The following is a 67,749-nucleotide window of genomic DNA, read 5'->3' on the forward strand; positions in this document are numbered from 1 at the left end:
TCCCTCCCTGACTTAGAATCACAGCACTTTGGAGCTGAGAGGCCCCTTAGAATAGGGGGTTTTGAAGCAGGGGTGGAGTTTAGAACATGGTATGTTGGAGCTGGAAGTGTTCATAGGACATAGGATGTTGGAGCTATGAGGGGGATCTTAGAACATGGGATGTTGGAGCGGTAGGAAGGCTTAGAACATGGGATGTTGGAGCTGTGGAAAGGCTTAGAACATGGGATGTTGGAGCTGTGGAAAGGCTTAGAACATGGGATGTTGGAGCAGGGAGTGCTCTTAGAACATGGGATGTTGGAGCTGGGAATGCTCTTAGAACATGGGATGTTGGAGCTGGGAGTGCTCTTAGAACATGGGATATTGGAGCTGGGAGTGCTCTTAGAATATGGGATGTTGGAGCTGGGAGTGCTCTTAGAACATGGGATGTTGGAGCTGGGAGTGCTCTTAGAACATGGGATGTTGGAGCTGGGAGTGTTCTTAGGACATGGGATGTTGGAGCTAGGAGTGCTCTTAGGACATGGGATGTTGGAGCTATGCAGGGGGTGAGGGTGGGCTTAGAACATGGAATGGCCCTTAGAACAAAGGGAAAAAGCATGAGCTGAGCTGCTACCGCTCCTTCAGCACTCCAAGTGTGTTCGGCTCCCCACTTCCTCCCCCAGAAGCCACATGTCGAGCAGTAGCTTGTTAACTCCTCTGGCATGATTTTGAGAGTCCTTTCACACCTCCAAACCTCAGTTTCCTCATCTAGAAAGTAAATTTGTTTTAGGATTATAGACTTCTAGAAAAGCCCTCTTGTCCAAATGTTTCATTTCACAGATAAGAAGCCTGATGCCCACAGGTGGGCAGGAGTAAAAGAGTGAAAGAGACAGGATCTGAACCCAAGGCCTTTGGCCTGAAGTGTTCTATCTTCTTACTTGTGTTACCTCTCTGCTCCCTTGGACTCCCCTCGCTCAGTCCCACGGGCCGCTGGCCCTGGCTGGGCTTCAGCTGTTGACTGTTTCTGAGTTAAAGGCCAGGCGAGTAGAAATAGAAACTCAACGGTGTCCCCGGGAGCTCTCGGAGGGGGCAAAGGATCATGAAATGTCTCCTGAGACCACCTGTGAGCTGGGGCTGTTCACTGAGGCTGGGGCTCTCTGACCCATCCCGGCCTGAGCTGCTGTCTGCCCAGTTGTCACTGTTCACAATCAGAGGTGAAGGCCGGGACCCCCTGAGGAGGGCTAGCACTGGCAACTTAGGGCCCAGGGGACCCTATGCCATTATCAACCACACATTTTTGGGGGGCCCACTGAGGCACTGGACATGATGGCAGCTCTGCTTTTAAATCTTGGCTCTGCTGTTGCCTAGGCAGGGGGTCTTGGACAAAGCCTTTCCTTTCCTTCAGTTTTAGAAGCCTGGGGCTGGTGACCAGTCGCCATGGATATCGCAGTAGAGATTCTTAGATGGGGTCAGACGGGGCCCTGGTACCTGCTGAAACCGTCCGCTTAGGCTGTCATGTGGCGCCCTTCCCTCCCCCTTTCTCTGTTCCTCCTGACTCACTCCCCGGCTCCCGTCCTGCTCTTCTTCGTGTGCGGGTACCAGAACTGGGAGACGTTCCATCCTCATTCCAGCTGCTGAGATCCTTCACAGCCCTGCCCTCTCTGGGAAGCCCTTCCTGCTCTGCCCAAGTCCTCCAGCTGAACTCACCTCCCATTCTCACCTCATTTCACCTCATGTCTTTCGATCTGTAAACACCATCTATGTCCAAATTGTCAGCACCTCAAAGGCAGTGTCCTGTCTTTGTACGGTGCCCAGCACAAAGCCAAGGTTTTGTTAAAAGGGTGTATTGTGGGGCAGCTAGGTGGCACAGTGGTTAGAGCATTATCCCTGAAGTCAGGAGGAGCTGAGTTCAAATCTGGTCTCAGACACTTTACCCTTCCTTGCTGTGTGACTCTGGGCAAGTCACTTAATTCCAATTGCCTCAGCAAAAAAAGGAAAAAAAGGTGTATTGGATGGGCTTAAAGGCCTTGCTTTCAGCTGGTGGAATGTTAGGAAAGAGCTGGGTGGAGAACACGTAGAGCAGTTGTGGGGGAGAGAGGGTTGACTAAAAGAGGGTGAGGGCTAATCCTCCCTCTGACTTACTGGCTCCATGACCACATGCTTCCTACCCCAGCTGACTCTCCAAGATTATAAACTGTGCAGTCATTGCCGTAGAGTCGGTCTCGGGAGAATTCCCTGAGCCTAAATGAAATCCCAACTGAAAGGATCTCATAGACCATGCAGTACAGGGAATCTAGAACTAGCGTCCCCTACGGGGTCAATGGGAAGCTTTCAAAGGGGTCTGTGAGACGGGGGAGAAAGGGGAAATGCCACTGTGTCCACTGGCCTTGAACTTGAACTTTAGCATTTCTAAAATGCACTTCTGAAAAGGAATCCCTACCTGATCAAGAAACCCAGGCCACACAGAAAAGCAAGCCTTCCCATTTTACAGATGAGAAAATAAGGCCTTGCCCAGGGTCATAAAGATGGATCCCTGACCTGCAGCTGAAAGGGATTTAAAAACCTTCTAGCCCAATCTCCTTATTTTAAAAAGTTATTTATTTTAATAGTATTTTATTTTTCTAATTACGTGTAAAGGTATGCTGAAAACTACCTTTACACGTAATTAGAAAAATAAAATACTATTCGGTAGGATTTTTGAGTTCCAATTTTTTTTTTCCTCCCTCCCTCCTCCCCAAGACAGCAAGGAGTCTGCCACAGGTTATACATGTACAATCATTTTAAATATATTTTCATATTAATCATGTTGGGAAAGTAAAATTAGAACAAAAGGGAAAACCATGAGAAGAAAAAAAAAAAAGCAAAACAAAAGGTGAATATAGTCTCCATAATCCTTTCTCTGCAATCCCCTCACTTTTTTTTTTTTGCTTTTTTAAATTTTTATTAATTTTATAATTATAACATTTTTGACAGTCCCTATGCATGGGTAATTTTTTTTTACAACATTTGCAATCCCCTCACTTTAACCTGTGGATACTGCTGACTGGTCCAAGGTCACCGGGAATATCAGAGGCAGCATTTGAACCCAGATCCTCTCATCCCAAAGCCTGTCTTCTTTCTGTCTCTCTCGGGGTAGATGGGAAGAGGAAGAGAAATGGAGATCTGGGTCAAACAAGCCTATAAACAAATAAATAAAGGTGGGGCAGGACAGAGACTGGCTTCCAAGCCAGGCTGGCACAGATCCAGAAGAGACAGATGAGGTGAGTGGGGCTTTGGCTGCTCTGCTGTCCAAGGTGCTGAGGAAGAAGGCAAACAAAACACATGCTTAAAGAAGAGAGGGAGCTGTCTGGGGGAGGGGGGTTGGGTGACCTGTTTCTCCTGGCCTTTTGGGAGTAAACAGAGGGAAGTGAAACAGCTGGAACAACGGCCAGGGTGGAACAGAGAGGAAAAAGACAGGAAAAGGTCCCTTCTGCTGACCTAGTAGTAGTTACCCTGCGTCACCCCCTGCTAGCAAAATTCCTGTGGTTTCCAATTCCCTGAAGGATCAAAAATAATCCTGATCTGTGACTTTAGTAATCTAGTGTTTGATAAACAAGAACTCCAGCTTCTGGGCTGAATCACCTTGCTGTTGAAAAGAGCCAAGTCCATCAGAACCGATCATCATATAATCTTATCGTTACTGTGTACAATGTTCTCTTGGTTCTATTCCCTTCACTCAGCACCAGTTCATGTAAGCCCCTCCAGGCCTCTCTGAAACCATCCTGCTGATCATTTCTTATAAAACTATAGTATTCCATAACATTCATATACCATAATTTATTCAGCCGTTGTTCAGTTGATGGGCAGCCAAAATTGCTGGGAAAATTGGAAAATTGGAAACTAGAATGGCAGAAACAGCATTGGCCCACACCTAACACCGTATACCAAGATAAGGTCGAAATGGGTTCATGATTTAGACCTAAAGAGTGATATTATAAGCAAATCAGAAGAACAAAGGAGGATCTGCCTCTCAGATCTGTGGAGAAGGAAGGAATTTGTGGCCAAATTACAAAATGCAAAATGGATCATTTTAATTTTATTAAGTTAAAAGGTTTTGTACAAACAAAACTAAAGCAGACAAGATCAGAACTGGGGGAAGGGTTAATTTTACATCCAAGGGTTCTAATAAAGGCCTCATTTCTAAAATGTATAGAAAATTGACTCAAATTTATAAGAATACAAGCCATTCTCCAATTGATAAATGAACAAAGGATATGAACGATTTTCAGATGCAGAAATCAAAACCCTTTCTACTCATATGAAAAGTGCTCTACATTGTTTTTGTTTGTTTGTTTTGTTTTGTTTTGTTTCTCTTCCCAGATTATTTTTACCTTGCAAATACAATCCTTCCTTTGCAACAACAACAAAAAAATTTGGTTCTGCACATATATATCGTACCTAGGATATACTATAAGATATTTAATATGTATGGGAATGCCTGCCATCTAGGGGAGGGGGTGGAGGGAAGGAGAGGAAAAACTCAGAACAGAAGGGAGTACAAGGGATAATGTTGTAAAAAAATTTACCTATGCATATGTACTGTCAAAGAAAATGTTATAATTATAAAAATTAATAAAAAACAAAATTTAAAAAAAAAGAAAAAGAAAAGTGCTCTAAATCATTTTTGATCAGAGAAATGCAAATTAAGATAACTCTGAGGTAGCATTATATGCCTCCCAGATTGGATAAGATGGTGGGAAAAGATAATGATGAATATTGGAGGCAATGTGGGGAAAGGAATACATTGTTGGTAGAGTTGTGAACTGATCCAACCATCCTGGAGAGCAATTTGGAACTATGCCCAAAGGACTATCAAACTGTGCACACTCTTTGATCCAGCAGTGTCTCTACTGAGCCTGTATCCCAAAGAGATCATAAAAAATGGAAAAAGACACATATGTACAAACTTTTTTTTTTGGAATAGCAACTAGAAACTGAGTGGCTGCCCATCAACTGAACAATGGCTGAATAAATTATGGTATATGAATGTTATGGAATATTATAGTTTTATAAGAAATGATCAGCAGGATGGTTTCAGAGAGGCCTGGAGGGGCTTACATGAACTGATGCTGAGTGAAGGGAATAGAACCAAGAGAACATTGTACACAGTAACGATAAGATTATATGATGATCGGTTCTGATGGACTTGGCTCTTTTCAACAGCAAGGTGATTCAGGCCAATTCCAATAGACTTGTGCTGGAGAGAGCCATCACAGCCAGAGAGAGGATTGGGTTTTTTGTTACTTTTTTGTTATTGTTTGCTTGGGTTTTTTCTTTCTCATTTTTTTTCCTTTTGGATCTGATTTTTTCCTATGCAGCATGATCACTGTGGAAATATGTTTAGAAGAACTGCATATGAGTAACATATGTTGAATTACTTGCCATCTAGGGGAAGGAAGGGAAAAAAAATCTGGAACACTACGTTTTGCAAGAGTGAATGTTGAAAACTACCTATGCATGTGATTTGAAAATAAAAAAAGCTTCAATAAAAAAAAAAAATAATCCTGATCCTTAACACCTTTTACCTCACTGGCCTTACTCTGCTTAACAAACTCTATAATCCAGACAGACTTACTGCCCCTGCTACCAGATGCTTGATTTCCTCCATCTTTGTACGGGTCATTTCTCCTTTTTAATTTTGGAAAGTACCCCTCTCTTAGCTCTAGATTTGAAATTCCTGGTTCTCTTCAAAGTTCATCTCAATTTCCCCGTTAAATCTTACATGTCCTCCCCACCCAGCTGCTGGGTCTCCTCCTCCAAATTAGTTTGTATCCATATTGTTCTTTTTCGAAGAGGGCCGGTGACATCACAGGGTGACATCTCGACTTGCGTGTGAATTCAATTGAAGGAGGCAGTTGTACAAAGTCATCACCTTCACTCTCTGTTCCACAGTCATCAAAGTCCAGGGACCCCGAACTAGAGGCCTGGGGATGGTAAGTCTTTGATGGCTGACCAAGCTCTAAGCCCTCCACAGCGCCTTCTTCAGTCACCTTCTGGGCCATCTGCCCATTCCTTGAGGGTGGACACCCCCCTACCTCAAGAAGGGCTTTGTCAGTACCCCCTACCATGGGTTTAGCCCATAGCTATAGCTACAGTTAGATATGAACCTGTTTTCTCAGAAAGACTGTAAGCCCCTTGAGAGCAAGCACTAGTACTGACTGGATCTATATTCTCTATGCCTGGCACATAGTAGGTGCTTAATAAATGCTTATTGGTTAATTAACTGTAGAGAAAGGAGGAAGGAGGATTTAATGGAGGTAAGATATCAAAAGTGTCAGAATCCTCCTTGTTTTTCCTGCTGTGATTCAGAGGAAAAAATAATAGCTTTAGAGTCAAAAGTCCTCTGCCAATCTGCAGCCTGTGTGACCTTGGTCCTACTGAGCCTCAGTTTCCCTACCGGCATATGGAACCAGTAGTTCCAAGGGCTGCTTTGGAAGGTCTTCCCACAAGAGCTGGATGACCACTTGCCAGACAGGTGGGACTAAAGGCCTCCTCTTCCCAATAGTCTGTGGGTTAGGGGTGTCCCCAAGACCACTTGGGTTTGGATGCTGTCTTTGGACTCAAATCCTGACTGTGCTCTTCCCCGCACCCCTCTGGGCCTCCTTTTGGGCTTGTGTAACATGGGCGATGTCCAAGGCCAGAGCTGCTCTCAAGCTGTCCTATCCGACCCTCCCTGCTGAGGGATTAAGCTTAAGCTCTGGATTTAACTGACAAAGCAGCGGCAGGTATATTTCTGGCAAATGCCCAGCTTAAGAGCTGCCCCGTGACTTGGAAGTCACCTGGCTGGGTGAGGCAGGCCACTGGATGAAACTGGAGACCTCGGAGGGGGAGTGGGATGGCACCAAATGGAAAGAAGCGGAGCCAACTTTCCAAAGACACAAGTGGAGAACAGGCAGGATGTCTCACCTTTCCCAGGAACCAAAGGTCTGGCAAAGGGCTTGGGAGGACCAAGAAAATCCCTAACCTGGCCCTAGCCATGGGAGACCCCAACCAGCACCTGGGAAGGGCCACCATTGGGGATAATAGGCCTTAACTGGAACCCGGGACAAGGACATTCAGTCCCCATAGGGCAAGTGTCCCCTTGGATACCGGGCTTTGCCAGCCAGTAAAAATGGAGACTGTAGGATAGGTCTATCCGTCTCTGCTGCTCATTGTCTTTGGGGCCTTGGGACAGGGCCTTTCTTGCTCTGGGCCTGTTTCTTCACCTGGCTAGATCACAGCAGCATGGCTTTACTGAGAGCAGGGGATATTTGGGGGAGACCAACCCCCAAATAAGAGGAGGAAATCTGGGGTCCCTTCCAGCTTTCCACCCAGAATCAGGATCTGAGTTCACAATCCAGTGCTGCAACTTTTTCAGCCATGTGGCCATTGGGCAAAGTTCCCCTGCCCCTTTTGGGGTCTTCCCAGGAAGAGATCCTGATTTCCCAGATCCCTTTGCACAATTCTGATGGAGCCCCGTTCCTTCCCCTCCCCAGCCCTGCTACTCCCCTCTGTCCTCCCATCATCCTCAGTAAAATCCAGGAAATAATTAAGGAAAAAAAAAAAGACAAGGAGAAAACTATTAGATATCATGCTTTTAATACAAACTTAAAAAAATCTGAACCAATAGAAACTGTACAGATTTGATCAACCGTGTGTTTTGTTTTCAAACTAAATCTCGAAACACTCCAATGTCCCGTTCCAAAATATTGCACGACGGTCTGAATACAAAACTCTTGATTGTATTCCTCCTTCACTAAAGAAAAAAATAAACTATTCTGCTCCCCAGCCCCCAACCCCTTTTCTGAATCCCCTGTGCTCCGTCCTGCACCGGAGGCAAGACGGTTGAATCTAAATCCTGCTGCACTGAGAAGAAAATCCCTCATGCTGGCCTAAGTTTGCAAGTCGACCCCATTTTGGATTCCTTCCTGGGGAGGTGGGATGGTGAGGGATGGGGACCCCAGGGAGAAAAGGGTTCAAGTCTCTCTTTTTTTTTTTCCCAAAGTTTGTTTTCCTGAAAAAATATTATTTTTGTTTCTCTCCTCTTTTTAAGAAAAAATCTCCAAAAGAAAAAATTACAATTTTTTACGTTAGAAATATACATATATTATATATACCTCTTACATTTTACAAATGTAGCAAATTATTCATTACAAACGGACACCAAAAAAAAAAATGTAAAAAATAAAAAAAAGCTTTCCTACGAAATCAGGTAAATTAGTGCATGTTTGTTTTTTCTTTTTGTTTTTAAATAAAAAATAAAAATAAAATTGAAGATGAATGCCTATATCTGAGATGGGACAGAGCAAGGGCAGGGGCTCGGTCCTTCCTTCCCAGGCCTGGCCCTGGGGACTCGGTGGGCGGGTTTGACACAGCCAGGGCTGGATGCTGAAGTGGAGGAACTAAGGCAGCATCTTGTCTCTCACAAGCAGCATGGAGAGCCAGCGCCTTTCTGCCTGGGCCCCTGGTGCCCGCCGGGAGAGGCAAATTTGTCATTTTTTTTGTTTTGCTTTTTAGGGGGTGGGTGGGAAGAGAAGGGCTGCCCAGCCAGGGCTCAAGCCTGAGTACGGTGTGGAGAGCAGGGGCGGGCGGTGCTGGGTTACAAAGCCAGGAGGTCGCCTGGCCGGGGAGGTAGAGCTGAACTGCCCGACAAGCGGGGCAGGAAAGGAGGGCGGCTACGCTGGCAGTGGGGACCTGGGCTAAGATGCCACTGGGACCACAGCTTCCCGCCCGCCTCGGCACCTGGGCCGGGGGGCTTTGGTACAACCTGGTGCTGGAGGCGGGGGTGGGGGGAGAGGCTCTAGTGGGAGCAGGGAGGCTGGCCTGGATGCCCTGTTCCTGCCAGGCCAAGCCAGTCAAAAGTCACATGCCCGCTTCTACTCTCTTGCTCTTAGGAGGGCAGAGCCAGCCCTCTGGGAGCTGATCTGGACCCTGGAAAGGGCAAACCAGCCCTCCAGGGGCTGACCCTGGAGAGGGCAGAGCCAGTGCTCCAGGGATTGATCCAGAACCTGGAGAGGGTGGGAGGGGGCTGAGGACTCCTGCCCAACCCATCATCTCCCCCCAAAAAGGCAGCAATGAAAAAGGGCTATGAGGGAAGGGTGTAGCCAGGCCCACTGCAGCTTAAGGCCGAGGAAGGGCAGAAAGAAAGGGGAAAGAAGGGGGAAGGAAAATGAACTCTGAATTCAAGTCTTAGAACACTCATTTGTCCAAGCCCCCTCCTCCAGGCACTGCTTTGGAACCCTTAAATGCTCCTGAGGGTCAGTCAGGGCCAGCAGTCCGATCCTTGGGTTAGGGCTGGACTCCCGTGGGGCGGGGAGGAAGGCCCGAGCAAGCCCGGCTCTGCTGTGCAGCCTTGACTCACTCCTCAGGAGCAGAAAACCTTGTTTTTTTGTATTTTTGGTCAGAGTCTGAAATAAAAGTGCAGGTAGTCTGGAAACCAGGCGGCTGGGAGCCCTCGTTCTGCCCAGTGTTTCACAGCCCAATTGATCTGGAGTGTTCTGCGGCCATCACCCACCCCACTCACGGCCACCCCCACCCCAGAATATGGCTTGGTAGCCCGTCAGGTCCTCTAGACGGGACGCCCCTCAGCCCAAGAACTGAGGCAGGGGGAGATGCCCGAGCTGTGGAAGGTGGAGGGGGGCACGACTCCCCCAGGGCCCCTGAGATCAAAGGTTTGGGCAAGCTGGGAAGGGCTAAGGCGAGGGAGGCCACAGAACAGAGGTGAAGGCCCCGTGGTCTGAGCCCCCCGAGGCAGGGGAGGGGTGGGAGCCGTCGTTGCCCAGCGCTCCTCGCCAGCCAGGTCAGGGCAAATCTCTCGGGGGTCTGGCTTCGGAGGGGGACCGGGGAGAGGCTGCCATCTTGCATGCAGGGGCTCTCCTCTCCCACAGGGCTTTCTTCTGGATAGCAAGAGGCACCCCCCTCTCCCCAGCCCGACCAGAGGGGTACAAGAGGAAGGGCAAACTCCCGTCTGGACCACTTTCAGCTCAACGAGAAGCCACTAACGATGTCAGGGGGAAACAAACGAACAAAGAAAAACCCTAAATGTAAAAAACAGAGAGAAAAAGAAATTCCAAACCCCAAACCAACCAACCAAATAAATTCAGAGACAGGCAGGAAAAGAGCAGGGGATCAAGTTAAAACATCTGAGGGAGTTTGGGGAGCTCCCGGCCCCAGGCCTGGCCCGTGCATCTTTTTCCCAAGAAGCCAGAAGGAAGAAGAAGATCGGAAATCTTTTTGTATATTTCTATTTTTCCTTTTTTTTTTCCTTTCCTTTCCTTTCCTTTCCTTTCTCTTTTCGGTGGCCCCCTGCGGGTGGTCAGTTGGCCAGGACCACGGGCTGGAAGGACTGGCTGGGGTACTGCATGGTGTTCAGGTTGTAGCTGAGCCCCTCCACAAAGGGGGACTTCTCCAGGAAGAGGCCGTTGGCACCGCCTCCAAACACCTGGGCCACGTCGAAGCCGCCGCCGCCGCCACCGCCGCCCACCGCCGGAGCCGCTGCCGCTGGGGCCGCCGAAGGGGGGCGGAGGTCAGGCCGCCGCCGGGCGGCCGTCGGCCCCCTCAAAGAAGAGGCTGGGGGAGCCACCGTTGTACACAAATTCCTTGGCATTGGGGGAGAGCTGGGACTGGGGGGCTGGCCCCGCCCCGATGAAGTTCAGAGAATGCATAGAGAGGGAGAGGCCCTTCTGCCGCAGCAGGGTGTTGGGGGGAGACCTGGCCAGGCGGGGCTGCTGGGGGGGGGGCTGCTGGCCGCCTCCCCCGCCCCCGGCCCCGCCGGCGCCGCCGCCCCCTTTCTTCATCTTGGTGGAGCCAAACTTGGTGGCCGCGAAGGTGGCAGTGGTGAAGGTGATGGGCTGGGCGGAGCGGGGGATGAAGGTGGGGCTGGGGGACTGGCCCAGCGACGGCGAGGGCGAGTTGGACAGGGAGTTGTCCTGGCTGCCGATGGGGACGAAGACCTGGGCCTCCGGGTTGAAGCTGCTCTTGATCTCCTTGTCCAGCTCGGCGGCGGCGCCGCAGCCCTCGCTGTCGTCCAGGTACAGGACCTTGACGGTGCCCTTCTCCCCGATCTGGTAGGAGACCTCGAAGGGGTCGATCCAGACGCTCAGCTCCTCGGGCACGTTGGCGCGCACGTCCTCCACGGCCAGGCCGCTGCGCTTGGCCGCCAGCTCCACCACGGGGTCCACCATCTCCCCGATGTGCACGCAGCGGAAGCCCGAGCCCTTGAGGGGCTTGTCCGGGTACCAGTGGCCTTCGTACCTCTTCTTCAGCAGGCGCTCCAGCTCTTCCCCGAAGAGGTCCGCGCGGCGCCGGGGCAGCTTGTTGTACAGGTAGGAGATGATGAAGTTGAGGGCGACCTTGATCTCCAGATGCATATTCCTCCTGTCCCGGGTAGCAGCTGGGAGCAGGGTGTGTTAGAGCGCAGGGCAGTGAGGATGGAAGACACACACGTGGGCAGGTTCCAGTTCCTGATGGCTCTGGGGAAACGAGAGAGAGGAAGCCCCCGTGAGTCCCAGGGAAACCGAGGGAGCGCACGGGGACGGTAATGCGGTCTGAGGGGCACGGAGGGACACTGAGGGACTGCTGCTCCACTGCACAGGAGGCAGCGGGGGCTTGCCCGGGAACCTCTCCCTAAAGGGATGGGGGCTGGAGCACAGAATGGCCCACGGACCTGGGATTCATAGCCAGAGAGACGGGCTCAACACACACAGGCAGAGGCGTACTTTGAATAAATGCCTGAACTGCCCACGGCACTGCCAGAGCTGGAACGGAGCTCTCTGTGTGAGTGGCTAACATGTTCCCTCAACCCAGAAACTGGTCGGACCCTGCTCCGGGCCCTCCCCAAAATCCTCAGAGGCTCCCAATCCGCCCTAGCCCTTCGGCTCTGGTCTGACCGTGACAATGACCACAGGACGTCCCCCCGGCTCTCTGGCGGCCACCTTGGCCTGGTGATTGCCAGGGAAAAGGCCAGTTATTTGAGAGTGAACCGCCCTGAGGTTAAAGGGAAAAAGCTTCCCTCAGCTCACTTTTCAAGTCTTCTGGGGGTAGCTTTCGCTTTCATTCGTGCAACTAACTCCCTTCAAGGATCAAAATCTAACCCAAATTTCTGGATGACTGGGCGTAGCCCGGGACGTTAAATGAGCTGCTCAGTTCCACAGCCACGAACCCAGCCCCGGTTCTAAGGCTGGCCCTCTGCCAACAGGCGTCTCCAAGCAAAATGAGCTCGCACTGGGAAGGGGACCAAAGGGCAGGAGGATAACGGGATAAGGAGCACCCAGGAACAAAGGGGTTTCTCCCGACTCTAAGCCTGGGAGAGTCATTGCCACACGCACCAGCCACAATTGACCTGTAGCAGGGCCAGCCACGACTCAGTCGTCCCGAGGGCCCGGCTGCCCAAGCCCAATTCTTGGGAAAATGACCTGGGATGGCTCCAGGACCCGGCAGGACACCAGGAGGGGAGACTGAGTCGGGAAGTGTTTCTCAGCAACTCCTGGGCCCCACGTGCACTGCTCAGCACAGACGGCCACCATGACTCGGGGGCACCTCCCATCGGGGTGAATGGAGACGGTCTAGGCCAAGTGCGTCGGGGGTGGCAGCCCCATGACCTTGGACTTCACACTCCCCACTAATAGCCATGGCTTAGGAATGCCGCTTCAGAGTCATGGGGTGCTCAGGCTGGGAAGGGACCGAGTTTAACTCCATCAATTCACAGATGGGGAAACCGGGGCCTACTCCATCTTCTTGCCCCTGCTCTTGCTCTTCCTGCAAAGGGACTGTCACAATGAGGAAACTCAGGGCCCGGAAACCACCCCGACGGAAGTGAGGATGCTTGCTCTGGAGAAGACAGGGGTGAGGGCACGGCCGTGCACACGATTGAAAGATGATCCCAAAGACAGGGAGTCCATTCATTCAATTCCTCGGCACGTATGGCCCCAAAGCTCCTAGGAGAGCGGTGAGCAGCGGCTGGGCATAAAGGCCCTGCCCTGGCGGCGGGTGCAGGGGACCCCCCCACAGAGTGTGAAAGTGGAAAAGGCGGCCCGGAAAAGGGAAACGGCCTGTCCGTCTGATTCCAGAAGAAAAGTAGGAGAAATTGAAACAGAAGGGTTATTTTTGACTCAACTCAAAACCAAACTTGGCAATAACGAGACACATTGACAGGCCGGACCGGCCCGGTACTGAGAGGAAGAGAGAACCGCTAAGGCCCACGTCTGGGCGAATCGGACACACGAGGACGAGGTTCAGAAAACGGCTTGGGGTCGGGATAAGGGGGCACACCCAGGGACACAAGTAGAGTCATTTACCAGCAGCGTAACCTCAAGTTAGTTTCCTTTTCCTCCATTTTATTTCTCCAAAATGAAGGGAAAGGCCTTTGGGGTCTCTTTCAGCCCTGGCTTTCTATGATCTTAAAGCCGCATTACTGGTAAAGCTTCCAAGACATGGAAGATAAAGGCCCTGCTCAGATCTCCTCCAGATCCCTGCGTCCCACGGGTGAAAGAGACGACGGCAGCAGAGACGGGGCGGCAGGGCCAAGAGTTTTCGGGCTAAAGAAGGTGCAGAAAGGAGGGGCCCGCCGCCTTGGAGGATCTCAGGGATCCTGCTGGCTCTGGCCGGGCCTGCTCGGGCCCCAGGGCAGAGTCCGGCTGGGGGCGGGGGAGCGGCAGAGGCTCTGATTTAGACTCTGATGTCAGCCAGGCTGGCTAGTAACCGGAGTCGTGCTGCCCAGATGAGGGGCCTTAGGAGGCAGCCTGGGACACCGCAGACAGAAGCTGAACTGGGAGGTCCCCCTCACCCCAAGGCTCTAGGACTCTTGTGCCAAAGAGAGGCAGAGCCAGCTTTTCCATGGGCAGACACCAGACTGGATCAGAAAGCCTGATTCCCTGGGCCTGATGCCTTACTGGTCCTTGTCTGATCTCTAAGGACCCGGGCTGACCCCTGGACAGGGCAAGCCCATTCCTGCAGTGCAATGTCGGTCGGAGGGCTCCCAGGTGGCTCCCATCCGCAGCTGCAAATCTGTGGCTAAGTCCAAAGCTCTTAGGATCCTGGGTGGACAAAGGCTCATGGAGACTCGGCTGCCCGAGCCCCTACCCAGCCGCTGTCTGCGGCTCCCAGGCTCATCAGACGGCCTAACCGGCCTTCAACTGAAGCCAACTGGTCTCTCCTGCTTGTTCTCGGTGCACAGAGCTCCGCCTCCACATCTACACCAGAACGGCATCCTTCTAGAAGCCCCACTGCCTTCCTTCCAGACCCCTCAGCCAGTTGCTGCCACTTTCCCTACACTCAATGCCCGGATTCACTTGCGTTCCTGCCGGGACCTGCTTCTTCCCAGGTGGAGAATTTGGTTTCATTTGGGGCTGTTCCCCGGGCCCAGGGCCTGCTTGGAGGCCAGAGGCAGGGCCAGAAGGAACCTCGAGAGAGCTCCTGCAGTCCCAGCCCATCTGTTCTAATGGAGCCTGGAGCCCAGCCGCAGGACCCCCCTGACCTGTGACAGCCGGGTCAGCCGTGCCCACATTCCAGCTGGGCCCAGCTCCTACCCGAGAGAGGAGGCCCGCTTAAGGAAGCTGACCCGGACACCTCGCCTCCCTAATTGGAGAACAGGCCAGGCCAGATGGCTTCTGGGGTGGAGCTTTGTAAAAAAAATAGTAATAATAATAATAATAAGTGGGGAGGAGAGCAGAGGGACAGAAGCAGACCAAGAAGCCTTGTGCTGGGAGGCGGCTGTTGGCCAGGCCCGGAGCTCGGACTGCTCTGAGGGACTCGAGGGCCGAGGCCCGGACTCCAGAGCTGTCACTTTTTTAAAGCTGTGACCAAATTCTGCAGTTTCTCTTAGACCCCGAGTGGCAGCTGGGAAACACCCGACAGTCAGTCAGGGCCCCTCTGATACACAATCTAGAGCAAGTCTGCAGCAACAACTTCCCGGACTTTGGAACATGGTCCAGTGAGAAATTAGAATGGCGTCGAATCCTGGCTCTGACACGGAACACCACTGCCCTGGGACCTCCCCCGCCCCCCCCCCCCCCAATCTCCTCACTGTGAAACAGGGAGTTAGGTGAGAGGACCTCTAAGTTAATTTGTTGGATTTAAAGGGAACCGAGGGGCAGCTAGGGGGCGCAGTGGATAGAGCACCAGCCCTGAATTCAGGAGACCTGAGTTCAAATCTGACCTCAGACACTTAACACTTCCTGGCTGGTGACCCTGGGCAAGTCACTGAACCCCAATGGCCTCAGCAACAACAACAACAAGAATAAAAGAGAACTCAAAGGCAGATTGGGGAGGGGAAGCTTCGGAACGAAGGTGCCGGGGTTATAGTAGAAAAGGAAGCATGTTCAGCAGATGTTAGAAAAGGGCAGCAAATTCTTCCCAAGACTCAATGAAGCGAGTCTCCGGGGGGCCTTGGCTTGACTGGGGGCCTGTGGCATCTCTTCCAGCTCAAAAGCTCAAGGGATTCTCTGGGAGAAGGGGCAGGCTGTGGTGCACTGGGATTCATCCAGCAGGGGACAGACTCCCAGACAGCTTCCTGCCCCAGCTCGCCTCGGGCTGGCCCGTGACTCGAACACCGAGCCCCCGTGACCAGAAGGCGGCCCAGGCCTGGGGAGAGAAACCCCGGCTGGGCTGAGGAGTCACCGCGGGCGGAGACCCCCCTGCTCCACTTCCGGGCACACAAACGTCCAGAAGTCCCTCCCTGATGTGATGGGCAGGGAAGGCGGCGTCTGGGGAAAGGAAAGGGTTTCTCAGGCCTGCACAGGGGAGCGGTGACTGGGCAAAGCCGCGGTCCGCAAGGAGAAAGGGGGCCTGGGCGACCAGGGGGTCCCGCTCAGGAGCGAGGCAGAGGAAGCTCGGGCTCAGCACTGAGCGGTCTGTGGCAGCCGCCGGCCTGCCCCCGGCCTGCCCTCCCGCGCCCAACCGAGCGCTCCGTCAGCTTCCCAAATCACCAGCCCCCGAGGGGGGGAGCAGCCGTGCCCGCCCCCGGGGCTCCTGCGGCAGTGACCGGGGAGGCTCCGGACACAGCGGCCAGAGCCGACAGCACGGCTCCATTCTACCCCCGGAGAAGCACACAAGGCGGCCATCCACTGTGACCTCCCGCCTCTCACTGCAATCCGCAAAGGGATCCTCGCGTTTTACAGGGGGGGAAACTGAGTCCATCCCAGGTCACTACGGATGCCGGAGATGAGAAAACCTCCCTGGTTAATTCCCAGCCCCGCCCTTTGGGCATTCGTCTGTTGGCTGAGGGTCCTAGCGCTGCCCCCCCCTTCTCCAAGGTGACTCCAAAGTGGTCAGCGTGTGGCTCGGAGGCTAATGATGTCATTGACGCCCACCCACAAACGTAATACTAAAGCAGGGGGGCAAGTACACTTGTGCCCATTTCACAGGCCAGGCAAAGGTAAACTGCCAAGACGTAGGCGGAAAGGGCTCGAGCTCACTCCCCTCCCACCGCCCCCAAGCCCGCGTGCCCGGCCCGCCTCCCCTCACATCTCCAAGCAGGTGCTTGGCAAATTTTTTGTTAAAAGATGACACATGGAGGACTTATGATAATTGTCCTTTTCCTTGCCCCTCCCTTCACTCCCCTGCATTTCTAGGCGCTGCAGCCCCCTCCGTCCCAGTCACCGGGGACCTTCCCCAGAAACTAGCCAAACAAACTCCGGCAAAGCCCAGTGGGGAAGGAGGGGAGCAGAAAACGCGGAGGGCGGGGGGAGAAGCCCATCAAAGTGTGGGACCGAACTGCATTCTGGGAAATGTAGTCATCGGGCGAGTCAGGGACTAGTGCTGGGTCCGTGACCTACTTTTCCCTTGAACTACATTTCCCAACATGCCTCGCAAAGGCCGAAAGGCTCAAGAACTAGGCAGCTCAGGCATGCCCAGTAGGAGAGGGGTGGGGAAGGAGTAAGTAAAAAGTTTCCAGTGTACATGCGCACTGGTTGACTTTCCCCTCCCCCCTATTACTACAAATCTAAACGGACACCCCCCCCTCCGTTTTATTCCAAGCCTGGCCCAATTACCTGGCAAGAGTCACCCTCCCTCATCAAAAGTTTAGGTCTTACAGTCGGTGAACAACGCGCGTGCTTCCATGCCATTCCCTTAGCTCCCCCGATAGGGCTGGGGGCTATTTCTAAGCAGGTCTGGGAGTGCTGGGAGGAATAACGCTACTTCCCCCAAAGTAACCCGAGTCTCCCCCTCCTTGATCGGAACCCCTATACCAGAGGCCCAGCCCAGTCTGGGGTCGCACGGAGCAGGGAGGGGGAAGGGGATGCAAAGGGAAAATCGTCCCCGTTTCCCCACGGTCTCAGCAGGGGGCGAAGGCAATGCGAGGCACCGGGGGCTGCGAGGCACCGGGGGCTGCGAAGCGCCGGGCCCGCCCACACCTGGGCGGACAGATAAGCCAGCCCGGCTCCGTCCGGGGGGCAAGGCGCCGGCACTCCCCAGCTCTCTCCGCAAGAAAATAAGCGCTCTGCGCCAGCGGGACTCCTCCAGAACACAAAATTCCTCCCACCCGGAGCCTACCCTGCAATCAGAGCAACGAGATCCAGCAAAGATCCCTCTTCTGGCCGAGTTAATCTCCTTAATCCTTCCTCCCACACAAGTTCTGTGGCTTTTTTTCTCCCTTTCGGAGGGGGGTGGGGAGAACACCGGGTGGCAACTCGGAGACAGGGTACAAAGCGGGAGAAGACGGGCAGACTAGCCCAGTTTCCGCAGTCGCCGGAGGGAGCCCCCTCGGGCAGCTTCTCGGTGAATAACAAAGGAAGAGAAGTCCCCAGTTTGAGCCTGTTTATGCATCGGCTTCGCTCCCCATCCCTCTCTTGGCCAAAGGCAGAGTCTCCTCGGCCCGGGGACGGATCCCAACCCAATGACCTTTGCCGGGAGAGGGGAACAGATGGTCTCGCCCATTTCTCCACAAGTGCCAGGCCCCTTAGCGCGTAACTAGCCTCATACTGCTGGATCGCCCACTATGCACATTCCCCCAGAGCTGGAAAGGGCCCGGCAGTGGGCCGGGGGACCAGAACTGCAGCACCCCGCCCCCAAAGGATCCGAGGTGCAGAACCAGAGAGTCAAGAGTAAAAAAAGATGAGCCAGGTGGTAGCCAAAAGCCCCCAGGCCGCTGGGTCAGCGGGGGAGGGAGGCCGGGGCCCTCCAGAGCTAGCTGGTTTGTTAATCTACCCAACGATTTAAGCCTGAAAGCTTTCCAGCTTCTTAGAGCGAAGAGGGAAAATGTAGAGATTACAGGGGATTGGGGGGCGGGGTGGCAGTTAGGAGGGAGGACCTTAAGCTCTAGCCCTCAGAAAGTTTGGTGGGAGAGAAGTGGGGGGGGGGAGGAAAGGTCGGGTTTGGTCAAAGGGAAGGACAGGGGTGGGCAAGAAGGAAAATGGGATGGGGGGAGGAAAAGGGTCAACAACTCCTAAAGGGGGAGGAGGGGAGCTCGGCACGAAAGGGGAAGAACCGGGAAAGAAGGGGAGCTTCTGCAGGGCCGGGACATAAGGGCCAAAGGGGAGGACAAGAGAGCTTGGGGAGGGCAGAGTGCAGACAAGGGGCCAGAAAGGAAAGGGGTACACCGGAGGGAGGGCAGAGCAAGGATTGGGACCGGGAGGTCTGGAAGGGAGACAGGAGCTGGGGAGGGAGTCAACAAGGAACCCCGAGGGTGGAGGGGGAAAGAACGGGGAAAACCAGGGAAACGGGGGAAACCTGGGGAGGGGAGAAGGGAGCGCGAGCAGAGGGAGAGCGGGGCAGCAGGGGAAGGGTCCGAGAGTGAGTGAGGATGAATGACGGCCGGCCGGCTGGCAACGAGCGCGGAGGAAGGCGGCGAGCGGAGGCACGGACGGGGGCAGAGGGCAGAGAGCCGAGCAAACAAGAAGGGGCACGGAGAAGGGGGGGCCGCCGAGACGCGGCAAGCGAGGACGGGGTGCGGGCGCAGCGGAGGAGCCGGCGCCGGGGGCACGCTGACGGGGAGGGCTGGGCGGAGGACCGGGAAGCCCCCCAAGTCCCCACCGCACTCACTGGCTGGCTCGCTCGCTCTCTCTCGGGCTGGCTCACTCGTCCCTCGGGCCTCCGGAGCTCCGGGGCAGGCGGGAGGGCGGCGGCGGCGGCGGCGGGGGGGCAGTGGCTACTGCTGCGGCTGCCTCCAGGGTGGTGCTCGGGCCGGGCTAGCTGGGGGTCGGGGGTGTCTCCGCGGGGATGGGGGTTCTGTCTCCTCCTCTTCACCGGGTGCTGCCTGGTCGGGGTGAGGGGTGGGGGTTAAAACTGACTTTGAGGCCGGCCAGTCGGCGGGGAGCTCCCGGGCCGCCGCGGGGTGTCAACTAAGTGCTCTTTGTTCCCGGCCCGACGGCAGGGGGAGGGCGGCGATGGCGCTGGAGGGTGGTTTTGGGGGGCAGGGCGGAGGAGCAGCAGGGAGGAGTCGGGGAGTCCGTGCGTCCGTCCGTCCGTCCGTCGGTGTGTATGCCTGGCCGCCCGCCGCCGCGGCGCCGCAGCCGCCCCGTCCGTCCGTCCGTCCGCCCGCCCGTCCCTGCCTCCCTCGCCCGGCCCCGGCCCGCCCCGAGTGAGCGAAGTCAATGAAAAGTTTCACCCTTAGCAACCTCGCGCACGGATCCCGGCTCCCCGGCCGGTGACGCGGCCTCCGCGGGGGAGGGGGCAAAAAGAGGGAGGGGGAGGAGTAGGGCCCGAGCCGGGACTACTTCCACTTCCCAGCCCTGCCCCAGCCAGCCGCCCCGGCCGCCGCCGCCGCCTTTAACCCACTCTTGCCCGCGCCGCCACCCGACGGACCGATGGAGCCGCGGACGAGCGGTCCCAGAGCCGCCCGCGCTGGGGCTTCTAGTCTCTCCTCCCTCTCCCCTGCTCTCCTTTCCTTTCGCCTCTCGGCCTTCGTTCTCTCTCCCTCTCCTTCCCGGGCTCATCTCCTCCCTCTCTCCCTTCTTTTCTCTCTCCTCGGTGTCCTTTTGCTCATTTTCCCCTTTTCTTCCTCCTCCTTTCCCTCTCTCTCCTTCCTTCTCCCTCTTTTCTTTTCTCTTGCCTCTCTGTAGCTGTCTCTTCCCCTTTCGTCTCTTGTCTCCTTTTTCTTCCCTGTATCCTCTGTTCTCTCCTAGATATTCTCCCTTTTTTTTTTCTGTCTCTCTGCTCTTTCTTTCTCTACCTCCTCTCAGTCTCTCTCTTCTCTCTCCCCGCCCGAATCCTAGAACACCCAGAAGAGACCTTTCGTCCATCTAACCCAAGCCCCTCCCATTAATACAGCCGGGGAAACTGAGGCCCACGAGAGGAAGAGGCTTCAGCGCCCAAGGTCACATCCCCGGAGTCCGCGGCACACTAGAGCCGTACACGGGACGGAGCCCTCCCCAAGCTTCTCCATCCCGAGCCAGACCCACACACCGGGGAGGAGCCCCTTCTACTTATGCCCCCCAGGGGTCCTTCTACAGAGCGTTTCCAAGATGCTTTAGCAATGCCCGTCTCTCCCTTTTGCCCCTCGGGCGACACAAGGCTCAGTCCCCTTCCCCGCTTCCCGACAGGGTCCTGTCCATTTTCCCGGAGCGCAGCTCGGGTGCCCCACAAGCCGCCTCCGCTATTTGGAGTCCCCGGGACAGACGGGCTGGGAAGGAGAGAGCGATCATTCCCTAAACTCGGCTCCGCTCCAGGTTCTTCCAAGCAGCTTATCTGTTCAGGACTCGGGACAGTGCCCGAGATAATTTAATGCTTGAAAGCCCCGAGGGAAGGACGTGAAGTGAAGGAGGGAGGAGGGCGAGTTGGACTGGGGGGGGGGGGAGACTGGGGAGGGGAAGGGGCTGGGAGGGGGGAGGACGTTCGGATGCAGAAGTGGGAGAGGAACCGAATAAGCGCCTCCACTTAGCTCTTTCTCGCGTCCCCGGGTAAGGGGTCCCAGGGAGGACGCAGCGGCCGAGCCGCCGCCGCCTTCTGTGCGAGTGCATTTCAGAGACCTCCTCGTGGCTCGCACGATCTCTCGGCTCAGAAACACCCCCTCGGACTCCCTTTAAGAGAAATCCGGACACTCGGGGGCATGTGCTCCCCGGGGGGGGGAGCCCAGTGGGGGACTTGCAAGTGCAAGCCGCCTCTCCCCAAGGCTGGCCGTCCTACTGGCCCGGGGTGGGAAGGGCACGAGAGGGTCCCAAAAGGGGGCTTCCACAGCCAGAACGGGGAGTGTACCTCAAGTTAGCGTGAGAGAGGCTGTCATCGCTGCCGCCGCCGCCGCCGCTGCTACTGCTGCTGGGAGCAAAAATGGGGCATGGTTTATCTCGCGCCCTCCCCCCACCTGCATAATCCGCCCGACGCCCCTGTAGGTCGCTCGGCTCCTGCGCTGGCCCTGCCCCCGCCCCCCCGCCAGAGGCTCCCCGCCCCCGGTTTCTGGCTCTTTATGACTGTACAGGGCGGCGGAGCCCCGGGAGGGTGGGGGGAGGGGGTCCCCATGGTGGAGGAGGGGAAAGGGGCTTGGTTGTGACGCCAGCGGCAGATTTGTCAGGTGGCTCGGGAAGTCCGCTACCGAAGCTCTTTTTGCGTGTTTCACTGGGACACGTGCGCCGACGCCCCCTCCCATTCGCTCAGCCCCGGGACTCCCTCCCCCCTCCCCCATCCCTTCCTCCGGAGGGGCTAGCCAGCCTTAGGTAGCTCTGGTGTGTGTCTGTGTGCGTGCGTGCGTGTGCGTATGCACAAACAGCCCGTTTGTCCCCTGGCCGGCTCTCGGGCCGGGGGTCTCTGGCGCGGGCAGCCTTTTTCTCGCATGCCTGGCCGGCTGGCTGGCAGCCCACGTGGGCAGCGAGATCAGCAAGTTTTCAGCTCGGGACAAGTTCGGTCTTATTGATTTTTTTTTTTTTTAAATTTCCTTTTTTTGGACACGCTGCTATTCTGGCCAGAGGACAGGGGACAAAGAGGGGACAGGCCTCCAAGCGCTGCCTTTCGCAGCTGCAGTGAAGTGCCGGGGGTGCCATCTCCCGCTGGCAAGGGTGGGGGGGGATAAACTCGCTCCGCCCCCCCCCCCTCCGGAGCTCAGCGGGTTGGGGCGGACACAGGGCAGAGGGGCACCTCCACGGACTACTTTTCTTGTGCGTAAGAGCGAGTAGGGGCGGGTGTCCGACACACCTCCCTCCTCCTCCCCCGTTCCCCCGCCACTCTCCTCTCCTTCTCTCCTCCCCTCCCTTCTCCTCCTCCTACCTCCCCCTCCAATGCCCTCCTTCCAGCTTCCCATCTTCTCTTCTTCCTCCATTATCCCCGCACCTCTTCTTCTCTTCTCTAAATTCTTTCTCCCTCTCTTAACTTTTCGCCTATCTACTCCGCCTCCCCTTCTTCCCCTCCCTCACTTTTCTTTCCTTTCTCCTTCTTCCTTTCCCTATAACCTCTTTTCTCCTCCCTCTCTTCCTCTCTCCTCTCCCTTTTCTCCTCCCCTTTATCTCTGCCCTTCCCTCCCTCCCTCTCATTCTCCTCCCCTTCTCTTTTTCCCTCCCTCTTCTCCCTGTCTCTTTTCCTCTCCCTCTCCTCCTCCTTTCTCCCTCCTCCCCGTTCCACATCGGGCTAAACAGACCTGCTAGGTGCACGAGCAGAGCCGAGCTAAAAATATAAGCGACATGTTAGCAACAGCCTTCCCATTGGCCAGTCGGTGCGACTGGCAGCGTCTGATTGGTCTTCGAGACTGACCAATAGGGATGATGGAAGCGGAGGGGGCGGGGATTGCTTGCGTAGAGCCAGTCGGATCACTCGTGTAATGCAAGGGATGCTGGGAGTTGTAGTCGTCACTGAACTTCCCCCTCCCCTCCCTTTAATGCCCTCTGGTCCCAGGGGTGAAAAGCTTGCTTGGATATGTTCATACCTTAGCCGGCGCTAGAATCTAAGAGCTGTATTGACCAAAGGGAAGTGTTTGGGCCCAACAACTAACTAGCAATCATTGACCCGCCTTTCCAATCTAAGCAGTGGAGTGAATGAGCCACCTGGAAGCAGCCCCCTTATTTTCAGAGGTTACAGTAAATGACAGAGTTGGGATCTAGCTCGGGTTCCCCGGGCCCCCAAACTTAAAGGTTTTCCACTGGCCCAGTCCAAACCAGCATTTTCATAGAATTGCAGGATCACATGAATGGGAATCCCTGAGATGCTCATCCAGCATCCTCTTGAGGACCTCCAGTCTGGGCAACCTCCTCTCCTCCCTTGACAGCCCCATCCACTTGTAAGGTTATCATGTAGTCAGGAGGACTCCTGTCAGACACTGTTTGCCCCAGTTTCCTCCTCTATAGAGGTTCATAATGGCACTTAAATGCCAGAGTTCGATGAGGTTCAGATGACATGGGATTTCTAAAGCACAGTGCCAAGCACACAGTAGGTGCTTAATCAATGCTTGCTGCCCTTTTCCCTGGTTGGAACAGCGTTCCTTATAGTGAACCTCTGTCTATCTCTCTGTAACAATTCTGCTCTCACATGCCTGGTTCTGCTTTCTGAGGCTGATTCTTCCACAAGCTGGCCCTTTTAGGAGCTGAAGGAGGATCTTAGAAAGTTACATCCAACTACTACCTTGAGGGTCTCCCCATAAATCATAAGGCCCAGCTACCCCCCAAAACACAGATGCTGGCACTGATGGTTAGCAGGAGTGCTCAGTTTTAGAAATTACGTTCCTTCCCTTTCCCAATGCCCTCTTCTCCCAGATAAAAAGCATATAACCCATCGATCGCCTTCCTAAAGTCTTATGTCCAGGAAGAGGTCACATTGTCGGGGTGTTTGAGTGTGGCTCTGTTGACTCTGACTTCATTTCTCTTCCCATTCCACCACAGTGGAAAGGAGACCGAATCTCCATCCACAACCAGGAGCCGGGTCATTAAACTGGTAAAGGACATTAGGTTTCAACCTTCTCTCCTTGGTTGTCAGCTGATGCGGTCCTCCCTCTGCTTGTAAGGTTTCAAGTTTCCCTGAGTCTGTGTGCCTTTATTCAAATCTCCCCCTGCAGTGCTGAGAACACCCAGATCCTGAAGTGAGGCAGCCCAGCCAAGCACTCAGTGGAAGGCTCTGGGAAAAGGCTAAATAAAGCCCCATAAATGCATCAAGAGGAAAAGGGGATTTTTTCAAAGGCAAATGAGCTCATGCCTCCTTCAGCAACTGCTAGGGCCTTCAGCAACCATGTGAAAGCCACACACACACACATTTTTCCTAATGATCAATTTCCTCTACCAGGACAAGCCAGTAATTGTTGGGAGCCAAATTCACAGACACTTCAACCTGTCTCCTCCCTTTCCAAATGGTCCCATCCAAAAAGAACACAGCAGGTTGCTGGGTTTCTCTAGAAGGCCTGGGCGTTGGGGAGGGGACACAGCAGCAAACTTTTCCCAGTGGTCAGCAAGTCCTGCCAAATGGCTTTTGCTCCGACGGGTCAGGCAGGTTATAATTGGCCCCAATTAACTCTCCGAGTTGAGTGACACTCACACCAGAGTGAGAAACAGCCCCTGAGCTCTTTGAAGTCATCAAAGAGAAAATAGTTTGGGATTTTGTTTTTTTGTTGTTTTTAGTTTCCAGCCAGGGCAGAAAAGCATCTGAAGGAACCGGCTTTGAAGGAGTGAGATTGGATGGTTGGAGCAAATGATTTTCTACTCACCATGAATCATGGCAGTGAATTTAGATGAACACAGAAAAGGGGGCTGAGAAACCCTTCCTTTGTTCAAAGGAAATCACATCTGTGCCTTAGGAGCGGCGACAAAGGCCATCATGGGTAAAGGTTCAGAAAAGCTCCAAGAATAACTAGAATGAGGTTGTAATATATGGGGGTGGGCCCAGGGGGATTACAAACCCCCAACTTTTAGCCTCTATGCTTCAATCCAAGAAATTAGAAATTCGTTTCCTATGGGTTTACCAATTCGAGGAAGTCTGAACTCACCCACTGCTTTTAATTCAAGCCTTTAGCAACTCGCAATAGGTTGGGTGATGGAAGAATCCTCAGGTTTTCTGGCCCAACTCACTCATCGTACAAATGAAGAAACTGAGGCATAGAGAAATTAGAAGTTAAATTCCAGCCTCATTTACTAGCTGTGTAAATCTGGGCAAGTTACTTAATGTCTCAGTTTTCTCAACTAGGTAATGAGTCCTTGAGTTGCCTCCAGGAATATCGTGAAGTCCAAATGAAATCTGAACAAGTAAATGTTTTTCCTCTATGAGACTTGGGAGAGTAGCATTTGGATTAATAGGATAAAAAAGTCAATGGGCGAGTAGCTTCCTTCTGTGGATCCTTCTCCTTTGGATCAATTTTTTGTCTTTCCATCTGGCCCCCTCTATCTCGGATTCCACCATCATGTAACATCACATTATTTCCTTGTGCTCTGCCCACACTACACCCCAATTTGGGGTTCGGGGAATGTTTGGTGGATGATAGCAAATGGTACATCCAATCTCCAACAGAAACTTCTATTCCCAAATTGTGAATGTGTATTCAAATTATATAAAGCAAACAAACAAAAAACAAGAAATACTCGAGGAAACTGTTCTTGGCTAAGTGAGGAATCCAATTAAATCCTTCTGTCTGTTTCCTTCCCTTGGAAATCTCCACCTGCAATCCCTGATTGGCTGGCTACCAAAGAGAAGGAAAGAAGGGCCACACTCTTTTCAAAGAGAGGCCTGGTAAAACCAGAAAGAATGGAACTAGGCAGTTTTAATGGAATTTCAGGAGGACGAGATGATCTTATATTTCTGGTCCTAAATACTAGCCTTGCCTTTGGTAACAAATTCCCAAAGCTGGAGTTAATGGGCCAAGGACTTCCAGCTGAGGCCCTTGCATATCAAAGTGATCTCTGGAGTTTCCTATCTTTGTGTGAAACTGCCCGGAGCCCCCTGATAGGATTCTCTTACCCTCCCACTCCAAGATGGGGAGGGAGAGAGAGACAGAATGGGGGAGGGAAGGAGAAAGAGAGAGAGAGAGAAGGTGCTGAAGACTACAAGTAGAACAGAAACACCAACTTTATTACCACCAGCTAAAGCTACTGAGAAGATCTTGGATCATTCTTCCTTGAATAGGACATCAGGAGAAAAGGAGACCGTGATGGCCACAACCCCAGGGGCATGCTCAGACACATCTGCAGCCAGCACGTCTCCCAGCCCACCTAAAATGCTGCTAGCGCTACAGAGGGGGATTCTGGAGGAGGTGACTTTGAAATCACATTCCTCCCTCTGCTGCTGCTGGAGTTTCCCAGGCAACTCCCCAGACTGGACTAACATGATACTAGTCAGCCTTGCAGAACCCGTCCATCGGTGCAGAGATGGCACTGCAGAGAGGGGACCGCCCCCCAGCTTCTCTCATATAGGGGAGGCCTACTTGAGGGCCCATTTCTAGTTGTTCCCTAGTACCGTCCCTTTGCTCTGCCACATTTCTGGGCACAGGGACAGGGATGGAGGTGGAGAGGCGGAGGTAGGCACTGGCAAATCTGGTAATCCTCGGGTCCTTTTCCCCCTTTCCACGGAGATGAGGGTGGTAGGGGTATCTTCTCGAGCCGGGGCAGCAGCATGGCGGTGGGGCAAGGTCAAGCCAATCACCTCTTCTTAAAGCCGTATTTCTTCCGTTCGTAGAAAAGATCAGTCTTGGAACTTCCCAGGTTGACAATCTTTGGACAACCATCTCTCTGGCAAAGCAAAGGAAAGCAGGCAAATGTTAAAAGGCACAGCCTGTAAACCTGAACCCAGATGCAATCCTGGGACAAGATCCTGGGGTCCCTGCGCCATCCTCTGAGACTCAATGACCTAGACCCACCTGCTCCTAAGAAGAAACCTTCCCAAGTGGCCTTCTAGCCTCCATCTCAAACCTTCCTTCAGTAATGAGGAACTTATTATCCTCCTGAAGGTGGGATAGATCTGCTATTCCTCTAAGCCAGAGACTGGGGAGGCCTGTGAAACTGGATGGGGGAAAATCTTCTATTTCTACTGATCTTTGGTTTCCTTCGTCTTTTATCTTGTGCACTTTATTTCAGACTGCCTACAACTCATCTCAATACAGGGACATCTTGTGTCAGTCCCCCACATGGAGGCAGCCCCTGCTCCCGAAGTGTGCCCTTCAAGATTCTAAGGCCACCAGCAGTCCTCAACCGTAGCTCAAGTCTACAGGAGAGTGACTTTCAGGCCTCTGCCCTTTTCCTTTTCTTTAGGTGGGGACTAGGAAAGGGAGGGGAAGCAGAGAAATGTTTTGAGTCACAGTTAAAATTAGGCTACTGCAGACCATCAATACACAGAATGCCATCAAAGTGTCTCCTGGGTTATAGGCAAGAGTGACTCTGAGGCATCCCTGTGCACCCCTGAGGGCATCCTGTGTTCAGGATGGTCCCCGAGGAGGCCTAAGGAAACATCTGGGAAGCGATGGCCCCCATTGGGCTGCTCTGGGAAGTCAGGAGGAAAAGCAGAAAAGAGGCAACCAAGAGAAATGACATCTGGAGCGTCATAGTTTGTTAAACGCTACATCAAAGGCCCCTATAGTGGCCCCCTGGGGGATGCCCCAAATCCCCAGCAGCTGCTTTTCCCTCACACTCTCCTATTGCCCATTCCTCCGAGGACTAAGAACTGTATCAAAGGCTCCTTCCCCCTTCCCTGCACTGAGTCATCCTCCCTCTGCAAAGGCAAAACCCAGCTCTCAGCTTTTGAGTTTCTCAGTCATGCTATACTGCACTGTCCTTGCAGACAGAGCCAAACTGCCTGCTCTGAGCCTTCGTGTCCTCCATGCTGGCCATGGAGAGGACCAAGAGGCTCCATGCTGACCCAATCTGCTCCCTGGGGCCTGCTTTCCTCCCCACTGACTTAGGGGATACATGGCTTTCACTTTCCCCACCCCCAGCCAGGTTTCCTTTTCTGCCCATGTCCCTAGAGACTTCAGAGAAGTTAGTGCTGTTTTCTATGGATTTTAAGAGACAAGATTATGTCTTTGCCTTTTCCCCCTAAATAACAAATCTGCAAACAGCCCGAAAGCCAGGGGCACAGCAGAACCTCCTTTGGTGCTCACTGTCAAGGGTCTAAGTACTGCAGACAAGACCAGAAACATGTCAGACGGCTGCCCCGGGGGAGCTGCTGTGTCAGGAAGAGCATGCTGGGATGTTCAAACCTGTCTCCAAACAGGAACAGCCCCAGCCTGAGCCAGTCTCGAGGCCCCCCCTTAGGAGGGCTGCTTTAGGGTCAGCACGTAACAGCCTAGGAGACCATCTCGTGGCTCCAATTCCTAGGGCACGCTCCAGGCCAAAATCAGGCAGACTTGCTGGCAAGTCTGACCTAAAAACTGGCTGGAACTGAAGAGCTCAGTCCCTCTGGCTACTGAGGGAACTGCTCTTGCTGATGCCTTCCTAAGTAGGGCTGGGTTCAAATCCATGCCTTTGGCAGGAGTTAAGTTTCATGGGAACCCAGGTTCAGAACTGAAGAAAACCTGAGAGATCACTTGGGCCAAACCTCAAAGAAGGAAGTAGCTTGTTCGGAGTCATTCCCCCCCCAAATCTGCTCACCCTTCTATTCAACTATGCTCTAATCCATTCCTGAACAGGAAGTCAGAAAAATAGAATGGACTTAACTATATCACAGTCTTTCTTCTGCATGGTCAGTAACCTCATGAACATCTGAATCAGAAGCGACAACCCTGAAGAAGCAGCTGACCTCTATCCCGCACACACTCAGCCTCTCTATGGACTCAGTCACTTAATTTCTGGGCAGTCTTCAACTTGCAGAGAAGAGGAAGAGAGGGTTTCCCGACCATGCCCTGTCTATTGCAGCCTTCCATGGGGACCGCCATGTCCAATTGCTGCCACATGGCTGCCCAGAGGACACACCTCCCTCCCAGGGCCACCTTGTTTTTCCATCCCCTTCCTTCACATCTGAGGCAGCTTGCAGTGGGTTAGGCAGCCCTGGGACAGTCTGGGCCTGTGGCTTGTCCTGCCCCCCTGTTCCTTGGATTTAAAATATGGGGACCAAACTCCAACCCTAAATCTATGGTCCTCTGACTGTAGCCCCGCTCCCTCCCCTACAGGTGAAACCATTTCTCATCACCAAGTCCAGTCTGTCAAACAGAACCTGGAGGGGGGACCCTTAGTCCCTCATGCCTGCAAAGAAAGGGGCACACCCTCGGCTCCACAAATCTCCCAAGTCACTAGAACCCCGGCCCAAAGACAAAGCCAGCAGTTTGGCCATGAGGCTCATCAGCCTGGGTATAGGCTGTGATGGAGACTTCCTGTTTTGGCTAAAATAGCCTACTTCCTAGACAAAGGATCTCCCCCCTCAATGGTTGCCTGACAGCTTCTCTCCTCCCTGTGTACCCCTGTCCCTATTCCCGTCCTGGGGAGGGAGGAGCCTTTGTTGGAGCTTCCTCTTGTCCCCGAAATTCCTTTGGGGAATTGTCTGGGTTCAGGGTGTTTTAACCTGACAGAATATAGACCCCTTGAAGGCAGGAGCTCTTTCCTACTGGGGCTGCCTGTTACTCTGTGGTACCCCCCTTTGCCTTGTAATACTCAGAGGGTTTCTCTCATTCAATGCCTTCCACCACTCTTAAAGGCTGAAGAACAGACTAGTAATGGCTGGGAACTATCTACATAGAAAACGAAACACAAAATACATAAAAAGAATTTCTGGGGAAAGGATCCTAGCAATTTGGGGGAGGGGGAGAGAGAAAGACAAGATCCATTTCCCTCTTGGACGTGGCCCTTCAGCGGATGCTAGAGACTCTGGGAGGCCAGGGTGAGAAGAGAAGAGGAGGGTCACATATGGGAACCTCCAAGCAGGGTGGGAAGGAAGGGAAGGAGCATTTCCACAGGGCCTGCTCTGTGCCAGGGAGGGTGTGAAGCGCTTTTGAAATGAAGTTATCAGAATATTTCAAAAGCAATCCCAGATTCCCTGGAAGGCCTCTATGAACCCCAAAGAGGGAGATTTGAGGCCCTCAGAAGCCATCAGTGTTTCCTGAGCAGTGATGTGTGTGAGATGGCAGGGGGGAGAGGATGGCCTAGAAAAGGGAGGGTCTGGAGGCAGGTGAGAAATGCCAGCCCAAGGCTGGTGGCTGTACATGGGGGACAGACGGTGTGCACTGTGGGGAGATCAAGACAAAGGGAAGAGTCAAGGGTACCACAGGCTGTGATGCTGAGAAAGAGGAGTCCTGAACGTCCCAACTTTGAGATATCCACAGTTGGTGGGGATGGACAAGTTCATCAAGCCTGGAGCTCGAGGAGAAAATGGCTGGCTCCGGAGAGTGGCAATGGTCAGCAAGGTAATGGGGTCATTGAGGAAGAACGAAGAGAGGAGATGACTGAGGAAAGAGTCAGGGGCATGGCCCCCCCCCCCCCATTCCCGCCAGGTGGATGAAAACTCAAGAGATTGCTTGCAAGGGGACCCGTGTCAACAACTGCAGCAGAAAAGTCAAAGGGAGGGGGGGGAGGAGAAAAGCTCATCGGGCATGGCCAGTGCCAGCATTGAAGCAGCAGTGACTAAGAACGTGGAGGCGAGTCTGGCTGTGAGGGGAAAGGGAGCTCAGAAATAGAGAAGGAGCCTTGGAGCCGGGATCGGGCCTCTCCAGAAAGGCCCCGGACCTCCTGAGTTTGGAGCCAGGGAGGAGAAGCCACAAGGGGGAGGACCCAGAGCGTCCCATCCAGAAGAAGCAAGCACAAGGGGAGGGAGGCTGAGCCTGATCAGGGGGTGCTCAAAGTACAGAATGAACCCCAATCTGCCATTGTGTCAGGGAGCTTAAGCATCTGTGCTTCCTCATGTACATGCTGGAAGGGAATGGTGGCAGGAAGTCAGGGCTGGGTTTGGAGGAACAAGAGGAAAAGAGCCTCCAGGGCAGAGAACAGGAAGGCAAAAACAGGAGGCCATGAACGGACTCTTGCCTGATTTCTTGTGTCTCCATGGCCATTTATAGGGAGGGAGGATCCTGCTAGCTTGCCATAGCCACTGCTACGGGGCTCCAGGAGCACCGTCAGTCTTCAAATTCTGCTCATTTACAAAAGGCGGGACCCGGGCATCAAGGAGCCAGCTCACCTCTCCCCACCCTCCATGAGGGACAAAGTGAGAAAGACTCAGACCAGCAGCAGAAACCAAGGAAGGGCCCCCCGGATGCCCAGCCAGACTCATTTTCTGAACATAAGATGCCAGCCGAGATTGGAGGGGCTATCAAGTGCAAAGCCATTCCCCAAGTAGCAAAATCCAGGTACTCTTCATCTAGGTTGAAGATTATCTTGGTTATTAATGAAGTATGAGCAGTCAACCCACCGCAAGCATTCACTGAGCGGTTCCTTGCAGGCGGACCCCACCTCACGTCAATACTCCATTACATAGAGAAAAGCAAGGATTAAAGAATAATATGTCCTGAAATGGTGCTATAACTGGGAGAGAACCTTCTGGGTGGCCCAAGACCAGAATCCAGAAGTGGTAAGAGCCCCAAACCCAATGTTTTGGGGGTGGGGCCGCTGGGAGATTTTAGTACTTTAGCAGCATCTCAGTGGGGTCTTGTCATATTACGAGGGTGTGGTTGTAATATATTTGCAACACATCTTTATTGAAAGGTGGTTGGTTGGGGAGGGTCTGCATTTCCAGGCCAGACAGACAAGACAGCCAGAAATTCGAAGGTCCTGACTCGGGGAGCTATACTCCAACACAGCAAAAAACTGAAGGGGAACTAATTGCACCACACCCGATGAAGAGTGATGAATGAGGGAGAAATGACTGACTGAAATTAGGCGGGTGAATCTCAGGACTCTGAGATCTCAAGAATCTGTATAATGGACAACTAATTCCACCTGAAAAATTCTCCAATCTAATCAAGCCTTTTCCCCTTTTTGGCTAAAAATAGCTGGAGGGAGCCTGAGCTTCAGACACCAAGGAGGGCTGGTTTGGGCAATGCCACTTCTGGGACCACCCAAGAAGTGATGTACTATGCCAAGACCACAGAGTGGCTCCTGATGCCCTGCTGATCCTGCCACGTCTAGCCAGGTCTTCTCTGTGGGAGAGGAAATCACACAAATACTTTTATCTACGGTCCCAAGAAGGAAGCAAGCTACTAGATTTACTGGGAGACAGTGGAAATGGTGAAGCCTTCACTGACCGAGCTTCTTGGCTGATAATCACTTTTCTTTTGGGACTTTATTTGGCAACTCTCTGACATGTTTGTACTTTCATGTTGTATATTATGGTTACCTATGCATCCCATAACTCTGGATCTCCATTGGGGAGGGCCTTTGTTTTTTCTAACCTTTATCTTTCCCTCAATGCTTAGCATGTCCCATGTAGGCCCTTAAAGGTAAAAGCCTGCTTTTGGCACTGGTCCACACTGGGCAGCAAGCCTGTGGCTGGGGGAGGAGACGAGCAAAAAATGCCAAGAGGCAGTGACTTCTTCAGTAACAGCTTGGCAGATACCTTCCTCAAAACCAACAAAGTGTTCATTGTGCCCCGGTATGCAAAGCGAGCTGCAGTGATCTTTCTGATCAGGCCCACTTGGGGAAGGTGCCCATGCTCAGTTACTATCGTTCACTGTGAATTAGCACAACTAAATATAGGCAGCAGACTCGCCAAAATGCAGGGCCAAGGTTATGATATTTGTTTTCCATGTGCATTTTCTGTATTTGGCAGCGGGTACAAAGAGCTCTCAGGATCCAGAGAGATCAGACTAGAGAACGAAAGAGTAAGGAGGCGCAGACACTTGCTGGGAAGCGCTGACGGGGGCTGCTAGGTAGCACTACGTGACTGAAGGGCGGGCCACTCACGTCTTTCTCCTGGATGGTACACTCCTTGCAGTAATAGGCGTCGGACACTCCGGGGCCCCCACAGATCACACAGCGCCCCTGGTAGGAGCCATAGTTGCACTCATCACATATCCGGACCAAAGTGCAGGGGCGGACATAGGAGTCACAGATCACACACTTCCCGTCACCTGTGGGAAAAAAATAATCACACCATGAAATTCACCCGTGGACAGCTGCTGCTTCGACTCCGGTCCCGTCCGTACCATGGGTACGCTACGTTCTTCTACATCACTTCCGTCCCAGTTGTTGTGTATCCAAAAACTGAATACTCCAGAAGCATTCCTTCCACAAGAGGAGTCAATGGATCATCACAATCCTGTCTTCCCCTCCTCCATCTTCAACAGAGCCTAGGAGCACCTTACAAAACCTGCAGTTTTTATAAATGTCCCGTGTTCCTTTTAGAATTCCCCCTAGGAGCCGTTATTTCGTCTATCTCGGGAGGACTTGTCCAAGCACATGTAGAATTGGACAAGTTCACTTTTACTCTTACTGAAGGCAGGAAAACACGGCTTCTCCCCCTCTCTGGGACCCCACGTGCCCCTCAGCAATGGGGAGCCTGTTCATACTCACATTTTTCACACAGCCTCCCGATGGCTAGCGGAAAGAAAGAAGAAATGCAAGACGGTTAAAATTTATCGGCAAACCATGTCTGCCCACGTTGGGAAAGGATCGGGTTTTTTGTTTGGGCTCTGGTTGCACAAAGCTTGGGGGAGCCAATCAATCGTTAAGCACCTAATGAGGTCCTCCCGCTTCCGCCCTCAAGGAGCCTACCCAGCGGTTCAAATCAATGCAAATGTTTGCTTATATATATTTTTCAACTTTCCAAATACACACAAAGACAACCAGACAGCAAGCAATCCAATGTAGGGTAAACATCGCACAGCATTTATTAGGCGCTGCAGCCAGACAGTGGCCCACAGCTGGGCTAATTCGACCTCAACTCCTCAGCCTAGTCCCCCATCCTCAATGCGCAGGCGCCTGGTTGCAACGGTCGCGCGGCCCCTGGCCCAAAGCGCAGGCGTCCCAGATGCAGTTCCGGACGTCCCGCGGGTTCCCCAGCCCCCGCCCCGGGCCCAATACGCAGGCGCCCTGCGTCCAACTAAGCCATGCACCGCCCCCCCCCCCATCACTCCTTCTATCCAAACTATCCGGCGCCGTGTCCCCGTTTCCCGCTCCCCTGCCTCCGTCGATTTGGGGCGGGAAAAGCGACGTCTCACAGGCAGAAGGGCAAGAGTACCCACAAACCCGATTCCCGCCTCAAAGACGCCTCAGAGCTCGAGACGAGCTGGTTCCGACTCACCGACACCGGCCTGTTTGCGACAGAAGATCAAATCCGGATGATGTTTGGCCATCGCCTCACCTCAGGCCGGTCGCCGGAAGCAGCCGCAGCTTCCGCTCAACCTCTGACCTCCTTCAAGCCCCACCTCCCTGCTCATCGAGGTCCTCGCTTCCTACCAAGCCCCGCCCCTCCAATTCCCACCCCACCCTTCCGCAGCCGAGCCGGTGGTGAGCGGATTCTGAGTCCAGCCTGAGAGGAGAGTAAGCGTCCTCTGGACGCTCCTCCGTTTGTCTCAGACCGAGCTGCCACCAGTAACAGGGATGGCCTGAGCGCGGACTATAACGGGACCGGCTCCCTGTCATTTGGCTGGTTTCTTGGCCCGCCCCTTGTACTTCTCGGCCAATCCCACTCTCCCGGATAGCGGTTCAACTCTCGATGGATGAGCGTCGGCCCCGCCCCCTCCCTGGCATCTCCGGCTCCTCTGCCAGTCTGGGCTTCTCAGGCTCCGCCCACAATCCAACCCGGAGGCTCCGGACAAGCCCCGCCTTCTTGTGCGTGGCTAGGCCCCGCCCCCGAAGGCTTTAAAAGGCGCCCTCCCGCGCGTCACTTCCACGCGACCACATCTTTGTCAGTGCACAAAATGGCGCCGTACAGCCTCCTGGTGTCCCGGCTGCAGGTGAGAGCCGGCCCGCGGGTGGGTGGGCGTGCGGCGGAGGCGGCAGCTGCGGAGCAACGCGCGGGAAGCCGCGGCGGGAGGGAGGCGGCCCCGCCCCTAGCCCCGCGAGGCGGGCAGACGGGGCTGGGCTGCGCCGGGCCCGGCGCCCGAGGTCAGCCAGGGCGTCCCCGCCCCACCTCGCGGGCACTAGGGCTCGAGTCGGGCTGGTTTGGGCTGCATGGGGAGCTGGGGCCGGTCCTCCCGCTCTTCCTCTGCCCAGTAGCCCCGCCCGCCTTGACGGCGGTGCCCGCGGCCTCAAGGTGAGGACAAGGTGACAGGGCGACGGCGGCCTCGGCCCGCCCAAGGTCACGGGGACCGGACGCCCTTCTTCCCCCTTGAGACGGTCGGGAAACTGAGGCCTGAGATCCAGCCGCCTCTCCACCCCGGCGGGACGGCGGAGCGCTCCCCTGTGGGGTCCCGTGGCGCTGGAAGGCCCGGCATCTGGGCGGGGGTGGAGACAGACAGGCGAGGGGCCTTTGCCTCCCATCCTCTGTGCTGCAGGCGGGCTGCGGGGCTTCCCCCTTCCACCGCATCCGTGACTGAGCCGAGAGCACGGTCACTGCCCCTCCCCCAGCCCGGCGCCCCGCGCGGAGTCAGAAGCCCCGGATCTCAGAAAGGGAGGGCTGTGAGGGCTGGAGGAGCCCCTTCCTCTGCCGCCCGTTCTCCCCCGCACTCGGGGGGCCGTCCCTCCCGAAGAAGAGGAGGCCCTCACGGGCCCCGCTAAGCTGGCCTGCTAGCTCGTGCAGAGCCGGGAGGGCCCTGGAAATGGCCCGTGCTCCAGTGCTGGTCCTGGGGCGTTTGTTGGAGAAGATACAGGGCTGCCCGGTGCAGCGTGCCCCCACCCCAGAGGTCGTGGGTAAAAGCAGGCAGGCCCTTGGCTTTAAGGAGACAGCCCTAGTGGTGCACTGTGCTTGGGGCAGCTTTCGGGCCACACACAAGCTAGAGGAAAGCCCCCGAGAAATAGATCCCATGGAGCATTGTTCTCTTGCTCTAACAAAAGTCTCTGACTTCCCAGAATTCCAGGCCAACAGACATGTATGTGGGGAAAAGGCCCTCACCTTGTCCTGTTCCCGCCCCAAGTGCAGGAAAGACCGGTCACTCAGAAAAGCGTCAGTTATCGGGCTGGGTAACAGGGACGGCTTCGCCCGTTTTCATTTCAGCTACTCCCGGTGTGGGGCACCGGGGATGTAATGAGAAAAGTCTCAGACTCGGGGTCACATCCCGGCTCCTCTGCTTGTTAGCTGGCTTGTTCTGGGCCTCAGTCTTCTCAGCAGGAGAATGGGGACATCCTTGTACCTCTGCCTCACCAAAGAGCAGAGTTCTGAGCTGCTGCTCTGTTTAAATGTCTCCAAGAGCAATCCGAGTTTGCATTGCTTTCCCTTTTTTTGGTCCATTCATAGGTGGCCTGATATCCATCAGTCAGAAAACATTTTCAGTAACCTGGGTCAGGCATTGGGAACATGAAGACAAATTAGTCTCTGCTCCTCAAGGAGCACATAGGGTATGGGGTGGGCAAAAACGGTGAGACCAATGTAAGTGCATCAGTTTTCTTAGAAAGAACCACTCGATAAGTTAGTGGCGGGCGACACTGGCTGTAGGCTCGGGGAAAGCTCCCTGGAGCGGAGAAGGGGACGCTGGGGTGAACCCCGAGGGAGATGAGGGGTTCCCAGACACGGGTGGGGCAGCATTGGGTGCAGATGGCGCCAGTGGCCCCATAACCATTGAGACCTTCAAGGCCTGTAGGAGCCAGTTAGGAAGAGGAGGTGAGCCCCTTACTCTTCCCAACCTCACGGGGGAGGGGTCCTTGACCCTGCGCCCTGGTGTCCTTTGCTCAAGCACCTGTATATCCTCAAGGGTCAGAGTGTCAGCCTCTTCCAAGGCTTATCTTTGTGCTCCATGATGTCAGAGGCTTAGTGTCCCAGGATAGCACTTGAAAGCACTAACCGCAGCAATCACTGGAGAGAAATGAGTGAGAAAATGGAGTAACAGACCAGAAGTGGGACTGAAGCTTTGGAAGAGCCGTGTGGAGTCTGATGCCTGGGGGGCCCAGCACGGGTAGGTGGGCTGCTGGAGCGGGGCGGGGCAAGTGATGCTCTCAGGTCTTCAGCTTCCCAGCATTGTGAGTGCCTCTCGGGGGTTTTCTCGGTATGGAGACATCTTTCTCTTGGCTAATTAGTTACTTTGCCATAAGTGTTCCCTGATGAATGACTGATATGCTGGCAAGAATGGATCGCTCTAGGGGCAGCTCGGTGGTGCAGTGGATAGAGCACCGCCCTGATGTCACAAATGTGCCCTCACATACTCACACATGACTTCACTTAACCCCAGTTGCCTCAGGAAAAAAGAAAAATGGATGCTTTAGAAAGTCTTTTTCCTTTCTTGAACTCTGGAGCTGCTGATTCTGGCTGAATGTTGTCACTGGTGCCTTCATCCTTGCCCAATGTGTGTCAGGAAATATGGGATGTGTTGATTGCCCCGAGTGAGAGCTTTTGCCCAGGTGCAGGATGGACGAGGCAGCCGCTGAGATCCCTTCCAGCTCAAGAGATTCCGTAATTGTTTCTGATCATCTTATTTCCCAGCTGTCCAACGTCTTCACACGTGGGACCATGAGGTGTGTTCTGGATCCCTGCTGAGCAAGAATGTCGGTCTTACTTTGGGGAGAGCACTGTCTAGACAGAGGAGAAGCGGGCTGGGGCCCCTACAGCTTTCACATCTGGTCCCCATCTGGGAGCCCGGGCCCGCCTGTTGGATCTTGGTGGAAGCCGTGGCCCCTCTTTGGTCTCTGCGGGCTTAGACTGGATCTGTAATGTGTCTTCCAACAGAAACATTTTATGATTTTGTGAAGGTGTCATGTGATACTATTATTTTAGTGTTCTGTCACTGGTTAACCAGAACTCAGTTGTGGCACCTATAAAAATGGGCCCACATAATGTAAGTGGAGGCAGTGTGCTTGTGCCTTAACAAAACATTGTTTTAAAAGTTATAAAAGGTCAGAGGCTATTTATGGTCTCTTTTTTCCCTTGAACTTTATTTCCCACCTTCTCTCCCTCCAACCCTTCCCTAAACTCATATAGTCAAGCAAAACAGATCTCCACATTGGCCGTGGGCCCCGTGAAGTGTAGCTCCGTCTGTCCGTCACCTCCGGCCCATGGGCAGCTTATTTCTTCATGAAATCAGAGATCGTGGTTGGTCATCGTATCGGTTGGAGTTCCTAAGTCTTTCTGAGGTGTCTCGTGTGTACGGCCTGTGTACGGCCTTGCTGATGCTGCTGGCTCTGCTTCCTTTGCTCTGGAGCAGTTCGTACAGGCTTCCAAGATTTCTCTGGATCCGTCTCCTTCGCCAGTCCGGACCACACAGTGGCTGTCAGCACATTCATGTCCCGTAACTTGTCAGTGGATGGGTGCTCTCTAATTCTTTGCCACCGCAGAGTCACAATGTTCAGTTTATACATTTCTCCTTGGATCTCTTTGAGCACAGGCCTTAGTAGTGTTATCACTGGCACGGTTTAGTAGGGGAGTCGTTTCCCATCGCTGTCTAAGGCTAGCTGTTTGTTTAGGAGTCCCTTCTAGCTTCGATGCAAGGGGAGGCACTTTGGGTTCAACGGGCCTCTGGCTTGGGAAGAGCACCCAGAGGCACTTTTTCTTGGAGCTGCTCCCTGCACAAGGCAAGCATCCCTCGCTGCTGTGGAGACGGGATGCTCCTGGCTCCCCCTTCCTTCCCAGTCCGGCGATCAACTGGAGCCAAGTCCAAGTACCCGATCCGGGCAGAGTCCTGTGTTGTGGGCTGCAGGACGTTGGAAGCTTCACCGAGGACGTTTTCTGGCTGATAGAGAAGGCATCAGGGAGAGAAGGGAGGGATGGGACTGATGTGTCAGGGCAGGGTGGTATGGGGAGGAGGAAGCAGCCTTTGACATGCCCTTTATGTGTAGCAGGGCTATTGAGATAAAAGGAACGATGAACAACCCTCCTCCCAACATTGACCTTCCTTTTTTAAAAGTAAGAAAAGGCTGTCCTAGGTTAGTCTCCTTTTCCCTCTGTGATTTGTGGAGAACACTGACAGAAAAGTGCTCCCAGTGGGGGGTCGCTGCTTTGGGCCTGGCACCATGCTAGATTGCATTTGCAGACACGGATCTTCCTAGCCCAGTTTCCAGAAATACTCCCGGCCCCCATACTTTCCTTTTTAATCATTTTCCTTGATAGCTTTTGTTTTTCACATCACCAGTCTCCCTCAATATCCCTCTCCCTCCCAGGGAGCTAACTCATTTAACAAATAGTGTTTTCAAAGAAAACTGATGCCCTGAAAACAGTCTGTGCAATGGCCTTCCCTGGGGCCCTCCCCACCCTCCCTGCCACAGGGCCCTTGTCTTGGGGAGTAACGGCTGGAGCAAGTGATGGCTGAGCTGGCATGGGCCGGCCCCTTCACCACCCTTGCCAGAGGATTGCAGGATCCCTTGAAATGAAGGCCTTGCCCAACCGCTCCCCACAGCCCCCTCTGCTCCCAAGGCTGCTAACCCAGGCCAGGCTATCATTATGTAGACAGGGAGCCACCCCACTCGCAGCCTCAAGTCTGGGCTGCTCTTTCTGTGTGTGTGCACACAGACCTTGGTGCCCTGGTGGCCAGACCCCCTCCCAAATGAGCCCTCTGCTTTCCTGCCTCCAGCTCCTCTCTGTCCGTCTTTCTAAGCCCCCCTCAGGTCCTACCTCCAGGAAGCTTGCCCTAAAGGAATCTGCTCCCCCTTTCAGCCTCTTGTCTGTATCATATTCTGTTTTATAGTGGGCTGGAGTAGGGGAGGGCAGGACCAGAGGGTCAGGAGCCACGTCTTAGCCCACTTTCTCGGTGCTCGGCCCTCACAGGTAATGTTGCTTGGTGCAGGGGGAGATATTAGGGGATGTCTGAGGCAGAGTGGTTCGTACGTGTATGTGGCGGCGGCTGGATGGCTAAGGCCATACCCAGGACTTCTCTGCTTGGGATCCCACCCCTCCACCTGCTGCCTGCCACTCTGGCCGCCAGCTCTGAGCTCATTGAACCTGGCCAAGGTCCTCCCGAGACCTGAAGTGCCTCCACCCTATGTCTGTTCTCATGGGCCATCCCGGGCCACTTCCTGGAAGGCTCAGGTTGGGGGGCTCCTTCTGTGTGTGACTTTACCCAATCCTTCATCCTTGTATCCTGCCCTTTCCTGCTCTCCCAGAAGAGTGCCTGGACCATGGGAGATGTTGGATAAATGATTGCAGCTTGGTCTGGGGCTTAGCTCTGCTTGTGGACTTCACCCATCAGTAGCGTGCAGTCGCTCTCGAAGCCGGACCGCTGTGGCCCAGAAGTGGTTCATCTCGACCAGTCTCACACACAACCTGCCCAGGGTGACCTGAAGAAAAGTGGCCATTCAGTAGGAGGCGGCCCATTGTGCCCTTCCTGGCCGTCTGTAGGTGGACGTCACTTCTGTAATCTTCAGCTTAGCTCTTGGCTTCCCGTCTATTCTCCAAATCAGGCAGGACTCAGGGGAGCCCCCTTTCCCACAGGACCAGCATCCAGAGACTTGAAGACCGCATCAAGGTTGTTCTAAGGTCACAGAGCTGGGAGGTGTCCCCTCCTGTCGCTGCCCCTCACTACACTGCACCAGCACCTGACCTTGGGCCCCCGGCTGACATTTTGCTCTTTGCTGCCTTATGTGGCGAAACTGGCCCACAGTCAGATTCCAGGACAGCTAGTAAAAGTTAAAAATGGCTCTCTGTGTGTTGGGCTCAGGCCAGAAAACTGTTTCCTTTGGACTTTGCCATGCTCAAGCTGAGAATAGGCAAAGGGGAAATTGGCCAAGCCACAGGACTGAGACTGAATTTGCTGACCTAGTCCAATTGGCAGGCTGCTGCTGGAGGGGCCAGGTGGTGGGCCAGGGCCTGGGGGTGGGCTGGAATGCTGGCTGAGGCCCTTTGCTGGGAGAATCCCCTTTTCAAAGATCTTGATAAAGCACTTCTGTCACGCCTAGATGTAGATTAAATCCCTGAGTGTTTATTAAGTGCCTCCAGTGGGGTTGATTCTGGAGATACAAGAACAAAAGCCAACTCCCCAATCAAGAGCTTAATCCCCATTCAGATAAGTAAGTGAAAAGATAATCAAAGTACAGATAAAATAATGGAGGCTAGGAAAAGGTAGTGCTTCTAGGACCTGGGTGGATCCCAGAAAGCCTCTGGGAATCATAAGAGACAGGTGAAGGATGGTATTTTCTGAAAGAAGGGGAGGGCACCTCACACAGACCAGGGAGAGTAAGTGGGGGCTGTCAGTGGCCTGCAAAGGTGGACTGGGAAGGGTTTTAGTTTTCCTAGATCGAGTTGGGAGGGACCGCTAAGGTCACACAGAAAGGCAGCATCCCCTCCTAAGCTGCTGCCCTCCCATTTAGTCTGGGTAGTCACATGACCAGCTTCCAGTCCTTCCAGAGATCAGTGTGGGCACTGCCTCCACTAGGGCACAGGGAGCTGGTCTGGCCTGAGGAGCTACCTCGGAGAAGAAGGGCATCCCCTCCTGGGACTCTTTCAAGTCTCTGAGCTGTGCCGGTCTTGGACAGGTCACAGTGTTAGGAAGCTCGGCCAGCACATAGTAGGACCGTCCGAATGTCTGCCCTTTGGCCTGGCTTGCCAGCATCCAGGCTTACCCCCAGGCCACAGGAGGTGGCCCCACGGAGATCCCAGCGGGTGCTCCGCACCAGTGGTCCTGATGCAAGGGAGACTCATTTTCAGTGGGGCAGATGTGGGTTTGTAGAAGAGGTGGCATCGGAGCTGTGGACCTGGGGGGCGGGGAGGTGGTGTAGAGAGTGAGCCAGGGCAGGGGGCAAGGTGAACAGTTTAATTAACTTGAACTTGGATATCTGGGCAGGAAAAGTATGGGAATATGCTGGATGGATGCAGCTATTAAGGGCTTTGACTGCCAGGCCAACAAGTTGAAGCTTCTGGCCAAATGGCCTTGTGTTTGTAAGAACTTTTTCCAAAGGCTTTCCCCTCATGTTACCAGCTGACAACTGGAGGGCCCTGGGAGCCCCGTGGCCCCGCTTGCGCCTTTTGAGGAGCTCATGAATAGCCCCGCATGTTTTGTTGTAAGAAGGACCTTGTGAAAGGAGCCGGATCCACGGGCCAGGCTCACGATTACTCGGGATGGGAGCTCCTCATTGAAGTGTTCCATGGACAAAAAAGACCGGGGTTTCCCTACAGAGGAAATGGTAGAAGAATTCTTTCTTATGATGCCTTGAGAGAAAGACCATTGATGTCTTCCTTCATGCTGCTTGTCCATTTACTTCAGTCAGAGTTCTTGATCTTTTTTGGGTTGTTTATCGTATAGGGATTCTTTCTCTTAAAATGCATAAAACAAAAAGCACAGGATGACAGAGGAAACCAATTGTATTTGAAATATAGTTCTCGAAATACTTTAAAGAAAGATAGTTCATAGAAACTAGGATTAATACTCCTGAATTGAAGAGTAACAGAAGATAGTGGGAAAGGATCTGTGCACTAGCTCCTCAGGACTGCCATTGGCTGCTAGCTGTGACCTTGGTGAGTCCCCTCCTGGCTCTGAACTTTATCTGTCTAAAGGGACAGGTTTGGGGAGGTGCGCTAGTGTGACACTGGTTGTTTCTTGCAGATACAGATATCGTGCTAGCATGCCATTAGTCAAGCCTGTTTCCTTCTTCCCCCTGTGACTGCACGACCCTACTGGCATCCATAACCAGCATTCTTTTCCCCATACTTCTCATTGCCAAAGAGAAGAGTCCCTCTGCAGTTAACCGAAGAGGGTGAGTAGTTACTAAGTGGGGCCGGAGTTTGCTCTCCACCTGGGGCACGCTCATGGCTAACTGCAGGCCGCCCCCCAAGTAACCTCCGAAAGGGCTCCCAAAGTGCTTTGCTGAGAAATCTGAGCAGAGTGGGGCAAGGGGAGGTGGAGAGGAAGCACAAGGACCACTCCCACCTCCACAGTCACACTGGACTCTGGCCAGTTGATCCAAGCCGAGATTCTGAACCGAGACCATGGGGCAGAAACCGGGCTGTGTTTTTGTAATCTTGGGCAAGTGAGAATTGACCTTTGGTAATATTTTCCAACACTAGCATAATGGCCCCATGACTTTTCTCAAGTTATCTAGTGGTTTTGAAATAGAGACTTACCCTTTGACCCCATGATACTATTGTCAAAAGACACAAAAGAGATCAATGAAAGAGAGCCAGGGCTCATTTAAACAAACCTATTAAGCAACTCTGAGATGGCAAAGAACTGGAAACGTAAAAGTGAGATATGGAACCAGGGGAACAGTGTACATTGACTGTACACTGTCAAAGGCGGTGCCTTTGAAAAACTTCAGAACTCTGAGCAGGGTATGGGTCAGCCCCTCCTGGGAGACCCATGGCAGGCACATGGTTGGACGGGGCCTCCATGTCCCATTTAGGCTCTGTCTGACTCCCATGGAGGGCTTTTTTCCTGGGGCTAAGGGAGGGTTGTGATAATGATGTGGAGAACATACGTGAACAAAGAGTTTAGGCAGGAGAATATGGGTACCGGCATATCGAATGGAGCATAGCTAGGGAATACATAAAGTTACATAATAGAGTCATAGTTTCTAATACAGATCACTTTGGGGAGGTTTCTTTGTTAATTTCTAATTAATTTTTATTATAAAAACAGCTCAGAAATTAAGGGTTGTGGTGGCTTGGGGCCCAAGACTGGGAGCCCTGTTTAATTCCTTGGCCCCAGGCCAGAACAATGTTTCTTATCTGGTCCTTTGTATTAGTCCTTAGAGCCAGGGGTTAATGAGCAGCCAGGGTGTTTATGGTGCTGTATTTGGCACTTTATGAGTTTCCTGAACCATGAGGAAGTCTAATGAGGAACATAGTGTCCTCCTATGTCTGTGGGCCCAGCGGGCATGTACTTCGAGAAGATTTCTCTGAAGTCAGAATTGATTAGAACAGCCGCTTTGGTTAGGCTCCTGGAAGTGAATAAACTAACTGATCTGTCTATGTTACGATCGGATCCAGAATTTTGGCCAGTGCTAGAACCGGATGGAACCTCAAGGAGTAAAACATTCTCTTCTCCTTAGCACAGTTAGGCTGTGGGCCCTTCATTGCAAAGTAGTTTGTCCTTGGCTCCTTGTTGGAGTCCAGCTCCAGTAAAAGCCGAGCCTGTGAATCTGAAAAGAATGTCTGAGACCAGGCCTAAGCAATCTCCAGTTATTAATCTTTGGGCCAGGATTTATATAGTCTTTATGCTACATTATTTACATTATTGCTAGCTACCTTCAAGTGACATATACAGAGTTAATGTATAATCCACCCTTGGACATTTCAGTATCCACTTTAACGAACAATACCAAAGTACTTAGCAACAGAGAACTGTAAATAGCATAATTGTGATGTTTATCAATACTGTCATATTAATGTACTTGCCTCAAGTATGTCTTTAATTCATTCTTAAGGGCTAAATAATATAGTTAAAATGCCTTGCTCCTGAGGTAAGCGATCTCCACCAAGATTATCCTAAATTTATCAACTATGTCTTTTATGTTAGGGCGGTATGAATCATTTGCCCTAACAGAGAGCAGGTCTCAAGTAATACCTGAACTGGATTCTTTAGCTTTTTCTGTTCTCCCCACCAGACAATCCTCCCTGGCCATGGCCTCCTTGGTACATCTAAACTCCCTCATTATTGTTTTCTACCTTGATCTGACCTCCCTCACATTTCCCTAAGCATTTTTTTTCCCCTGAGGCTGGGGTTGAGTGACTTGCCCAGGGTCACACAGCTAGGAAGTGTTAAGTGTCTTGAGACCAGATTTGGCCTCCTGAATTCCAGGCTGGTGCTCTATCCACTGCACCATCTAGCTGCCCCTCCCTAAGCATTTATTAGGGGAGTTCTTCTCCCATTCAAAGTTCCCGGACCCCTCCTGAGATTCCCCTCAGCCAGATATTGGGATGTTATCCAGTCAAAGTAGTTTATACAAAACTTCAGGATGTCTACACTCTGGAAAGAGCTTGTTAATCCGAGTCTCCATTTAGTAGACAAAAAGTCTTTGCATAGGAGGTCTCTGAGAAGCACCACAGCAACTCAGACACTTGGCTTCCCACCATCCCATTCCATTGTTGGACAGTTCCAGTTACCCAGAATTTCTTCATTCAGGTAAGCCGAAATAGCTTCAACTGGATTCACATCTGTCTCCTTAAGGATGACACTGTTGCTCCTTCTCTGGGCATAGACAGAATTAAGTCTAATCCTTCTCTCAGTGAATAAACCTTCAAATCTCGGGATACTTCACATTCTCTCTGTCTTCTCTCAGTGGTCCTTGTTCAGTCAGGTCCGACTCTTTGTGGTGCCAGAGCGGGGTTTTCTTGGCAAAGATATTGGTCTGTTTGCTATTTCCTTCTCCAGTAGATTGTGAGTTGTTGAGGCTGAATTTGAACTCGGGTCTTGCTGACTCCAGATCTCTCTCCAGAACTTTATCCACTATGGTGCTACCAAACTGGATCTACATCCCTAATTCTCTGGACTGTTGAAGTAAAGCCCTAGAGGAAGCCAGAGAGGAAAAGTGGTGAGGAAGGAGGAGGGATGCTCCTGTGATCGGAGGCAAAGAGGAAGAGGTTTGAGGAAAAGGAGAGGGGAGGTCATGGGCAGTGGGCAACACAAGTGGGGTGCTGAGGCAGCAGGGGTTCCTTAGTTGGTGGTAGATAAAATTAGCTCAGTGCTGAGACTTTGTGCAGAATGATTGGATATTGGGAGAGACCCCAGGTGAAGATGGCAGGAGGTCAGCTGGACAAGAGAAAGGTGGGGGAGTGATCCAATCTGACCCCTCTGGTCAAGGATGGTGCAATGCAAGGGGACCCTGGAAGCTATCTTCTATAATGGTATTTTTTTTTTTATTTTATTAAAGCTATTTTTTTTTTCAAAACATATGCATGGATAATTCTTGTAAAACCTTATGTTCTAATCCCCCCACACACTCCCTCTCCTAGAAGACAAACAATCCATTATATGTTAAACATGGTAGAAATATGTGTTAAATCCAATATATGCATACGTATTTATACAATTATTGTCCTGCACAAGAACAATCAAATCAAACTGGGGGGGGGGGGAAGAAAAAGTAAGCAAACAACAAAAAGAATGAAAATGCAATGTTGTGAACCACACTTAGTTCCCTCAGTCCTCTCTCTGGGTGCACATGGCTCTCTCCATCATAAGTCTATTGGGATTGCCTTGAATTGCCTCATTATTGACAAGAGCCACATGCATCAGAACCGATCATCATATAATCCTGCTCTTTCTGTGTACAATGATCTCCTGGTCCTGCTCATTTCACTCAGCATCAGTTCATGTAAGTATCTCCAGGCCTCTCCGAAACTCTCCTGCTGGTCATTTCTTACAGAACAATCATATTCCATAACTTATTCAGCCATTCTCCAATTGATGGGCAACCTCTCCGTTTCCAGTTCCTCACCACCACAAAGAGGGCTGCCACAAACATCTTTGCACATACAGGTCCCTTTCCCTCCTTTAAGATCTCTTATAAGCCTAGTAGAGACACTGCTGGATCAAAGGGAATACACAGTTTGATAACTTTTTGAGCATAGTTTCAAACTGCTGTCCAGAATGGCTGGATGTATTCACAATTCCACCAACAATGTATCAGTGTCCCAGTTTTCCCATATTCCCCTCCAACATCACACATTATCTTTCCCTGTTATTCTAGCCAATCTGACAGGTGTGCAGTGGTACCTCAGGGTTGTCTTAATTTGCATTTCTCTGATCAATAGTGATTTACAGCACCTTCTCATATGATTAGAACTAGTTTTTTAATTTCTTCATCTGAAAATTGTCACAGTATTTTTAAGACTAAAAAAGAATGAATAAAAGTAAAAAAAAAAAAAAAAATCAAATAACTGACCAGTACATTGGTACTGGGACAGTCTATGCAGTATAGCCTACCAGTGCCCTCCCACCTCTGCCATGGTGGATGAGGCGGGGGGTGGGGGGGTGGCTCTTCTTCTTGTCCTGACTTTTGCTTTTTGACGTGGTTCTTTTATTCACCTTGTTGGGTGCCTCTGGTCCCATTTTCCCGTTTCCACCAACTTCTGTCTGCATCTGCTCCAGACGTCTGTCACTACCATTCTTGCTTTGCGCACTGGGCTCCTGAGATCAGAGAAGACGCCTCGGACTTGTGTCAAGGAGCATTGCATCTCACATCAAGTTTTATCCCAGTGTGTTGGTTTCACTTCCTCTGAAAAATAAGATTGTCCTTGGGATGGCTTTCTGGAAGGGAGAGGGCTCTCTGGGAAGGAATCCCAAGCCCAATTTTCAGGAGAAACCAAAAGATAACAATAAATCATCTATTTTTGAAGGGTTGATACATATTGATTAGTTTGAGCCACTTTGGACCTTGTCTGGCTCCTGGGGTTCTCTTAGCTCTCTGCCACCAGGGTCTGGGGAGACGGTGCAGTCCCAATGGTCTGCCCTTGTTGGGCCAGTCCAAGGTCAAAGCTGTGGTTTCCTTTTGTCCATCGGGAGGACCCTGGAGGAAATTTGGGGTTCTCCTGCCTAATGCTCTCGCCTCTCCGAGTCGAGGGCGCCCCACTCCAAAATGAAGGGGATAAATGCTCTGCCAGACTTGTAAGAGGGCCAGGCTGGGCCCCATCTTGCAGTCCCTGAAGACTTCTCATTTGAGTAAATGATTCATGGTTGGTTTGAATGGATTTGCACTTTGGCACTTTGAATTGTGAGTTCTTACTGGGGAATATTTGTTCTCCTTGGTCCCTGGACCTCTGGCCATGGTAGTAAGATACATGATTGCAATTGAGGGAATTGTGGGAACTGAGTCACTAATTGCCCCATAGTTCTAGTGTCCAGTGAAGGGGAAATGACTGTCCTTGAGGTCAGCTTCTGCAGAATCCATGTGATCAAGTCTGGGGGCCTCACTGATGACATTGATGAACTGGCTTGTGTTTGGAGGAGGGTAACTGGGGCATCAGCACCCCAAGATGCAGGGGTTGGGGTTGGGGAGGGAGCTGTAGGCTTTTAGGGAGGATAGTGGATCTGTCTGGTTCCACTTGAGCCCAGAAGGCAGAGCCACAGACTCTGAGGGCCGACAGGGAGCCTACTAATCTCCCCCTCTGACAAATGCTCATCGGACTGCTAGTGTTAAGTCACACTTGTGAACTCAATGAGTATGGGGAGCTGGGGTCTCCCTTCAAGTTAGGGGGTCCAGCCTGCAACTAGCTGAGATGGTTTAATACAAGCTGCAAACTTTCTTTCTCTACTTGAAGACAAGGAAGCGGGTGGCCTGCCTGCCTGCCTTCCAAAGTTCACGATTTTGGGCTAAGATCTCATGCCTGTCAGTGTTCCAGAGGCTAGGCAGGTACGACTATACCTTGACTCTTGGAGATACTACTTGCTGGGGCATATGGCTTATTGCTCTGGCTTGCAGTCAGCAGGAGCAGGAGAGTGGAGACCAAGGAAAGAGGTGGACCGTGACCATTTGGGTCCAAGGGATTGTGAGGAACCGGGCTACTGAGTTCCCTCCCCTGCCTTCCTTCACAGGACAAAATGCCAGGACCCTCAAAGGCCCAGGAGGGCCTGGGCTGAGCTCGGCTCTGCCTCCCTTCTCCCTTCTCGCCTCTCCCCACACCCTTGGCTAAATCACCCTGCCCCTTCTGCTGTTTTGATTGTCTTTCTGTTAAAAACAGGAGCTTAAATTGGCACAATCTGTAGAATTGTGTCCGTGGGATCCCATACTTCCCAGAATGATTATGAGGGTGAACTTGTGGACTCTGGGTCCTCCCCAGTGTGTGTGACCCCTTCTCTTTGTCCCCATCTTCCTATGTGGCTCGTTGGTGGGCCTTAGGGCTACAGGGCCCCTTCATGGGGGCCTTTCCATGACCTACCGAGCCTATGCTGGGGAGCTGTGGGGCTGGAGCCCAAGGACCTGGCTCTGCCATGTGCTGTTGGCATCTCACTCAGTCTCCCTGGGCCCAGGCTCTTCATCTGGCAAATGGGAGGGTGGTCCTCGGGGTCGGGCTTTGTAGGGGACCCTGGGTTACCTCTCCTTAGTGAGGCGCTCAAAGCCGCTCTACCTGGAAGCCCCTAGCACTTCCTGGTACTGCTCCAGGCTTCCCATGTGATCATCCCAGACTCTGGCTTAGGAGCATGAGCTCATTAGTGCCTTAGTGGCTCAGCAACGGCCTTTAGAGGCTTTGGGAGTTTCCTGAGGCTCTGTGCCTGGGCAGTGTGGCCTGGTGGATGGGCAGCCTCTAGTGTATGCCTTATTGCTGAGGAGGAAGCAGTGAGGGTTCCCATCTGCGTCCTGTTCCTGGACCTGCCTCCCTTGGTGCTGCTTCTGCGCTGAGGTCCTTTCTGTGGCATTTGTGCCATTTTGGGCTGTGTGGCACAGGCAGCTTCCCCATTCCAGCTGGCATCAGAAGCTCGGGCTGGCCTGCCCATCATTCCACTCCTCAGATGTGGCTCTGGTGGCTGACGTTCCTCAAGCACTGGACCAGAAACCTCAGTGGTGGTGTTCCTAGGTTGCCGCTACTGTTGTCCAAGCAGACAAAGATGTTGAGGTTCAGAGGGGCAGCTACCAGTTTCTGGTAGCTAGGTAGGGTCCAGATGTGGACTTGAACCCAGACCCCTGTGACTCCTATATGAGGGCTCTTCTCTATGCCCCTGTCTAGCTGGGGGACTCCCCTGCCAGCTAGTGAGGAGAGCTCCCAACATGAGCCAGATCTCTGCTCCCACGTGGCACCTCCCAGGGCCTCTGTGACACATGGGAGAATGCAGGGGGCCTTGAGAAGGGGCTGCCCTTTGGAGAGCTTGGAGCATCTTCCTCACGAGGATGCTGTGGGTCATGGGTAAGAGGGTATGAGCCGCTGGAGCTCTCCCTAAGTGGTTCTGGGCCCCAGGGGCTCTGCACTGATAGCGTTTTATCCAGACCTGCAGCTGTGCATGCTAAGTGCCACTTACTCCCTTGTCCCCTCTTTCTCTGCAGAAAGCTCTGGGCAGTGGATTCCGAAGGTACCATGTGGCTTCCGTCCTCTGCCAGCGGGCCAAGGTGGCCATGAGCCACTTTGAGCCCCATGATTACATCCAATATGAGCTTCTGGAGAAGAACATTGACATTGTCCGGAAGAGGTAAGAAAGGGCCTTCTGGGAGCAATGAAATAAGGGGGAAAGCTGGACCCTGCAGAGTGCCAGATCCTTCTAGGACTATAGAGCCTGGACCCCGGTCCCAGCTGGCCAAGCAGGCTCACTCCTTATCTGTTAGAATATATATTTTTTTTCTTTTTGTGAAGAACGTGGTGACCTCCTTAAGGTGGGTGTGCTTTGGGGGTGTAGGACTTTATCCAGCACATGTTCTTCCTAGCAGGAAAGTTGCTTGGCCCTGCTTGGGACTTCCACTTTTTTAAGGCCGGGAGGGGACTGAGGAGGAAAGACAATTCTTTCCTTCATCCCCCTGGGCCCCGTTCTGTTCCCAGAAGGCACTGGTACAAAGGGTGGTCTCCAGTTAGGCCTTGACTGGAATGCTGGGCCCAAGGATTTAGGCAGATGGACCCAGCCAGAGAAGGCTCTGCTCCCCCAGCCTGCCTGCCTCGGGCCTTTGGAGAGGAGCGGCTGTGCCATGTGGGGCTCCCCAAGGGGTAGTGGAGAGAGCACCGGGGACGTGACCCCTGAGTGGCCCTGGCCAAGCCCTGTGGGACCAGTCTGTGGGCTGCTGCAGCACTGGAGGAGGCTGCCAGGGAACAAGGCAGGGAAAGGCCTTGTTCTTCAGCACTGTTGCATGTCCCTGGCTTTCCCCAGGAAGCCCCTTGTTTTCGGCCTGGACACTGTTGGGCATGCTCAGGGTTGGTTCATTGGAGCTGTGCTCCTGTGGGGGTAGCTAGGTCACCTCCTCTCCCCTCATTTTTCTTGGATCCTGAAGCACCTGCTGCTCTCTTCCCCATCCCCAGGAGGCCCCCACCAGCTGCCCTTGGGCTAGACCACCAGAAGGCCACACCCCTGTGCTCCCTGGAGACTCCTGGGACTTAGATTTGGGGGCCAGGGCTGCCTCGCAGAGGTTCCATATCACCTGGGGTTTGTGCTGGGACCTCAGCACATATCCCACTTGGCTGCTGCCTCAGGCTTCACTGCTGCCTGGGTGCCTGCCAGGAGAGGAAGGCCTTGCCTTCCACATGACAGCCCTGGGGATGCTTGAGGCAGCTGACTCTGCAGGGGGAGCTCCCTCTCTGCCTTCCAGGCGGCCCCAGCACCCACTCTGTGCCAGGTCCCATGCTGCAGATATGGACAGTCCTAGAAGGGAGGGGCCATTATCTCCATTTTACAGATGAGGAAACTGAGGCAAACAGAGGAAACGTGATTTGAGCAAAGTCCCACAGTTAGGAAAATGAGGCCAAATTTGAATCCAGGTCTCCTTGACATGGGGCCTCTATACTGTGGGACCCCTTCAATGTCTGTAAAAATGGGGACTATGAAGAATTCAAAGAAACCCAAGAACATTTATATAAAATGAGTGAATTGTGCAGAAGCAGGAAAATCACTTTCATGGTGACTACACCCTTACATCAAGGGTCCCCCAACCCCTGACTGCCAGGTTCTGGTTCTAGTACCCCAGCTCAGCCCTATAGGATCGGCTAATCAATAAGGAGAGTGAGGAAATGGGCCCAGGGCTGGAGATGCCCAGGTCGAAGTGCAGCAACCCCTCCGCTCCGACAGGGAGATGCATCTCATCCAGCAAAGTCCATACAGAATTGATATGAAATGAACACAGGGCAGATTGAGGGTGAGGGGTGGGGCTGGACCCCTTTGGAAGGAAACCCAAGGAGCAGATCTGAGGGAGGAGGGCAGTCAGACCTGGGGTACAGCCAGGGCACCCCAGGCTGTCTCCCTGAGGAAATGCTGCTCCCTCCCTGGCTGTGGAGGGGAGCAACAAATGTGTAATACCACATATATATGCTCTCAGATGAAACCCCCATCTTATAATTTTGTTGGACCATTTTTCCTCCTTTATCCAAGGGAAAGTTCACTGGGCTAGGAAAGAGGAGGGATACTCCAAGATCAGTGTTATTAAAAAATTAAGGGTATCAGTAAAAATGAGAAATGGTTGTAAAAAAACCCCAACAGGATCAGGAGGGGAAGAGATTCGGGGCCGGCGTGGACTCTGCCCCACCTGGCTCTTGCTTCTGCACAGGTTGAACCGGCCATTGACCCTGTCTGAGAAGATCGTGTACGGCCACCTGGATGACCCTTCCAAACAGGAGATTGAACGGGGCAAGTCCTACCTGCGGCTGCGGCCAGACCGTGTGGCCATGCAGGACGCCACCGCACAGATGGCCATGCTACAGTTCATCAGCAGTGGGCTGCCCAAGGTGGCCGTGCCATCCACCATCCACTGTGACCACTTGATTGAAGCCCAGGTCGGCGGCGAGAAGGATCTCCGGCGGGCCAAGGTGCGTAGGCGGCAGCACTGAGGCCCTGTAAGGCCCAGGCTTCTCCATGGTATTACGGGAATGCTGAGGAGGCCAGCCTCTACAGCCTGGAGGGTGGACATCGGGCTCCGATCCCCAGCAAGGCCCTGGACAGCCTGACACACGGAAAGCTCAGAAAAAGCGTCAGAAAGCTCACAGGCCTGCTAGGTCTGGTCAAGCTTTAACACGGCTTTTCTGCCCTCTCCATTTGTGGGGCCTTCTCACAAACAGCTCCCCACGAGGGTCCCATGAAGTGGGTTTATAGGTCACTTGGGCAGACAGGCCCAGGAGCCCACAGCTGCCCTCTACATCCTTCCCCTAAACATTGATTCCCTTCTTGGGTGCCCATGCCGGGCCTCTCCACACCCTCCTGTCCTGGGTCTCTTCCACTGCCCTTGCTCCAACTCTCCTCTGTCAGCCTGCTGGGGAAGCGGGCCTGATTCCCTGGACCCCTGACTCCAGATGCTTGCTCCTTGCTGTGGCAGGGAGCTTGCTGAGCTCTCCCCAGCCCCCTTGCACATGCTTGGGGATGCCGCTGAGTGCCCCCACAGAAGTCCAAGGTGGGCCTGTCCGGTGAGAAGCTTGTAGTTCCCTTGGAGCACGTGAAGAGCCTCCCTGCTGCTGAAGGCCCTGCCTTCACCCTTGTTGGCTCTCCTGGGCTAAAGCCTACTTCCCTCCATTGCCGGGGCTGGGTTGTCCCCAGCACCATAAACAGCAGCTTGGGTTGGCCGGCTTTTCTGGGCTTGATCAGTGCCTTGGTGGGCTGCCAGGGTCTCAGGCCTCTCTTGGGCTGGATGTCTGTCTCCCTTGGGATCCAAGCCCAGAATCTGGTTTTCATTGGGGCCGCTTCAGAGACCTGGGGCTCGGGAGCTGGCCGTCAGGAAGTGACGGGGCTTGCAGCCTCTCCAGTGGGGCCCAAGGAGATTACAGTGTCCTTGGGAGGCAGCTGACAAAACAGATGAAAAGAAGTGAGATGTGGGAGACCAGGCCTTTTGACATGGGGCCTCTATACTGTGGGTGCCTTTTAGAGAAGTTGTCCCGTGTCCTCAGTCTGTGCATGAGAACTGGGACCTGAGTTTGGGGGTGCCATCCCCCCATTTTGGGTAAGGTCCTATCTAAAACGGAGGCAGCCGATAGGAGCGAGCAGCCCGATTCCAGGTTGTGGGTCACTGCTGTTCCGGTCCCATCCCTGTCGGCAGGGATACCTACCCAGGCCTCTGACGAGAAGCGGAGATTTGGGGTGGGAGCTTCTCCAGAACTGCTGTTAGATGGCTTCTCATGGGCAGCTTCGAAGGCACCCGTGAGCCTTGGGCCAGGGCTCACGCCCTTTCTTTCTCCCTTGTATCACTAGGACATTAACCAGGAGGTCTATAACTTCCTAGCAACAGCGGGCGCCAAGTACGGGGTGGGCTTCTGGAAGCCAGGCTCAGGAATCATTCACCAGGTGAGGAGGGAACGAGTAAGGGCACGGGGTGGGGCAGGTGGCCCTTTGTACAGTGCGCCTGGCCCCTTGTGCAGGCTTATCGAGGGCCGGGCTCCTGACCTCTACTTTTTCAGATCATCCTTGAGAACTACTCGTTCCCGGGAGTGCTGCTGATCGGCACAGATTCTCACACCCCGAATGGGGGAGGCCTGGGGGGCATCTGCATCGGGGTCGGCGGGGCTGATGCTGTGGATGTTATGGCGGGCATCCCCTGGGAGCTGAAGTGTCCCAAGGTGAGGTGGCGAGGGTGGCTCCGGCCCTTGGGGGCGGGCATGGGGGGCCCAGGGCACAGGCCTTCTCGGCGGCTGGCTCCCCCAGCTCCTGCCGCCCTCACTCCTGTGTTTGTCGGGCCCTGCTCAGGTGATCGGCGTGAAGCTGACGGGCGAGTTGTCCGGCTGGTCCTCTCCCAAAGACGTGATCCTGAAAGTGGCCGGCATCCTCACTGTGAAAGGTGGCACCGGAGCCATTGTCGAATACCACGGGCCCGGCGTGGACTCCATCTCATGCACTGGTGAGGGCGCTTGGGCAGAGCCGGGGGGGGGGGTAGGTACAGCCCAGCTAAAGATGGCAGCCAGCTACCAGACCCTGCCAGGAGAGGTGGGGAAAGGTGGGCTGGCTCAGGAGAGTTTCCTCGGCACGCTGACCCGCCTCTCACAGACTCTCCATCCCTGAGCCTTCCCAGTGAAATGATGGAAAGAGGTCCTGAACCTCAGCTAGCTGTTTAGTGAGAGGAGAAAGCCCACTGACCTCTGGGCGCCAAGCAGCCTTCTCCCTGATGGGGCCTCCTCTCCAGCTTGGGCTCCTCCCTGGGGCGCAGAGGTCCTAGTGGGCAGTGGAGGGGGAAGGATAAAAGGGGCTCTGGAGCAGGGGCCCAGCCAGCCAAGGACGGAGCCTAGTGGTGCGAGTGACCCCGCTCCGTGCTCAGCCCCACTGGGTGTCTCTCCCGACAGGAATGGCGACAATCTGTAACATGGGTGCGGAAATAGGGGCCACCACCTCTGTGTTCCCCTACAACCACAGGATGAAGACGTATCTGAACAAGACTGGCCGGGGCGGTAAGGGGGGGGGGGGCAGGGGAGGGAGGACAGGCTTCTCACTCCTTCCATGGAGTCCCTCCGGGGGGAGCCTTCTGAAGCAGTGAGGCCAGGAGGGGCAGGAAAAGAGAAAGCTGAGGCCAGAAAGGCCTGAGAACAGGGGGAGGTCAGAGATGGGAGGGAGCTTAGAGCAGGGGGTATCAGAGCTGGGGAAGTTCTAGAGAACAGGAGCACCCCCGAAGAGCTACCTGTATTTATGGCAGAGAGATGTGGGGTGGGGGCTGGCATTGTCAGGAGCAGGGTCGCCATCGTGGCTGGATCATGTTTCACTGTATTCAGCAGTGCGAGTGGTGTCTGGGAAGTGGGAGGGGGAATGAGTCGGGCCTCCTCTGGGAAGCCGCCTTGGACCTGGCCTTGCCCTCACCGCCGCGATTGGGGGTCACGTCTTGTCCCTTCGTGAGACTCGTGCGCACGGTGGGGGTCCGGCAGGGCTGGGATAAAGGGGTTGGGGAGTTGCTGATGGGGCCCTTTGGCTGTTTTCAGACATTGCCAAGTTGGCTGATGAGTTCAAGGACCACTTGGTGCCTGACCCCGGCTGCCACTATGACCAAGTGATTGAAATCAACCTCAGCGAGGTAAAGAGCGACCGGGCCCAGGGTATTTGGGGGCAGGAAGCAGAGGGGGCTGGGCTGCAGGACTTGTTCAGATGATCCCTCTGGGTCTTAGAGGTGGCACCTTAGGTCCCCACGTCCAGACTGGGCAGCTGCCCAGTGTCCTTCTGGGCACAGGAAAAGTGGGTGGCGCTGGTGCATTAGGACCTGAATACTGGGGCCTAACGGGGGGATCTCCAGCAGAGCTCCGTCTCTATCACTTTGATTTCTGAGTTCATTTGTTTTGTCCAGAGGTCATGGGGTTAGTAGGCAGTGGGGGTCATGGCTTTGGCCAGGCTGTCTGGAATGGCAGGCTTGGTTGGCGGCTGACTTCCCCCTCTGCTGGCCGTGTTTGTGCCCACATCTCATTGCCCCGGTTTGGGCTTTCTGAGCTTTGGGCTATGTGTCCTTGTGGCTGGGTGTGCCCCCTGGGTACCACTTAAGCATACCCACGTGAGAAGGGGGGGCAGCTCTGCTTTCCCCCCTTCCTTTGCATTCTGGCAGGATGTGGAGGCCTGCCTCTCTTTAAAGCTGCCCTGAGTTCATTGGGGGACATGGCCGGCTCTAGGTCTTGCTCCCTGACCTGGTCCTCTTGTGTGCTGGAAAGAGCCTTCAGCCAGGAGCCTGCTCCAAGGGTCTGGTCCCCACCACTCACATCCCCCTTTCCTAGAAAGAACTTCAACATGGTGTTCTCGGGGGGCGCCTTCCCAGTGCCAGCCTTGTGGGAGTCTGAGTCCGTCCAGACTTGGCCCCAGCCCTCCCTCATTCGGGAGTTAGGACATCTGGGCCTAGTGGAACAAGGCCACGTACAAGTCCACCTTCTGCCTGTGGCAGTTACTTGCTGTGACTTAGAGCATGTGGCACTTGTGTACCTCGCTTTCCCCCACCTTGAACAGGGATACTTGGCTGATCCCAAGGGAGCCTCTGGGATTTCTTGTCCAGGAAGAGCCAGTCTCTTGGCTTCCTTTCCCCTTCGTCCCCCTAGTTCTCAGAGTGAAACTGGCGTCCTCTCTCCTGCAGCTGAAACCCCACATCAACGGGCCCTTCACTCCCGACCTGGCCCATCCTGTGGCTAATGTGGGAGCTGTGGCGGAAAAGGAGGGCTGGCCTCTGGACATCCGAGTGGGTGAGCATGCCCTGCAGGAGGGGGGCATTGCCCAGGGGGCTCTCCTAGCCACCTCAGAGGGGCCGCGGTGGGTTCTCCAGGCTGGGGGCCAAGGGGACAGAATGGGGGAGCAGCAGAGACAGTTACCCCAAGGAGTGAGGATCAGTCTCCTCCGGGCACCTCGCCCTGGCAGACAATGGCAGGGAGGAGAGATGGGCACGGATGTTCACACACACACGTGCATCCTCCGGTTGGCCTGGAGGCTTCCGTGGCATCTCCTGTGGCCAGAGATCTTGGCCTTGGCCAGCGGCCAGACTTGTACAGTAAAAACACCCCCATGATGGAGGGTCTCCTCTGTGTGGCCAGGAAGACCCGGGCCCCTCAGAGCTGGAAGGATTCTGATGTCGGGCTTCTGGACTACGGAGACTAGTTTGGGGGCTCGGCCCTGACCTGGGCCTTCCCCACCCTGGCTCTGGAACATTCTGGTGCCCTGAGCCGCTCAGGCTGAGTCCCCAGCCTGGCCTCCTGCTCTGGGCTGGGGCGCAAGCCCTGTTTCTTTAAACCTGCCACCCCTGGAAGCCTTCCTGAGCCCCTCTGCTCCTCTAGGGCTGATTGGCAGCTGCACCAACTCTAGCTACGAAGACATGGGGCGCTCGGCGGCAGTGGCCAAGCAGGCCCTGGACCACGGGCTGAAGTGCAAGTCTCAGTTCACCATCACCCCGGGCTCCGAGCAGATCCGGGCCACCATCGAGAGAGACGGCTATGTGAGTGTCCGGGACCTGCAGGGGGCGGGGGTGGGCCCTTCCTCCCTCGGACACTGCCCGTGGCTGCTCCGCCCGGCAACAGTCCCTGCCACTTTCCTTCTTGCAGGCCAAGATCCTTCGGGACGTGGGAGGTGTTGTCTTGGCCAATGCCTGTGGCCCTTGCATCGGTCAGTGGGACAGGTAAGCAGCCTGAGGCCGGGGACCGGAGTGGGGCCCGCGGGGCCCAGGGGCCACGCTCAAGGCCGGTCCCGGCCACTTCTGCCCTTGCAGGAAAGACATCAAGAAGGGAGAGAAGAACACCATCGTGACGTCCTACAACAGGAACTTCACGGGCCGCAACGACGCCAATCCCGAGACCCACGCCTTCGTCACCTCCCCGGAGGTGAGTGGTCCCCGCCTCAGCCCCTTCACTGTCGAGCATGGACGTTGGGCAGCTCATCCCTCTGGGGTCCCCGGCACACAGTGGGTGCCTCATGAATGCCAGGCTTAGGCCCGATGTGTGCCCACGGCAGCTAGGGCAAGCTTGGGGCTCTGAAGTCAAGATGGGAGGGTCGCCCTCAACACTTCTCTCCGTTGCAGATTGTCACCGCCTTGGCCATTGCTGGCACCCTCAAGTTCAATCCAGAGACAGACTTCCTGACTGGCAAGGACGGCAAAAAGTTCAAGCTGGAGCCCCCCGATGCGGACGAGCTGCCGAAAGCGGTAACTGCCCTGTGGGGGCTGGAGGCCGGAGGGCAGGGCTGGGCCCAGGGCCACCCTTCCTCCTCCACTGACCTCTTCTCCTGGCCTTCCCCTGCACAGGAGTTTGATCCTGGGCAGGACACCTACCAGCACCCCCCGAAGGACGGCAGCGCCCTGCGGGTGGACGTGAGTCCCACCAGCCAGCGCCTGCAGCTCCTGGAGCCCTTTGACAAATGGGACGGCAGAGACCTGGAAGACCTACAGATCCTCATCAAGGTCAGCACTGCCCACCTGTCCTACCCAGGGTCTTGGGCCTGCCCCTCCAGGGCGGGCATATAGAGGAGGCCTAGGACAGCTCGGGGCAGAGGGCACATCCCACTTGGCCTGGGCTTGCGTGTGCTCGACCTGCCCCAGCGAGGCTCCTGGCTAGGCGAGGAGGGGCTCGGCCCACAGCCACCTTAGGGGCGCTTCTCTCCGTACCCTCCTCAGGTCCGCCACATCCATCCTCCCCATTTGGGCTGTCTTGGCCGTTTTTTGACGATTTCCCCATTAGCATGAGGCAGCATTTTCTGTCCCCTACTTCTCATGTCCTACGTGTGGGTGAATCTTGGCACCCCCAGACTGGCACAATCATAGGCATGTGGCTGGCAACTGATGCCCCTGCCTCCCCCCCACATCCTTGACCTCCCCAAGTAACCATGTTAGAATTCCACCCTCTAGGAAGCGGTCTGGACCCTGGGTGCCTCCATAGCTCCCACAGGAGCATCTAACCTTGGTTCTCTCCCCGCCCAGGTTAAGGGGAAGTGCACCACTGACCACATCTCTGCGGCTGGCCCCTGGCTCAAGTTCCGGGGCCACCTGGACAACATCTCCAACAACCTGCTGATCGGCGCCATCAACATAGAGAACGGGAAAGCCAATTCAGTGAGAAACGCTGTGACGCAGGAGTTTGGGCCCGTCCCTGACACAGCCCGTTATTACAAGGTGGGCCAGCAGGGCCGTGCCCGAGCAGGGGGCGGGGCAGTCTGTGAAAGATTAACCAGCACAGGTTTCCAGAGAAGTGGAGAACAGGAAAGTTTGGAACTTTGGAAGGAGAAGCCACGTCCTTTGGGGCTGGGTCCAGAATGTCTAGGCCCTAGCAAGCTGGAAGGAGGTAGAGGAAGAGGAGGAAATGGGGGGTGGGGAGCAGCACTGGCTTGGAGTTCCTGTCTGTGTGGCGGGGCCTCCTGGTGGCTGTGGCCTGGGATTCAGGGAAGTCTAAGGTCCCAGAAGCAAGCGGTTCTCTGGGCTTGGGGTCCCAAGCAGGAAGCACCCCTCATACCCCCCACACCTGCTCCCCTCCCATAGAAAAACGGCATCAAGTGGGTGGTGATCGGAGATGAGAACTACGGGGAAGGGTCCAGCCGGGAGCACGCAGCCCTGGAGCCCCGGCACCTGGGGGGCCGAGCCATCATCACCAAGAGCTTTGCCAGGATCCACGGTAGGCTGGGAGGCCTGGTGGGCGACGCTCCTTCCCAAGGTGGTCCGGGCTGCAGCCTAGTTTGCACTGAAGGATCCAAAATCTCCCTCTGTGATGCAGCTGGTCCTCAAGGCCCCAGATGGTCAGGCCTCTGGGGATGGGTGATGGCCACACTCGCCATCCATCCCTCCTGCTCTGGGGCCTGGGATCAATTTTATGATCCCCTCATTCTTACCCACAGAAACCAACTTAAAGAAGCAAGGTCTGCTGCCCCTGACCTTTGCTGATCCCGCTGATTATAACAAGATCCACCCTGTGGACAAACTGACCATCCAGGGACTGAAAGACTTTGCCCCCGGCAAGGTAAGCGGGCGTCCTGAAAGGAGGGCCCCTGGGACCCATCGAGTCCACTCCTGAGAGCAGGACGTTGAGGCCTGGAGAAGAGCAGTGACTCCAAGGGCAGCTTAGTCACAGAGCCAAGGGTGAACCTGAGTGTCCTGATTTCTAGTCCCGCAGTCAGGGCCTCAGGCACACTGTGGCACTGCCCACAGGCTGCAGGCACAGTGGAAGCTAGTCCTGGGCCCCACCTGTCCCTGTGAGGAGGAGCAGGGGGGCCTTGGTGGCCCCAGGTTCTCCAGGGCCAGGAAAGTGAGGTCTTCCTGTCCTTGGTTCCCTGCAGCCCCTCAAGTGCATCATCAAACACCCCAACGGGAGCCAGGAAACCATCCTCCTGAACCATACCTTCAATGAGACGCAGATCGAGTGGTTCCGGGCAGGCAGCGCCCTGAACCGCATGAAGGAGCTGCAGCAATGAGGTGGCCCGGGCCCCTGCCATCGGACTTAGCTCTGGCATCGTTGGCAGAAGAGCGCTTCCATCCTCTGTGTGTCAGAAACGCCGCCACCGTAGTCCCCTCCCGAGTGAGTCTCGTTCCAACACTCCCCAGGGCCGGGGCCTGGAGCGGTCCCCATGCCCACGGGCCCCCCCCCGCCCGTCTAACTGTTTTTACTTTGGATTATCAGACTCCATCTGTCTAAGAGGTCTTTCCTCCCCGATCATTTCATTGATGGCTGAAGGATTTTAAAAGAAAGAAAATCTTTTTTTTTGTTCTTCCAGTTCAGTGACTGTTTCCTTGTCCAAGGTGCATTTGTGTCCCCTGAGCAGCTCCCTCTGGGCTGGGGCGGGTGGAGCAGGGCTGGAAATAATGGCCAGTCGGTCCTGGACCTCTCCCTGACCCTGCCAGCTGGTGAGCGAGCGCATGCACGACACACGGGCATACATGCATGACACACATGCACGCCAGGTTTCAACCAAGACCCATACCCTTGGAGTGTCTCATGAGCCTGGGCCACACCAGTGCCAAGAGTGGCACGCAAATTCATCCTTCCCAGGCTTCCCCCTCTTTAGGAAGGCTAGTTTTGGGGGAAGGGCAGAGTACCTGCCAGTCCAAAGGGCTCCTGGAACCACCAACCTGAATCCTGCATACTGGCAGGTAAATGCTGAACCTCACCACTGTGTCAAGGAAAGTTTAGGAAGCGCCTACTATGTGCCCGGCACATGAGACAGCAGATGGGACACGGGGCAGGCTAGCTGGGCTAAAGACTGCCAAGTACTTGAATCCAGGGGAAGTTTGGGGGGAGGGGGTGGTCATTAGAGGAAGAACCTAGGACTGAGGTGGGCCCGACTGGCGAGCCAGCGGGGGATGCCACCAGCTTGGGAAGGCCTTAGCCTTTCAGAGAGACCCTAGAGCCTGAGCAGAGGAGACGTGGCAGCTCCGAGGAGGCTAAGCATTCAGCTGAGGGGCAGGGAGACAGAAATGGGGAGAGTTGAAGACTCAGTGGCCCCAGGAGGCCAGAGCAAGAGCTGGAGCTCAGGTGGGCCCTCTGGGCCTTCCCCCACCAGTGATTAGCTAAGGACAAACAGTCTGTGACAGCAAAGGACCAAACCCTCAATCCACTAGCACCTGGGGCCTGTTCCCAAGGCTGGGGCATGCTGCCTTTGCTTTGTCCTAAGTTCATGCCAAGAGGAGGGGGCCAAAGACTGGCACTGAGGGGAGGAGAGCACTCATATTCGGGGCTGCATGCCCAACCCTTACGCAGCACCAGTTCTGCCCCCAAATATCCCCAGAAAGACCTCAGCGGTTGTCACTGCCAAGGAAGGCACCAGCCCAATTTTTACCAGCAATAGCAGTTTTATTCTGGGGGTGGGCACGATGAGGGGCTCATGGGAGTCTCCTCACCACCCACCCCATTGGCTGTACTCTGGCCCTGGTGAGCTCACACCCAGCAGGCTCCAGGGATGGCCCCAAACAGCAAGGGAAGTCCCTGGCGACAGTGCAGCTTCCAGAAAGCAGGGTGGTGGCCACCCTTTGCTTGGAGGGGGCGGGTTGACTGGCGTCTCCACGTGGCAGTAAGTAGAGTCAGTCTTCGGCTTGGTGACTGACCAATCTAACCATCACGGCCAAAGCCCAAAGAAAGGTGGCAGCCACTGGGGGCCGGCGACTCAGATGGGGGCACCTGGGCCCAGCTGCCAACATACGGGGTTTCCGAGCTGGGAGGCAGGGGCTCCTGGATCCAGTCCAGCTCGTGAGAACGGAGGCCCAGAGACAGGAAGGGACATGCCCAAAGTCACAGAGTCAGAAAGCCGGGTCAGAGCCGCCACCCTTCCCTGGAGTCTGATAGGCTTCCCGCCTGCTCCTGGCTCCTGGGCACGTGGCTCCAGGCGGGCTGAGGCCAGCATACTGGTCCCTCTGTCCTTCTTGCACTCGGGCCCAGGCCACTGGCCCAGGGGGTTCTCTGACCACCACTAGCTGCTTGTCCACCACGAGAGAAGCCCCAGGCCTGGCTCACTGATAGATCCCTGCAGGGGAAGAGAAAGGAGACTTTCAGCAGTCACTGGGCCAACTCAGGCCCTCTTCTCCAGGGCCCTACTAGCAGCCCAGCCTCCCACAGGTACAGGGTGCCCAGCTCCGGGCTGTCTTTGGGCAGGCTCCTGACTGGCATCCTCACTGACCCTGCGAGACTGGCAGTGGGCCTGGGGAGCCAAGGCAGGAACACGGCTAGGGCCCCTGGAGCTTCTAAGTAACTCCCCCCCCCCCAATCAGCTCTCTCCCAAGCCAGACACCCGGGGCACATGCTGCCCCCGACCTTGGAGCGGCCTCCAGGCTGCTCCCTTCAGAGCCCGTTATGCCCTGGCATTCCCAGGCCCCCTGAGTACATCTGGGAACTCTGCCAGCCCCCTTTCTCTTTTCTCATGAGAATGGGCCCAGACTCCCCCTTGCAGGGCCAGGAACGGTTGCCCAACCTCCCTGTGAGAAGGTGTTCAAGGGCAAGTGGCTCGGCCCTCCTTGAAGAAGTGCCTTGGTCCTTTATGTGGGGGTGAACCCAGCTTTGCCCCCCTCCCTCACTCCCCTGGCCCTGCTCCCCTCTCCCTGTCCCCCCACTCCCCCAGTCTCCCAGCCCCCTGCTCTCACCCCAAGGGTATACGGGGCCTCCTTCCTGGGGGCCTCTTCGCTGGGCGTGGAAGCCGCGGCAGAGCTGGGCCCCGTGGGCGATGTGTCGACAAAGCTCTCGTCCACCACCCGGAAGCGGATCTCCTCCCCGGTGTCCATATAGAGGTCGTGGGCCCCCTCTTCTGTCTCGTATTCCCACACCCACACCTGCTCTGCCTCATCGCTGATTAGGTACAAAGGTTAAGGAGCTCACCTGCAGCAAGCAGCCTGCCCTCACCCTCCCTGGCCACCCCTTTTACCAAGGCATCCAGGCTCAAGGACCCGGCCTCGGCTTTCCAGGGGGCCAGATCCAACAGGCCACGCCATGAGCCAAGGGTTAAAGTGCTTCCCCAAATGTAAAAGCGAGACCTTGGGAGTCAGCGAATGTCCAAGCTCAAGGCAAGCTTGGAGGTCTCCGCCTTCCAAACCTCTCATTTACAGGTGGGGGGAAATTGACCCTCGGAAATGCCCGAGCTGCCCAAAGTCATCTAAGTCAGCAGTGGCAGAGAAGCTACTTGCCATGCCCGCCATACAGTGCTATTCCTTGGCAGCCACTACCAGAGCTTCCCTCCTGCTGCTCAGCTTGTGGGAGGCTCAGCTGGCACCGCAGAGGGAGGGCTGCTCCCAGTCAGGGCTCTCAAACCCACCTGTACCCTCAGAGTTATGGGAGGACCTCCCCATAGAGATATTGCTAATGTGGGTTCCAGCCCCCCCCCCATCAGAAAGTCTACCCGACCCCAGCAGAGCACCTTCTCACGGGCCCCAGAAAAGGCGACCAGGTTGGACTGGGCAACGCTCCCGAACCCTGGAGGGGCAGCAGAATCCCTGTGGCCGTGCCGCCCCCCAGTGACAGTCCCTGGCCCCCTTCAGAGAGGCACTAGCAAAGTGCAGAAAGGATACAACTTGGCGGGCTGCTGCAAAGATTCTGGGGGGATGAGGATGTCATCAAAGAATCCTAAAGAGACTGAAAGGAAAAGGGGACTTGGGAAAGGCCTCCAAGTGCCAGCAGTGCCCACCTGCCCCCAGCTCTGGCACAACCCTCCCCCCCCCAGTCCTCCCTTTGTGGAAGGAGTGACCCAGACCCACCTCTAGGTCAAAATGGCTGCTCCGGCCCCCCCGAACCTGAGCTCTAGCCACAACTGTCCTGAGTGGTCCCAGGGGCTGCTTACCATGAACCCCATCTGGGCTGCAGCCTTTGATCACGCCGATCAGAATCTCGTCCAGAAAGGGGTGGAACACCACATAGCGGAAATGGACTGCAAAGAAACAGTCAGCCTCGCGCCGTGTAACTCTGGGCATCCGCTCCTCCGTCTCCTGATCATCTCTGTCAATCTGTCCCTCTCCCCTTATGTCCATCCACCTGTCAGTCTGTCTTTTCCCTCCTCCCATCTGTCTATCCCTCCCTCTCCTGTATATCTCTTGTCAATCTGTCCCTTTCCATTTATGTCCATCTTCCCATCTGTCCATCATCCCTCCCTCCTCCCGTCCCTGCCAACATCACAAAGGACAGACTGCTGCCCGTAGCCAAGGGTTTTCCCCTCCGCCATTGGCTGAGGCCTCCAACTTCCGGCCCAACTCTGACAGGAAGAGAACCCCTGACCACATGAGACCCAGCCTCCAGAGAACACGCAGTTGCCCTGAATAAGTCACAATGTCTCAGTTTCTGAGAAGGCAGAGACCTTGAAGGGCAGCTGGGGGACAATGACCCAGCATCCCATCTATCAGAGCCCCAACGAAGGGCTGTATGGTCGGAGACCTCCAGGGACGGGGAACTCACTACCTGCCAGCCCATCTCACTTCTGGACCGCTCTGATTTTTAGGAAGTCTTTCCTATCATTGAGCTGAACTGAAGTCTCTTAGCTGAGCCACTCAATCTACTCTGTCCACTTTCCATTGTCCATTGGATGGAGAGACCCAAGAGCCACAGACCGCCTGCCTGGTCCCCCGCTGCAGCAGGGCTGCCCTTCCGCTCCCCCGTTTGAGGTGTCTGGGGCACGGTGCTGGCTTTAGGAGGACCAAGCCCCCTTAGAACCCGGCTGCTTAGAGAAGGTACAAGACCCTGCTGGGGAAAAAGGGTCAGATTACTCTCCTCTGTGCCGACCTGGAAGGCAGATTTGGCTCAAAAAGAAGTCCTCCCCTAACAGAGATGGCCCAGAGTTTGCTTCAGCAGGGAGTGAGCCCCCTGTCACTCAAGGTGCCCAAATAAGACACAGAATTGTCCTGGCCCCTGGAAGCTTAGCGGAGGCCCCCCAGGGAGCCAGGGCACCTCCGTCGGGCTGGGGAAGCTGCGACACCTTCCCAGAGTCGTTTTTAAAAGCAGACCAAGACATGAAGCAGCACGAAGGAGACCAATTCTCTGGAAATACAGCTGCCAAATACTGGGAAAACTAGACCATGGAACCTGGACCAAGAGCCGGCAACCCAAGGGCCATCGACACCGTCCCCGACAGATGGTCACGCAGCCTCCGCACGGACACTTAAGTTCGTTTTCGGACCCTTCCCACCCAAGCAAAGCTGCTCCTTTTCCTGAATCGATCTGGATTTGAAATTTGAGTTCCCTGCGCTGCCGCTCTCTCCCACCAGGTTCCTGAGGTCCTAGGCTCTGGAACCTCCTCCCAGCCTGTCGGGGCCCCTCCCCCCCATAAAGTGGGTCACTGGAGGCCAGTCTCCACTGGGATCTTCCCCACCAAAGTTGGGCCTTCGTCCAGGCCATCTCTTTTAGAATCTGGAAAGGGCAGAAGCAGCTCAAGAGGAGTTGGGTTAAAAAAAAAATTCCTTTAGACTGGCCAGTGTGCCTAAGGCCAGCTCTGACCTGGAAAGGGAGGCCTGGAGAACTGCCAGGGCTGGGAGGGTGGGGGGCGGGAGAGGAGGGAGGGTTCCCTTAATCTCCTTGTCCTCCGCAGCCAGTGCCCTCCCCTGCTCCCCTCAATACCGCCTTCAAACAGTGACCCCCAGACCCCTGTCCGAAGGGAGATGAGTCTGAAGCGATATGAACTGAAGGGAGCCGAGACACGTAGGCCCAAGTGCCTCCAACCACGCCAAGGGAAAGGTCCCAAAGGGGTGAGGAAACGTGCCCATCCCCCTTCTTCGGTGGGGGCTTCTGGGTGCAGAGGCCTGCATTGTCCTGTCAGACAAGGTTAACGGGCCGCTGAGTTTGGCGGGACCGCCCTTTCCCCCTCTTCCCACACTGGGTTACAAGCAGTGGCTCTTTGGACAGAGAGAGGAGAGAATATATTCTGAAACGAAGGCCAAGTTTTAAAAAGCTAGGAATAAAAATGTTTGTGACAAGGACGTGCTCAGCACCCTCCCGTAAGAGGCTGGGGCTGGCAGAGGGGCGGGCAGGGCAGCCATGGCCATTGAGCCCCTGTGTGGGGAGCCCCTCATCATTAAGCAGGAAGCGCTTTCCGCTGCCACAATGGGAAGGCTTATGTTGCTGGGGAGAGGGCATTTACCTCCCAGGGAGCAGAGGAGATGCGAGGCTTGGGAAAGAGGGCACACAGAGGGCATTCACTCACAAGATGGAAAAATCCTCCGGCCCCCTGCGGCCTGGGAACTGGGAGGGCCGGAAAAGCGCCGGGCACGCGGAGCCCGCCCTGCTGCTCAGGGGCCCTTTGGCGGGGCCACTCCCATGCCAGCTTCAGATACTAAGTCTCTGGCAGCCTGGGGGAAGGACCCCAAAGCAGAGATCAGAGGGAGGCAAGCCCCAAAGAACAGGGCAGGCAGAGATGAACCCCAAAATAGAGGTCATAGGGAAGTGAACCCCAAGGAAGTAGGCAGGGAGAGGTGAACCCCAAAGAACTGGCAGGAGGAAGCAAACCCTAAAGCACAGTAGACCCCAAAGCAGAGGTCAGAGAGAAGTAAACCTCAAAGAATCGGATAGGGAGAAGTGAACCCCAAAGCAGAAATCAAAGGGAGATGAACCCCAAAGAATTGGGCAGGGGAAGCAGACCCTAAAGTACAAAGTAGGGGGGTGGACCCCAAAGCAGAGGTCAGGGAGTTAAATCCCAAAACAGATCAGAGAGGTGAACCCCAAAGAATAAGGCAGAGGAAGTAGACCCTAAAACACATGTTAAGAGATGGTGGATCCCAAAGCACACATCAAGGGGGAAGTGAACCCTAAAGTACAAGGTTGGGGGAGGCGTGCCCCAAAGCAGGGAGTTAATGAGACTGTCTAAGAATCCTCCACAAGAGGGAGGCACCCCGGAAAGCACAGGGGACAAGGTTCAGTGCTCCCCAAGCAAAGCAGTTTCTTGGACCTTGGACTCCTATGGAGGAGCTAGGAGGAAGCTCCTAGTACCCGACTCTGCCCGCGGCTGCCATGCCAGCTCAGCTGTAAATTATGGGGTTATTCTCCTCGCCCTCACTGCCCAGACCCCAGGCCTAAGTGAGCACTGGGGCACTGTGTGCGTGACCGGGCCCTCAGGACAGCGGGGGCCCCGTGCTGGAGAGCGGGAGGCTCAGCTGGTCCAGGCCCAGATCCCGGGTGGCGTCAGCAGGAGCACCTCTTCCCAGCCAGCGTGGCAGGGAGAGCCCCAGATCAGGGAGGAGGCCCCTCTGGGAGCTGGGGGAGCAGGAAGTCAGAGGTCTGTCTGGGGAGAGCAGCCCCGAGAAGGCCCGGTGTTAGGCGGCCCTGGGGAAAGCCGGAAAAGACAGGGGAACGAGCTGGAAACGGGGGGGACGCTCTCTCTCTCGCTCACCTTTCTTTATAAAAAGGGGGCTCCCTGTGTGTGTGTGTATCTGTGTGCATGGGGGTGGGGCTGGCTCACCCCCAGAAATCCCCAAGCTATAAAAACCCAAAACAGTGGAAGAAGGGCCCCTGCGGGATCTTGGAGAGGCCTGAGGCCATCCGCCTTCCTGTCCAGAGGAGGGGATCCCCAAAACCAGGACGGGAGGGGATGGGGGGCCTGTCCCAGGTCCAATGCCCAAGGCCCGTCCTGAGGGCACA

At 54.6% G+C, this 67,749-nt stretch overlaps 4 protein-coding genes across 5 annotated transcripts in view; 1 reads left to right on the forward strand and 3 right to left on the reverse strand.

The window, feature by feature from the left end:
- Window positions 1-10,331: 10,331 nt before the first annotated feature.
- Window positions 10,332-19,111, reverse strand: TOB2 (transducer of ERBB2, 2). Its single transcript, XM_074271822.1, has 2 exons — window positions 18,973-19,111; window positions 10,332-11,465 (listed from the first exon to the last, which is right to left on the reverse strand). The coding sequence occupies exon 2, from the start codon at window positions 11,361-11,363 to the stop codon at window positions 10,521-10,523; it is 843 nt and encodes a 280-aa protein (XP_074127923.1). The 5' UTR covers window positions 11,364-11,465; window positions 18,973-19,111; the 3' UTR covers window positions 10,332-10,520.
- A 6,764-nt stretch (window positions 19,112-25,875) lies between these two features.
- PHF5A (PHD finger protein 5A) lies at window positions 25,876-34,102 on the reverse strand. The gene is made up of 4 exons (XM_074271823.1): window positions 33,979-34,102; window positions 33,249-33,272; window positions 32,640-32,806; window positions 25,876-26,552 (listed from the first exon to the last, which is right to left on the reverse strand). The coding sequence occupies exons 1-4, from the start codon at window positions 34,028-34,030 to the stop codon at window positions 26,463-26,465; spliced, it is 333 nt and encodes a 110-aa protein (XP_074127924.1). The 5' UTR covers window positions 34,031-34,102; the 3' UTR covers window positions 25,876-26,462.
- A 13-nt stretch (window positions 34,103-34,115) lies between these two features.
- ACO2 (aconitase 2) lies at window positions 34,116-60,429 on the forward strand. Of its 2 annotated transcripts, XM_074271820.1 has the most exons (18): window positions 34,116-34,633; window positions 49,668-49,810; window positions 51,864-52,122; window positions 53,492-53,584; window positions 53,698-53,856; window positions 53,984-54,134; window positions 54,574-54,678; window positions 55,201-55,292; window positions 56,328-56,433; window positions 57,019-57,176; window positions 57,283-57,356; window positions 57,447-57,558; window positions 57,756-57,878; window positions 57,978-58,133; window positions 58,650-58,841; window positions 59,205-59,337; window positions 59,558-59,679; window positions 59,996-60,429. In XM_074271820.1, the coding sequence occupies exons 1-18, from the start codon at window positions 34,397-34,399 to the stop codon at window positions 60,128-60,130; spliced, it is 2,550 nt and encodes an 849-aa protein (XP_074127921.1). In that variant the 5' UTR covers window positions 34,116-34,396; the 3' UTR covers window positions 60,131-60,429. The 2 variants fall into 2 exon arrangements, with proteins under 2 accessions (XP_074127921.1, XP_074127922.1); XM_074271821.1 differs by lacking the exon at window positions 57,283-57,356 and having other exon boundaries at window positions 34,397-34,633; window positions 57,019-57,206; window positions 57,418-57,558.
- A 1,056-nt stretch (window positions 60,430-61,485) lies between these two features.
- Window positions 61,486-67,749, reverse strand: part of POLR3H (RNA polymerase III subunit H) — an 8,872-nt gene continuing 2,608 nt past the window's right edge. The window contains exons 4-7 of the mRNA XM_074271824.1: window positions 63,974-64,060; window positions 63,705-63,768; window positions 62,787-62,988; window positions 61,486-62,173 (exon numbers count right to left, since the gene is read on the reverse strand). Of these exons, the coding sequence (XP_074127925.1) occupies window positions 62,120-62,173; window positions 62,787-62,988; window positions 63,705-63,768; window positions 63,974-64,060 (407 nt within the window). The 3' untranslated portion in view covers window positions 61,486-62,119. The remainder of the gene's footprint in view (window positions 62,174-62,786; window positions 62,989-63,704; window positions 63,769-63,973; window positions 64,061-67,749) is intronic.

Source organism: Sminthopsis crassicaudata, chromosome 5 (assembly GCF_048593235.1).
Source record: "Sminthopsis crassicaudata isolate SCR6 chromosome 5, ASM4859323v1, whole genome shotgun sequence".
In the NCBI taxonomy this organism is placed as follows: Eukaryota; Metazoa; Chordata; class Mammalia; order Dasyuromorphia; family Dasyuridae; genus Sminthopsis; species Sminthopsis crassicaudata.

Excerpts from the sequence above, each read along its gene's own strand:
- ACO2 (XM_074271820.1), top strand. The coding sequence starts at position 34,397 with ATGAGCGTCGGCCCCGCCCCCTCCCTGGCATCTCCGGCTCCTCTGCCA. Across the intron at positions 57,357-57,446 it reads TGCATCGGTCAGTGGGACAG|GAAAGACATCAAGAAGGGAG; the intron begins GTAAGCAGCCTG and ends CTGCCCTTGCAG. Across the intron at positions 59,680-59,995 it reads AAGACTTTGCCCCCGGCAAG|CCCCTCAAGTGCATCATCAA; the intron begins GTAAGCGGGCGT and ends GGTTCCCTGCAG.
- TOB2 (XM_074271822.1), bottom strand. The coding sequence starts at position 11,363 with ATGCATCTGGAGATCAAGGTCGCCCTCAACTTCATCATCTCCTACCTG.
- PHF5A (XM_074271823.1), bottom strand. The coding sequence starts at position 34,030 with ATGGCCAAACATCATCCGGATTTGATCTTCTGTCGCAAACAGGCCGGT. Across the intron at positions 33,273-33,978 it reads TCGCAAACAGGCCGGTGTCG|CCATCGGGAGGCTGTGTGAA; the intron begins GTGAGTCGGAAC and ends TCTTTCCGCTAG. Across the intron at positions 32,807-33,248 it reads CGGGAGGCTGTGTGAAAAAT|GTGACGGGAAGTGTGTGATC; the intron begins GTGAGTATGAAC and ends TTTTTCCCACAG.